The sequence below is a fragment of the Coffea eugenioides genome, chromosome 11, assembly GCF_003713205.1.
Source record: "Coffea eugenioides isolate CCC68of chromosome 11, Ceug_1.0, whole genome shotgun sequence".
Classification (NCBI taxonomy): domain Eukaryota; kingdom Viridiplantae; phylum Streptophyta; class Magnoliopsida; order Gentianales; family Rubiaceae; genus Coffea; species Coffea eugenioides.
Genome location: NC_040045.1, coordinates 50968920 through 51035697, shown reverse-complemented (window position 1 = coordinate 51035697; position 66778 = coordinate 50968920). Strand labels below are relative to the sequence as shown.

Below are 66778 nucleotides of genomic sequence, written 5' to 3'. Positions count from 1 at the left end.
CTTTTAATTCTATAAGAAAATATAACTTTTTGGTTATGTGTATCATACAAAGAATTACTAGTTGCATCAAAATTTTGTAACTGAGACCTCACCAGTTTTTAACTTCTAGACTCGTGGTGAAGTTTTTCAAAATAAAAAGGATTATTCCTCTATTGATACATGTCAATGCAAAAAACAAAAATGATTGGTGCTCCTAATTTAAAAAAAATTTTGAACTATAATTTTTTAGGAAATTCGCTTTTATGCGGATGTGAGATCACAATAAAAGTCGAAAAGGCATACTAGTTCGGTTTAAGATTTATTGCCCCAAATTATATCAAATATTGATGGTGCAATATTATGGATCTTTTTTTTTTCCAATTTCGATGAATTTACAGCCTTAGGTAGTAAAATTTGTAGAGATTTTCATTGCAAATTGTAAATCATTTTATAATTTGTAGTGAAATCATAAAGCAAGGGAAGGCCTGCATTGGAACTGAAGCAAAAAAAAATCATGGCAAAATCTAGATTCATGTTCTTGAAAATAATTTGAAGATGGTAAATAGTGAATTTTGGCTCCAGTTTCATCACTGGCATGATGAAACACGCATGGCTTCTAACTTATGTCAATTGTTTGAGCAGCCTTTTTATGTAAAATTGCAGCTTGCTCATGCTCACTAGACCAGGGGCTTCTTTCGTCACAATGCTCGCTAAATGCGAGCTGAGTTGCCTGGGCGAGAACCTCGCATTTGTTAAATGCGAGGTATATGACCTCGCATTTAACAAATGCGAGGTCTGTTTTTCTTTTTCTTTTTTTTTTTGATTTGGATGCTAGGAAAATTCAGGGAGTCCTCGCATTCAGCAAATGCGAGTTCAAGGAGCTCGCATTTGCTGAATGCGAAGACCCCCTTGACGGAATTTCATACAAAAAATGCCCTCTTTGTAGAATTTTTTTAAAAATCATCATAATTTTAGAAATTTCTCATTGTTTCGACTCCTTCGAGCCAACATCCCGCTGTTGGTATGAATGTAATTTTCTTTGATGAAAAAATTTCGTCAATTTTTCCTTCTCTCGGACTAACTAGATTAAAGTAAATTATTTACGATAAAAAAAAACTTTAGACTCCTTCGAAACACGCCAAGTTTTGATGTGACAAGTCCTTTCATGGGAACCGTTGCGCCATTTTGAGTAGACGAGGATCAAAGTTTGATGGCCCTCTATTATTTGATGATTCTATTCTTTAGTAGTATTATTGAATGTACAGCTAGCCATGTCTGACTTTTTACCCCCTTTCGCCAAATTCAGAGAGAAATTACCCGTCTCGTCTAAATGGCAAAAATTTGGGTAAATGTACGGCTCCATATATAGGCCAAATGGCTCAAAATTTGCCACGTCGTTACTAGGCATTTGTATCCAAAAACCGTCTTTTTCCCCGCCTATTTCCATTTGTGTTTTTTGTGCTGAAGAAGATAATGTCAGATTTCTTCCTCAAACTCCGTCCAACCGTTTGCTAAGATCTCCAAACTCTCCCAATCACATTTGAGTGTGTTTGGATTGGAGATCACTTAGAATAATTTTTTGAAAAAATATTTAGTATTTTTTTGATGTGATGTATGTGAAATAGAAAATTGATTGAAAAGTGCATTGATGATGTAAATAAATCAATATATGTAAATAACATGCAAATAATGTGTAATCCAAATAAACTAAATTATTTTTCATTGATCTATTAATTTCCGACAATTTGATTTTCTTCAAACTTTGTTTTGCTTTAGAAAGAATAATTTTAGACCATAGATTCTGTGAGAAAAACAAGGAAAATTTGAATGCGGCAGAGACAGGGTTCGGTGGAGTTTCGCCGAGTAATCACTTCTACAACAATGATGAAATCTTCACCGTTGCTAACAAAAGATTTGCTTGAGGAATAGGAGGATGATTAGGAATCAATTAAAATGCTAGGGAGAGTTTTGCTGAATCTACTACAAAGAATGAGAATTTTGGGGTTTAAGAGGAGGATGATTGAGGATCAATTAAAATGTATGGGAGAGTTTTCTTAAAGAGTGAATGGAGGAAATGATCACTCAACTATTAAAAATGGTATCGTTTGGTCACTAAATTTTTTTTGTGGCAAAAAAGGTCACTAAACTCAAATAAACACGCCAGCGGAATCATTTTGTTAATTCTTACTGGTGAATTATCCAGTTATAAGGCTATGTTGAGTGGAGGAATATTTGTGAGCAGGCAAAAATGTCCAAAAACTATGACAAATATGTTTTTTTCTCACAAGCCTTGCCCTTAGATCTACAAGTTCATTGATTTCTTCTTTCATTGACAGATAAAGCCTTGTTTGGATTGCGGCTTTTCATCAGAAAATTACGTTGTTTTCCGTGATCACATTTTCCTATTACCTTTTTTCCTCACATACATCAAATCGCTACAGTAATTTTTCCATGACAGGCAATATTCTCTTGAAGATATTCAAAGCTTCGGAATGAAACTGGTAATCTCATCTTGCCTTGCGCGGATCATCTTGCCGTTAACTTCAACAACTATGCCATCCTTTCCAGAATTGTCCAAATTTTCATTAGTCCTCTCCTTTCTAACCCCAAAAACAAATCTTTGCCTAGAAAGTTTCTAATTTCCGAATCAATTCTTGGAGGGAAAAAATCCAATAGTATTTCACAATCGTTGAAGAATATTCCATCAAAAGCCACACTGGCTGCTTTATTATTTTCTTCAATCACCCCACCAACTTTGGTTGTGGATAACGCTGTCCCACCAACTCTACCTCCAATAATTCAAGCTAAAGCCCCACAACCCAGTACTTCAAACCCATCTCCCTTTTCCTAAAATTTGATTTTGATTGCCCCAAAGTCCCAAACTCAGCCCTCCACTGACCTCTCGGAGGAATCTTAGTGGCGATACAGTGAATTCTTGAATGTTGTCAAGAAGGTTAAAGTTGAGAGTAGGGTTACAAATGAGTCGAATTGAATTTTGGTCTAATTGCGCTGAATCTTGACTTAGTTTTATCAAACTCAAACTCGAATTCGAACTCGACAAGTTGTCAATTTAAAACTCAATCTCGAGTTCGAAAAAATAAAATATAAATATTTTTATTTATTAAAATTAAATAAAATAATATATTTTTTAATAAATAACAAAATATTAGGAATATAAATGTAATTTTACTATTAAAATAAAAAATAAAAATATTTATACTCGAGCTCATAAGCCATTTTAATATTTTTGAACTCAAATTTGAGTTCGAGTTCGATTCGAAGGGACTCGATTTGTTTGCAGTCTTAGTTGAGAGGGCTAGGTTCAATAAAAATGATAGCGTCTTTTAGCTCACTGCCATGAATGCCACAGAGCTATTGTAATTGTGCCTAATGACCCCGACTTGATTGACATTTTGGCAATGAACGGAGTTGACGTTTCAGTTTTTTAGGGTGATTCTGGCAATGGGTTGTTTAATTTTATTGGGTATTTGCTTTTCCCATTTCTCACTTTTGCTAGCTTGTTCTTCCTTTTTCGACAGGCTCAGGGAGTACCCGGTGAGTTTGGTGGTCTTGGGGAGCCTTTGGGTTTCGACAGGTCCAAGTCAAAGTTTCAGGAGGTTCCTGAGACGGGTGTGACTTTTGCTGATGTTGCTGGAGCTGTTTAGGCAAAACTGGAGTTGCAAGAGGTTATTCTCTTTTCACGCTGATGGCTTCGAGATTGTCTTTCTTCTTCATATTCTCTTTCATCACGAACCTCCAGTCTCTGTGTCATCTTTTTTTTTTTTGATATGATAGAATTATTTTAGACCTACTCCTACTCTATACTAGAGGGAGAGAGAATCTAAAGAGACCTAAACCAACAATGGTCCAGATGGGTACCCACGCACACATTGACAAACTTTTTCAAGAAAGTTTGAATTTTTTAAAATGCAGGCCAAAGGATTTGATTTCTTGATCCACACCCAAGTAGAGTTTTAAATCTCTCTTGATAGCCAACTACTATGAGTAGTTAGAGTAGTTGATTGGCTTCTGTGTAATCACTCTAGCAAATTTTTTTGGGCACGCCTTGCGAGGAAGGAAGAAACATGTTAGCCATACTTTTTTGGACATTTTTGCTCTCTCACAAATATTCCTTCACTCAACATAGCCTTGTAACCGGATAATTCACTGGTTAAAATTGATAAAATGACTCCGCTGGCGCGTCTATTTGAGTTTAGTGATCTTTTTTGTCACAAAAAAAGTTTGATAATCAAGCGATGCCATTTTTAATAGTTGAGTGATCTTTTCAGCCATTCACTCTTTCCTAAATCTACTAAAATGAATGAGGATTTTGGGGTCTAAGAGGAGGAGAAAAGGAATGTCTGATATGGGTGCTACCTTCTTCAATGATATAATCTGCCATCTCCTCCAATGATATGGCTGTTGGATGGTGATGGAGGAATGGGTAGGAGAGGAAAGAGTGTCACATTATTAATTAATGAAATTATTCATAACGTCTTGCTTAACCAGAACGACAAACTGCATAACTATGCAATTGCATTTATCTCTCTTTTCTGTTTAAGTGATCGTTTTGCTTTAAAATACTAGTACACTTCAAAATCACATCTTTAACTGTCCTTTTGCTTTATTTCCCAAACTCCATATCAATTTTCTTGTAAGATTTCTAAACCTGACCCCAACGCTATATTCTTTTCTCATTTTTTGTAGTGTTTGCTTAGACTTCACATGTAATTTGTGCATTTGGGTTTTCTTCAAAACTCATGAGTTTAACCAAAAAAAAGTATTTGTTTTGTGAGAAAGAAGGGAATAAGACATGTAGAAGGAAAATGAAGAAGAAGGTGATAGATAGAGGTGGATGGCAAGTTTCGATAGAGGTGGATTGGGCAGTGATCGTGGTGGCATAGAACAAGGGGAAGAGAGTGGTGTGTTTGGTTTTTGGTGGCAGCACAGTACAAGGAGGAAGTGATGGTGGTGGTAGTGATAGAAATTGGGAAGTTGGGATTAAGCCGGTGGGGATAGAGGATCTGTTGGGACCACATGAGATTTGAAGGACTGCACCGAAAGAGTAGGGTGAGGGCTTGTGGTACTTTCTCAATAGAACTTATAATAAAAGTAATTATTAAATATTTAAGTGCTTTTAAGCATATTATTTTGAAGACATGATTGAATAAATGTTTATTATATTGAATAATATGTAATTTAAAAATTTTAAATATATCTATTTCTTTATTTAATCTATAATATAGAATAACATAATTAAATTTAATTTTTTTCAAATCATAAAAACTACTCTAAAAGTATCAAATTTAAACTTTTGTGAAAAGTATTTTTCACACAAAAAATTTTATTTCAAATTTTATGGAATAATATTCATCCATCTTAAAAATATTTTTAACACCTAAAAGTATTTTTTTATTAAAAGCACTACAAGCCCAATTGAGACGTGAGCTTGAAATAATTTCGAGGCCTCATTCAAATTGAATGATGTGACAGTTTTTCCACCACTCAATCTACATGTGGGCCGACCTGTAGACAGAGTCTACGCAAGTATTGCCCATCTAATTGACCACAGGGGCATGGGGAGCAGTTGGTTACTGCAAACCCAGTTTTTGCAAGGGCGCGTGGTGGGCCTTTTGACCACTCCGAGGATATTAGTGACAATTACTAATTTTAATATCTCGAAGCTTGTAGGTGTCTGACTATTAGTAATGTTTAGGGCTTTCTCACTTGTCTTAACTTTGAAAGCGAAACTACGCGTCTAATTTACGCTAGAGGAAATGATTGCTTAGGCTAGTACAAAACTACTTGTTTCTAAGTGGGTGGTTTCTAACAACTCCAAGGTGCTATATTTGTCCAATGCATGTGTTGTAATGTTTTGGGTTTTCCCAATTTTGCCAAATTCAGATAGAAAAAACATAGAACCACTGAGCGCTCAGTGGCCATTTGCAGCGAAAAAAATCTTTCAAGGTGGTACCAAAACACTCCTTTGATTTAGTAAGATCTATATACCTGCTAACTTCTAACACAAGTCTCTCTAGATTCTCCCTTCTCGATAGTTTAGGATAGGATATATTATGCAATTGTTATCGTTTTCGAAAAAAAAAATAGAATAAACATAGCAAAGAAGCAGGGTGGTAGAGAATTGAGGTGCAGTCTGATTGTAAAACTGTCATTGAAACAATCCAAAAGGGATGCAAGGAGGAATCATCAATAGCAACCATAATGAAAGATATATGACAGCTGAGTGGCATGTTCCAGTACATGTTCCAGTTTAGTACTTTTTCTTTTGTATATAGAACTAGAAATAGGTGTGCACACATAATGGCACAATTTGCAACTAAACTTGTTTTCAACATTAGATGGAAACAAATATATGAATATGTTATACTTTGGAAAAAAAAAGATAGAAACAACAAGTTTTCCATCCTAAATCTAATTTACATTTTCTTTTACGTACACAACTTGTACTGACTGTTTTCAATATTGCAAGTCACGAAGTGTTTAGGATTCTCGCACTTTTGCCAAATGGAGAGAGATTGCCAATGCCAATGCGACTATCCCAAGCTAATCTCCTTTAGAGGAAGTGATTGGTTAGTACAAAATTATACGACGCTTAAGATTTTGATGCCAAGAGGCTTCCCTTTAACACTACCAAGGGAAAACTACACAGTCCCCTTGCATTTTACGCTTGTCCTTTTCTAGTTCCTCATTTGTGTGAACATTGTAATTTTTTCACCTTTCTCTATCCTCTTTTAATTGTTTAATTTGAATTACAAACTTTTCGAGAATAATAACACAAAAAATAATAAGTACATATCTAAACGAACGGTGATAAAATGCGTAACGTGGAATTTGGGTTTTCCATATCCAAAAAAAAAAAAAAGCGAAAGCAAATCACTAGATTGATCGAGGGAATGAACTTGGAAGAAAATCTCGATGCCTTATATCGCTGATCTCTCTATATATATACTGGTCCACTAAAGGCATCGCTCTATCCCTGTCCGACCATATTACTGTATACTAGCTGCTAGCTGAACCTTTTATCAATTAATTAATCTCCCAGCCTTTACAGTTGAATCTTCAATGGCTTCCAATGAGGAGCGGTCATTTGCTAGCCACTATATGGTGCTAGCTCCGAAGGAAGCCACAATCTTCGATCTCCTTCGTTTCTTGCTCTCCAGCCGTGCAGACAATAGAAGATTTATTTTTACCCCAAGAGGGACGAGATTACCATTCCCTAAAAGGGTGGTTCTAGTTGGCTCTGTCGTGATGCAAATTATCTTGTTCATACTCGCAGGACCGCTAGCATTGTTGGGGCATGCAATCGAGAACTGGCTTAACCTGCTGTACGTGAATGGCGGTTTTATGGGAATTATCTTCAAAATCCTTCGGGGTAGACTCTGCTACTCAATCTCCTAATTAGTTATTGCTCTTGCTTTTCTTTCATTCGCCTGACTTTTTCCAAGTTTCATGCTACCTACTTTGCTCAATGCAAATATTATTTGCTTTTTGGATAATTCATGAACATTGATCGATAAGAATAGAGACATCAAAATGCCAAACATAAGGGCATGCATGCATGCTATCGTGCGTGTGCTGATGGATGCGTTAATCTGCGGGCGAGGTCTTATCCCAACAGTTTACGTGGAAGTTCTCCCACCATCTTCCAAATCCTACAAACCAGGGCGAGTTGTGATAGGAACAGCACTCCTTTGTTCCCTATTAATACCTCGAGTATGTGGGGTTTCTTCAAAACGCAAGCCTCCAAAACCTAGTGCACTGTCACACAGCAAGAACAAACCTCTTGAACAAACGCAGACTGGATTTCAAAATAAATTGCAGCAGTGACTCTAGTTACACTTGAATAATGAAAAGCATGAACGTAAATTAAGATCCATAAACTGATACCTGATGCTAGAGAATATCTTGGTGTCTGACTTGCGCCTAGCTAACAGATCCAACACTTGTAGTGTGAAGGAAATAAGAAATTAGTTATCGTTTTGTTGTACAGCATAACAATCTGGATAGGATTTCTTTTTTACTATATTTTATCAACTAGGTCATTAAAGATTACGTGTGTGCATGGTTGTTCCTTTAACAATCTGGAATTGGGACTTGGGACTTGGGAGTGTTAGTGCTGTGAAAGCCCTAGGTGACGGCAGTCACGGCACTATGCAATATTGCAAATTTGCAATGGTTGTTTTCTCATTTTCAATTTTCATCAGCTGAAGATGAAATCCGACTTTTTCCAAATGAAGTGATATTGTAATTTTTAATTTACAAATTGGGGCTCCTAAATTATAATACATTCATTATGCTCCTCAATGATTTAAAACTTATTACTAATTTGATCCCCAAATTTATTTATAATTGAACACATTACTTATGTTCAAATCATTTTGTGGTTTAATTGGCATTTATTTGATCACTTATACCTAAAATCCTTGGTATATGATTTAAGAAACACATAAAAAGTGATTAATTTAAACTAATTTAGTTAGTAGTTACAATGAATTTATAATTTACAATGATTAATAATAAGTAATATTAGTTACAAACTTACAAATTACAATGAATCAATGATTAGTGATAAGTTACATTAGTTACAAACTTATAATTTATTTCAAATCAAAATAAAACTTATTTATTTTATTTGCAACTCACATGTATTCACTTACACTGGTTAGTTATTTTGTCTATACTTAAAGCCTTAAGATTAGTAAATAGATAATATGAACTTTTAACTTATTTGATCACTTATACCTACAATCCTTAGTCTATGATTTAAGGAACACATAAAAAGTGATTAATTTAAACTAGAATAAACCTTAGACTGTACAATGGTTAGTAATAATTTATGAATTTATAATTTACAATGATTAATAATAAGTAATATTAGTTACAAACTTACAAATTACAATGATTAGTGATAAGTTATGTTAGTTACAAACTTATAATTTATTTCAAATCAAAATTAAACTTATTTATTTACATATGTTATTGTGAAAGTCAATACACTAATACATTGATTTGCAATTCATATACATTCACTTACACTGCTTAGTTGTCTTATCTATACTTAAAGCCTTAAGATTAGTAAATATGTAATATAAATTTAGAGTACACTAATACTTGCAAGTTATAGATTACGCATTCAAATATTCAATAATTCAAACATGAATGATGTATCAAATTACCAATATCTAAATTCCAATTACTAATTATGTTTATTGTTTAATATTTAGTATTATACATATATGTATTAATTATTATCTAATTCTAGTCATGTTACTCATGTATAAAATAATAAGTATTATAGTTATCTTATATTGTAATGTATTACTATGCATTATTGTAGTCATATAACAATTAACAAATACTAAAATAATATAAATATATTGTACATTATTATATATTATTATTATTATAAGTACATGATATGATGATAATATCATATACTAATTATTATTAATAGCATTTACCTATATAATATAATAAAGTATTAGTAGTATATACTAATACTAAATAGCATTTATTTATATATTATATAATTTTATATACCAATTTGGTAATTCGAATGCGGTAATGCGGTACCCGATTTCAATTACCGAATTTGAATGCGAAATCGGTTATTACCTAATTCATAATCTCATTACCTATTTCATACTATATTAGAATTCGGTGAATTTGGTACGTACCGAATTTGTACCAAATTACCAAATACCCGATTTCAAATTACCGAATTGAATTTGAAATCGGTTGTGAATTCGGTAAGAACCGAATTTGCTCACCCCTAGTTTTCCATATCCAAAAAAAAAAAAAAGCGAAAGCAAATCACTAGATTGATCGAGGGAATGAACTTGGAAGAAAATCTCGATGCCTTATATCGCTGATCTCTCTATATATATACTGGTCCACTAAAGGCATCGCTCTATCCCTGTCCGACCATATTACTGTATACTAGCTGCTAGCTGAACCTTTTATCAATTAATTAATCTCCCAGCCTTTACAGTTGAATCTTCAATGGCTTCCAATGAGGAGCGGTCATTTGCTAGCCACTATATGGTGCTAGCTCCGAAGGAAGCCACAATCTTCGATCTCCTTCGTTTCTTGCTCTCCAGCCGTGCAGACAATAGAAGATTTATTTTTACCCCAAGAGGGACGAGATTACCATTCCCTAAAAGGGTGGTTCTAGTTGGCTCTGTCGTGATGCAAATTATCTTGTTCATACTCGCAGGACCGCTAGCATTGTTGGGGCATGCAATCGAGAACTGGCTTAACCTGCTGTACGTGAATGGCGGTTTTATGGGAATTATCTTCAAAATCCTTCGGGGTAGACTCTGCTACTCAATCTCCTAATTAGTTATTGCTCTTGCTTTTCTTTCATTCGCCTGACTTTTTCCAAGTTTCATGCTACCCACTTTGCTCAATGCAAATATTATTTGCTTTTTGGATAATTCATGAACATTGATCGATAAGAATAGAGACATCAAAATGCCAAACATAAGGGCATGCATGCATGCTATCGTGCGTGTGCTGATGGATGCGTTAATCTGCGGGCGAGGTCTTATCCCAGCAGTTTACGTGGAAGTTCTCCCACCATCTTCCAAATCCTACAAACCAGGGCGAGTTGTGATAGGAACAGCACTCCTTTGTTCCCCATTAATACCTCGAGTATGTGGGGTTTCTTCAAAACGCAAGCCTCCAAAACGTAGTGCACTGTCACACAGCAAGAACAAACCTCTTGAACAAACGCAGACTGGATTTCAAAATAAATTGCAGCAGTGACTCTAGTTACACTTGAATAATGAAAAGCATGAACGTAAATTAAGATCCATAAACTGATACCTGATGCTAGAGAATATCCTGGTGTCTGACTTGCGCCTAGCTAACAGATCCAACACTTGTAGTGTGAAGGAAATAAGAAATTAGTTATCGTTTTGTTGTACAGCATAACAATCTGGATAGGATTTCTTTTTTACTATATTTTATCGACTAGGTCATTAAAGATTACGTGTGTGCATGGTTGTTCCTTTAATTAAGGCTGTAAGGAGGTTAGTATCCATCCATTTTTATCTTTTGTAGGGCGCCGGCCAGAAAAAACCCCAGATAGAGATTCGCCCAAGTATCGGTCGCTGACCGGACTTTCAGACGATAGGGAAGAGCTGGCTGAGAACATCCTAATTGACGATACGAGATATAATTCGGCTCTCGCAATAATGGCTGCCAAAGTCGTTTACGAGAACCCCGCTCATATCGAATATGTGGTCTCGAAAATCTGGAAGGTAAAACTGTTTTAGTTTCAATTTTCTACATGTGTTACGTGTTTGTGTATATGTTTTGGTTCTTACTTATTCGATAACCTAGTGTAGTCATCTCTTTACATATCATGTAGTGACAATTGATGACCTCGTTAAACTACTTTCACAGATGGAATTCATGGGATTTTACGATTTCTGGAACGGTAAGTATTCCTTATTCCTACCTTACTTTTAAATTTTAATGGCTGCCTTGTGAGAGGGGGATTTGCAACGATTAGTTATTGGAGAACACTTGTTTACGAAAATTAGCTGGGCTTTTCATTAAGAACGAGTTTCATGGCTTTTGAGCATTCGAAACCCTATCCTCCAAGTGCCTAGATAGTACTAATACGTAAGATACCATGTGAAAGCAATAATATGACGGACTCAAAAGGCTGCACGTATGGGGTCCAATAATGTCAACCTGGTGTTTTAAATTGCTGTTAGTTTGATGGTTAATTATTTAATTTGTCTTTCATTCGGAACTGATCCCCTTTTATTTCTTCTCCTCCTCCTTTTTTGTGGTGGTGGTGGTTAGCTTTCCAAAGGAAACCAACAACACAAGCAATGTTGTTTCGACAAAATAAGGACACGGACTCGGAACTGATATGTGTGGCCTTCAGAGGTACAGAACCCTTTGCTGCTGATGATTGGATTACAGACATGGATCTCTCCTATTATGAGCTTCCCAATGTGGGGAGGGCGCATTGTGGATTCATGGAAGCTCTTGGTCTACAGAGGGGCAGTGGTTGGCCCAAGAACATACCCCAATCGAATAGGCAATACGCTTACTATACCATCCGGGAAATTCTGAAAGATGCTTTGAAAAACAATCCCAATGCTAAATTTATAGTGACAGGTCACAGCTTGGGTGGTGCACTAGCAATTCTGTTTCCATCCATTTTGGCGTATCACGAAGAAAAGGATCTGTCGGAGCGGTTAGACGGGGTCTACACTTTTGGTCAACCGAGAGTTGGAGATTCCAGATTTGGAGCATTCGTGGAAAACAACATGGAGAGCAGCAGGCGCAAGTACTTTAGGATCGTTTATTGCAACGATCTTGTGCCTAGAGTCCCTTGGGACAATTCATGGAGCGATTTTCAGCACTTTGGAAAGTGTATCTACTTCAACAGCCTTTACAGGGGCGATGTAATGAATCCCTTGGCATTCCCAAGCTCATTTATAATTTTCTCTCATCTGCAATGTGTATATCAATACCTAGGATTAAATATTTTAATTGTTCATGGGCTGCAGATTGTTGATGAAGTACCAAACAAGAACTACTTTTCAGTCTTCATGTTCATCCCCAAAAAAATGATCTGTGTTTGGGAGCTGATGAGAGGATTTGGGATGGGAATGTTCATCGGACGTGAATACAAGGAATTGAAGGTTATGCGAGCGGTTCGACTTATGGGCATCTTCTCCATAGCTGGCCTGCCAGCACATGCTCCTCTAGATTATGTCAATTCCACAAGGTTTGCATCTCCAGATTTGTACGCTCCCAAACCATGGCTTCGCCAATAAACGATTTTCATGCAAACGACGGCCCAGCGGAGGGAAAGCCAAGCACGAAGAAACTGGATGATCCTCTTCTAGGGCTCACCTAGTTGAAAAAGTTTATTCTTTCAGTTAGTGTAAGTGGATAATTAAAACTGCTCCTCGTTTAAGCTCATGTTTTCTGGGTCGTTTATCTCTGTTGCTTGTCTATTTTATTATTATTATTTTTTTTTTTTTTGCCCTTTTCGGTGTGTGGTGAAAGATTTGCCTTTTGCATGCAATAAAATTAAAGCATCCGAGTATGCACTTTTAAGCATACTTTCTCCCTTTTTTTTTTCAAATCTGAATCTTTTGAAGATAAGAAGCAAAATACTTTCTTGTAATGCACTAAGTAAATTTTGAACCACTGATCTAGTGCATGACTCTCCCTGACCGTTGGATCATAGTCCAATGGTTTGTTATAGGATTTGTTATAGGATCTAGTGCATGACTCTCCCTAACTTAGAAGCCCGCTTTCATTAACAGTGTATTTTGTTATAGGATTTGCACCCAATGTTATGATCGAGGAAAATTGGTCAGAATTATGAGAAAAGTGTACTATTAGATACTACAAAAGCTTTAGCAACTCTAATATATATATATATATATATATATATATATATATATATATTGCATAACTAAGAATCTACCATGAAGTGTTCTTCAGTGACATTAATTTAGTGTTAGAATCCTATCTATCAGAAGAAGAATGGAGGAAAAGTTTCGAGATTTAATTAGCGAGAATCCTTCTTCTTATCAGATCTGCATTCCCAAAACAAGGGGGGAGGGGGGATGGAAGGATGAGATTCACTCCATACAAAGAATTAGAATAGTACTTCAAAGTAAAGTCATGAACCAGTTGTTGGGCGAGCTAGACACCATGGACGCCAAAGGTTGAAGAAAAAGCTCCACGCTTGGATGATGTACAGATTTTAACGAGTCACCGATTAGGCATGTTTCGAGAGCTGAAAACTGGGGTGCAGATTTCACAGCCAATGTAGGAGTTTGTCAGTAAACCACACTTTACTTCACTAGCTCAATATGCAAGCTCTCAAAATTAATTTTCTCAGAAAATCAATTTAAAATGTAGTTCGTTATCAACTATTTTTCCTAATAAGAAAACAAAAAAGAATTTTTTTTTTTCGTGCAATGATTTTGTTTAACAATTATATTGCGTATACTTCATAGTTTTTAGAATGTTTTACATATTTAAGCTTACCAAACAAAAAACGTGTGTTTGGATAGTAGATTATTTGGGATAATTTTTGAAGAGATTGCTACAACATTTTTTTTATATAATGAATGTGAGATAAAATAGTGATTAAAAAATGTAAAGAGATAAAATTATGCAAATAATTCACTTTCTTAGTTTTGACTTTTTCACATGCCAAAAACTAAGTAAATAGCATATTCACATTTTAATTACATTTACAAAGAAACTCCTATACATTTCATCGTACTAAAAAAAAAAAAAACACTTGTACCTCATAAAAACATGAGATTGATTTGATATTTCTTCCGGTGCTGCGGTAGAGCAAACTTCAATTTTTTTAAACAAATATAACTAAGGGCGGGCATGAAGTGATATAATATATATATATAGAAGCATTAGCAGGAATTTGGATTTGCATCAATCCGATTTTGAACAGGAAAAAGGGCAATGAACTCGTCTTCCGACCTACTAGGGAAAGTACGCATTTTGGATGAAGATTGACCCTTCAATGCGTTATTTGGATGATGAAGACGCAGCAAACATTCAAGGAATGGTACATGCAGGGGACTCAGTAACTTCATGGACTTTGCAACAGCTCCCCAAACAAAATCAATAATTTGATAAATGACCAAACAAAATAGTGTGGACCTAAAACTGAATACCAAATCAACGAAATTTACATGGAAATGTAACATAACAATGAGTGAGGTTAAAACAACTCAAGTACAAAACGTACTCAATGGAAGCTCTTTGTTGCAAATGTGTGTTGCGGTATGAATGTGGAGAAGCATTAGCATGAATGTATAATGGTAGATGCAGCGGTGAAATCGGGACCTTTATTCAGGGGTGCAATAATATTAACTTAGACTTATAAGGTGTTGGTTTGCAGATTTCTGAAATAACTAAATATTTATTATAGTGAGCATGTAATTTGAGATTCATTATTTTTTGAGATTCATTAATTTGAGATTCATTATTTTTTGCTTAGACTTCATATGTAATTTGTGCATTTGGGTTTTCTTCAAAACTCATGAGTTTAACCAAAAAAAAGTATTTGTTTTGTGAGAAAGAAGGGAATAAGACATGTAGAAGGAAAATGAAGAAGAAGGTGATGGATAGAGGTGGATGGCAAGTTTCGATAGAGGTGGATTGGGCAGTGATCGTGGTGGCATAGAACAAGGGGAAGAGAGTGGTGTGTTTGGTTTTTGGTGGCAGCACAGTACAAGGAGGAAGTGATGGTGGTGGTAGTGATAGAAATTGGGAAGTTGGGATTAAGCCGGTGGGGATAGAGGATCTATTGGGACCACATGAGATTTGAAGGACTGCACCGAAAGAGTAGGGTGAGGGCTTGTGGTACTTTCTCAATAGAACTTTTAATAAAAGTAATTATTAAATATTTAAGTGCTTTTAAGCATATTATTTGGAGACATAATTGAATAAATGTTTATTATATTGAATAATATGTAATTTAAAAATTTTAAATATATCTATTTCTTTATTTAATCTATAATATAGAATAACATAATTAAATTTAATTTTTTTCAAATCATAAAAACTACTCTAAAAGTATCAAATTTAAACTTTTGTAAACAAAAAATTTTATTTCAAATTTTATGAAATAATATTCATCCATCTTAAAAATATTTTTAACACCTAAAAGCATTTTTTTATTAAAAGCACTACAAGCCCAATTGAGACGTAAGCTTGAAATATTTCGAGGCCTCACTCAAATTGAATGAAGTGACAGTTTTTCCACCACTCAATCTACATGTGGGCCGACCTGTAGACAGAGTCTACACAAGTATTGCCCATCTAATTGACCACAGGGGCATGGGGAGCAGTTGGTTACTGCAAACAGCCAGTTTTTGCAAGGGCGTGTGGTGGGCCTTTTGACCACTCCGAGGATATTAGTGACAATTACTAATTTTAATATCTCGTAGCTTGTAGGTGTCTGACTATTAGTAATGTTTAGGGCTTTCTCACTTGTCTTAACTTTGAAAGCGAAACTACGCGTCTAATTTACGCTAGAGGAAATGATTGCTTAGGCTAGTACAAAACTACTTGTTTCTAAGTGGGTGGTTTCTAACAACTCCAAGGTGCTATATTTGTCCAATGCATGTGTTGTAATGTTTTGGGTTTTCCCAATTTTGCCAAATTCAGATAGAAAAAACATAGAACCACTGAGCGCTCAGTGGCCATTTGCAGCGAAAAAAATCTTTCAAGGTGGTACCAAAACACTCCTTTGATTTAGTAAGATCTATATACCTGCTAACTTCTAACACAAGTCTCTCTAGATTCTCCCTTCTCGATAGTTTAGGATAGGATATATTATGCAATTGTTATCGTTTTCGAAAAAAAAAATAGAATAAACATAGCAAAGAAGCAGGGTGGTAGAGAATTGAGGTGCAGTCTGATTGTAAAACTGTCATTGAAACAATCCAAAAGGGATGCAAGGAGGAATCATCAATAGCAACCATAATGAAAGATATATGACAGCTGAGTGGCATGTTCCAGTACATGTTCCAGTTTAGTACTTTTTCTTTTGTATATAGAACTAGAAATAGGTGTGCACACATAATGGCACAATTTGCAACTAAACTTGTTTTCAACATTAGATGGAAACAAATATATGAATATGTTATACTTTGGAAAAAAAAAGATAGAAACAACAAGTTTTCCATCCTAAATCTAATTTACATTTTCTTTTACGTACACAACTTGTACTGACTGTTTTCAATATTGCAAGTCACGAAGTGTTTAGGATTCTCGCACTTTTGCCAAATGGAGAGAGATTGCCAATGCCAATGCGACTATCCCAAGCTAATCTCCTTTAGAGGAAGTGATTGGTTAGTACAAAATTATACGACGCTTAAGATTTTGATGCCAAGAGGCTTCCCTTTAACACTACCAAGGGAAAACTACACAGTCCCCTTGCATTTTACGCTTGTCCTTTTCTAGTTCCTCATTTGTGTGAACATTGTAATTTTTTCACCTTTCTCTATCCTCTTTTAATTGTTTAATTTGAATTACAAACTTTTCGAGAATAATAACACAAAAAATAATAAGTACATATCTAAACGAAAGGTGATAAAATGCGTACCGTGGAATTTGGGTTTTCCATAGGGGTGAGCATTCGGTGCAAATGCGGTAAATCGGTGCGCTGAATTCGGTTTTTTCGATTATTGCACCTATAGAAATCTAAACCGTTTTCAATTTTGAATTGGGCATTACCGAATTCATGCGGTACCCGATTTCAAATTCGAAAACGGTAATGAATTCGGTCTAACCGAATTCATCTATTATTTAAAAAAAAACCTGAAGCAAATTAAGAGAATATATAAACCAATCTTTATAGTTCAGCAACTACCAACCCCCGCAAGCCATTAGATGTTTCTCTTTTACACATTGCAGAAAATTCATATCCAGAATCCTAGGTACAACTTCTGGAGCCGTACTTTCACTAGATGTGCACCAGAGATTGAGAATCTCCACGGACAAGGAGGCAAAATTTTCATTTTAGCAAGTTTTTTCCTTTTTAATTTTTCTAACGGGTAAAAGGTGGAATTTTTCCCCAAGGCCTTAATTTTTAAAGGCTGCACAACTGGAGAGAGCTTCTTGTGTATAAAATACAAAGCTTATGTTATATAACACCTAATCTAAACTACTACAACAGTTAGAGTTTGCAATTGGAAGCTCAGATTTCGTCCCCTTATCAATTCAGGATAACAAATTTCCTAGTCGATCTTGGCCCATTTTAATGCCAGAGACACAGAGCCAAAAACAGAGGAGCACTTACCTAAGTGAGCCAGAGATAAGCAGTGATGAACCAGCGATGAACTAGTGAGATCTTGGTGCTTCGTCTTCGACACTCGGCAGCGATGAACCAGCACGGCAGGACACAGCCGACAGGAGACGTAGAGCGCGGCGGACTGGCAGAGGCCGGAGAGGCAGAGAGCAGCTTCGATTTGGGAATTGGGACTTGGGACTTGGGACTTGGGACTTGGGAGTGTTAGTGCTGTGAAAGCCCTAGGTGACGGCAGTCACGGCACTATGCAATATTGCAAATTTGCAATGGTTGTTTTCTCATTTTCAATTTTCATCAGCTGAAGATGAAATCCGACTTTTTCCAAATGAAGTGATATTGTAATTTTTAATTTACAAATTGGGACTCCTAAATTATAATACATTCATTATGCTCCTCAATGATTTATAAATTATTACTAAATTGATCCCCAAATTTATTTATAATTGAACACATTACTTATGTTCAAATCATTTTGTGGTTTAATTGGCATTTATTTGATCACTTATACCTAAAATCCTTGGTATATGATTTAAGAAACACATAAAAAGTGATTAATTTAAACTAATTTAGTTAGTAGTTACAATGAATTTATAATTTACAATGATTAATAATAAGTAATATTAGTTACAAACTTACAAATTACAATGAATCAATGATTAGTGATAAGTTACATTAGTTACAAACTTATAATTTATTTCAAATCAAAATAAAACTTATTTATTTTATTTGCAACTCACATGTATTCACTTACACTGGTTAGTTATTTTGTCTATACTTAAAGCCTTAAGATTAGTAAATAGATAATATGAACTTTTAACTTATTTGATCACTTATACCTACAATCCTTAGTCTATGATTTAAGGAACACATAAAAAGTGATTAATTTAAACTAGAATAAACCTTAGACTGTACAATGGTTAGTAATAATTTATGAATTTATAATTTACAATGATTAATAATAAGTAATATTAGTTACAAACTTACAAATTACAATGATTAGTGATAAGTTATGTTAGTTACAAACTTATAATTTATTTCAAATCAAAATTAAACTTATTTATTTACATATGTTATTGTGAAAGTCAATACACTAATACATTGATTTGCAATTCATATACATTCACTTACACTGCTTAGTTGTCTTATCTATACTTAAAGCCTTAAGATTAGTAAATATGTAATATAAATTTAGAGTACACTAATACTTGCAAGTTATAGATTACGCATTCAAATATTCAATAATTCAAACATGAATGATGTATCAAATTACCAATATCTAAATTCCAATTACTAATTATGTTTATTGTTTAATATTTAGTATTATACATATATGTATTAATTATTATCTAATTCTAGTCATGTTACTCATGTATAAAATAATAAGTATTATAGTTATCTTATATTGTAATGTATTACTATGCATTATTGTAGTCATATAACAATTAACAAATACTAAAATAATATAAATATATTGTACATTATTATATATTATTATTATTATAAGTACATGATATGATGATAATATCATATACTAATTATTATTAATAGCATTTACCTATATAATATAATAAAGTATTAGTAGTATATACTAATACTAAATAGCATTTATTTATATATTATATAATTTTATATACCAATTTGGTAATTCGAATGCGGTAATGCGGTACCCGATTTCAATTACCGAATTTGAATGCGAAATCGGTTATTACCTAATTCATAATCTCATTACCTATTTCATACTATATTAGAATTCGGTGAATTTGGTACGTACCGAATTTGTACCAAATTACCAAATACCCGATTTCAAATTACCGAATTGAATTTGAAATCGGTTGTGAATTCGGTAAGAACCGAATTTGCTCACCCCTAGTTTTCCATATCCAAAAAAAAAAAAAAGCGAAAGCAAATCACTAGATTGATCGAGGGAATGAACTTGGAAGAAAATCTCGATGCCTTATATCGCTGATCTCTCTATATATATACTGGTCCACTAAAGGCATCGCTCTATCCCTGTCCGACCATATTACTGTATACTAGCTGCTAGCTGAACCTTTTATCAATTAATTAATCTCCCAGCCTTTACAGTTGAATCTTCAATGGCTTCCAATGAGGAGCGGTCATTTGCTAGCCACTATATGGTGCTAGCTCCGAAGGAAGCCACAATCTTCGATCTCCTTCGTTTCTTGCTCTCCAGCCGTGCAGACAATAGAAGATTTATTTTTACCCCAAGAGGGACGAGATTACCATTCCCTAAAAGGGTGGTTCTAGTTGGCTCTGTCGTGATGCAAATTATCTTGTTCATACTCGCAGGACCGCTAGCATTGTTGGGGCATGCAATCGAGAACTGGCTTAACCTGCTGTACGTGAATGGCGGTTTTATGGGAATTATCTTCAAAATCCTTCGGGGTAGACTCTGCTACTCAATCTCCTAATTAGTTATTGCTCTTGCTTTTCTTTCATTCGCCTGACTTTTTCCAAGTTTCATGCTACCCACTTTGCTCAATGCAAATATTATTTGCTTTTTGGATAATTCATGAACATTGATCGATAAGAATAGAGACATCAAAATGCCAAACATAAGGGCATGCATGCATGCTATCGTGCGTGTGCTGATGGATGCGTTAATCTGCGGGCGAGGTCTTATCCCAGCAGTTTACGTGGAAGTTCTCCCACCATCTTCCAAATCCTACAAACCAGGGCGAGTTGTGATAGGAACAGCACTCCTTTGTTCCCCATTAATACCTCGAGTATGTGGGGTTTCTTCAAAACGCAAGCCTCCAAAACGTAGTGCACTGTCACACAGCAAGAACAAACCTCTTGAACAAACGCAGACTGGATTTCAAAATAAATTGCAGCAGTGACTCTAGTTACACTTGAATAATGAAAAGCATGAACGTAAATTAAGATCCATAAACTGATACCTGATGCTAGAGAATATCCTGGTGTCTGACTTGCGCCTAGCTAACAGATCCAACACTTGTAGTGTGAAGGAAATAAGAAATTAGTTATCGTTTTGTTGTACAGCATAACAATCTGGATAGGATTTCTTTTTTACTATATTTTATCGACTAGGTCATTAAAGATTACGTGTGTGCATGGTTGTTCCTTTAATTAAGGCTGTAAGGAGGTTAGTATCCATCCATTTTTATCTTTTGTAGGGCGCCGGCCAGAAAAAACCCCAGATAGAGATTCGCCCAAGTATCGGTCGCTGACCGGACTTTCAGACGATAGGGAAGAGCTGGCTGAGAACATCCTAATTGACGATACGAGATATAATTCGGCTCTCGCAATAATGGCTGCCAAAGTCGTTTACGAGAACCCCGCTCATATCGAATATGTGGTCTCGAAAATCTGGAAGGTAAAACTGTTTTAGTTTCAATTTTCTACATGTGTTACGTGTTTGTGTATATGTTTTGGTTCTTACTTATTCGATAACCTAGTGTAGTCATCTCTTTACATATCATGTAGTGACAATTGATGACCTCGTTAAACTACTTTCACAGATGGAATTCATGGGATTTTACGATTTCTGGAACGGTAAGTATTCCTTATTCCTACCTTACTTTTAAATTTTAATGGCTGCCTTGTGAGAGGGGGATTTGCAACGATTAGTTATTGGAGAACACTTGTTTACGAAAATTAGCTGGGCTTTTCATTAAGAACGAGTTTCATGGCTTTTGAGCATTCGAAACCCTATCCTCCAAGTGCCTAGATAGTACTAATACGTAAGATACCATGTGAAAGCAATAATATGACGGACTCAAAAGGCTGCACGTATGGGGTCCAATAATGTCAACCTGGTGTTTTAAATTGCTGTTAGTTTGATGGTTAATTATTTAATTTGTCTTTCATTCGGAACTGATCCCCTTTTATTTCTTCTCCTCCTCCTTTTTTGTGGTGGTGGTGGTTAGCTTTCCAAAGGAAACCAACAACACAAGCAATGTTGTTTCGACAAAATAAGGACACGGACTCGGAACTGATATGTGTGGCCTTCAGAGGTACAGAACCCTTTGCTGCTGATGATTGGATTACAGACATGGATCTCTCCTATTATGAGCTTCCCAATGTGGGGAGGGCGCATTGTGGATTCATGGAAGCTCTTGGTCTACAGAGGGGCAGTGGTTGGCCCAAGAACATACCCCAATCGAATAGGCAATACGCTTACTATACCATCCGGGAAATTCTGAAAGATGCTTTGAAAAACAATCCCAATGCTAAATTTATAGTGACAGGTCACAGCTTGGGTGGTGCACTAGCAATTCTGTTTCCATCCATTTTGGCGTATCACGAAGAAAAGGATCTGTCGGAGCGGTTAGACGGGGTCTACACTTTTGGTCAACCGAGAGTTGGAGATTCCAGATTTGGAGCATTCGTGGAAAACAACATGGAGAGCAGCAGGCGCAAGTACTTTAGGATCGTTTATTGCAACGATCTTGTGCCTAGAGTCCCTTGGGACAATTCATGGAGCGATTTTCAGCACTTTGGAAAGTGTATCTACTTCAACAGCCTTTACAGGGGCGATGTAATGAATCCCTTGGCATTCCCAAGCTCATTTATAATTTTCTCTCATCTGCAATGTGTATATCAATACCTAGGATTAAATATTTTAATTGTTCATGGGCTGCAGATTGTTGATGAAGTACCAAACAAGAACTACTTTTCAGTCTTCATGTTCATCCCCAAAAAAATGATCTGTGTTTGGGAGCTGATGAGAGGATTTGGGATGGGAATGTTCATCGGACGTGAATACAAGGAATTGAAGGTTATGCGAGCGGTTCGACTTATGGGCATCTTCTCCATAGCTGGCCTGCCAGCACATGCTCCTCTAGATTATGTCAATTCCACAAGGTTTGCATCTCCAGATTTGTACGCTCCCAAACCATGGCTTCGCCAATAAACGATTTTCATGCAAACGACGGCCCAGCGGAGGGAAAGCCAAGCACGAAGAAACTGGATGATCCTCTTCTAGGGCTCACCTAGTTGAAAAAGTTTATTCTTTCAGTTAGTGTAAGTGGATAATTAAAACTGCTCCTCGTTTAAGCTCATGTTTTCTGGGTCGTTTATCTCTGTTGCTTGTCTATTTTATTATTATTATTTTTTTTTTTTTTGCCCTTTTCGGTGTGTGGTGAAAGATTTGCCTTTTGCATGCAATAAAATTAAAGCATCCGAGTATGCACTTTTAAGCATACTTTCTCCCTTTTTTTTTTCAAATCTGAATCTTTTGAAGATAAGAAGCAAAATACTTTCTTGTAATGCACTAAGTAAATTTTGAACCACTGATCTAGTGCATGACTCTCCCTGACCGTTGGATCATAGTCCAATGGTTTGTTATAGGATTTGTTATAGGATCTAGTGCATGACTCTCCCTAACTTAGAAGCCCGCTTTCATTAACAGTGTATTTTGTTATAGGATTTGCACCCAATGTTATGATCGAGGAAAATTGGTCAGAATTATGAGAAAAGTGTACTATTAGATACTACAAAAGCTTTAGCAACTCTAATATATATATATATATATATATATATATATATATATATATTGCATAACTAAGAATCTACCATGAAGTGTTCTTCAGTGACATTAATTTAGTGTTAGAATCCTATCTATCAGAAGAAGAATGGAGGAAAAGTTTCGAGATTTAATTAGCGAGAATCCTTCTTCTTATCAGATCTGCATTCCCAAAACAAGGGGGGAGGGGGGATGGAAGGATGAGATTCACTCCATACAAAGAATTAGAATAGTACTTCAAAGTAAAGTCATGAACCAGTTGTTGGGCGAGCTAGACACCATGGACGCCAAAGGTTGAAGAAAAAGCTCCACGCTTGGATGATGTACAGATTTTAACGAGTCACCGATTAGGCATGTTTCGAGAGCTGAAAACTGGGGTGCAGATTTCACAGCCAATGTAGGAGTTTGTCAGTAAACCACACTTTACTTCACTAGCTCAATATGCAAGCTCTCAAAATTAATTTTCTCAGAAAATCAATTTAAAATGTAGTTCGTTATCAACTATTTTTCCTAATAAGAAAACAAAAAAGAATTTTTTTTTTTCGTGCAATGATTTTGTTTAACAATTATATTGCGTATACTTCATAGTTTTTAGAATGTTTTACATATTTAAGCTTACCAAACAAAAAACGTGTGTTTGGATAGTAGATTATTTGGGATAATTTTTGAAGAGATTGCTACAACATTTTTTTTATATAATGAATGTGAGATAAAATAGTGATTAAAAAATGTAAAGAGATAAAATTATGCAAATAATTCACTTTCTTAGTTTTGACTTTTTCACATGCCAAAAACTAAGTAAATAGCATATTCACATTTTAATTACATTTACAAAGAAACTCCTATACATTTCATCGTACTAAAAAAAAAAAAAACACTTGTACCTCATAAAAACATGAGATTGATTTGATATTTCTTCCGGTGCTGCGGTAGAGCAAACTTCAATTTTTTTAAACAAATATAACTAAGGGCGGGCATGAAGTGATATAATATATATATATAGAAGCATTAGCAGGAATTTGGATTTGCATCAATCCGATTTTGAACAGGAAAAAGGGCAATGAACTCGTCTTCCGACCTACTAGGGAAAGTACGCATTTTGGATGAAGATTGACCCTTCAATGCGTTATTTGGATGATGAAGACGCAGCAAACATTCAAGGAATGGTACATGCAGGGGACTCAGTAACTTCATGGACTTTGCAACAGCTCCCCAAACAAAATCAATAATTTGATAAATGACCAAACAAAATAGTGTGGACCTAAAACTGAATACCAAATCAACGAAATTTACATGGAAATGTAACATAACAATGAGTGAGGTTAAAACAACTCAAGTACAAAACGTACTCAATGGAAGCTCTTTGTTGCAAATGTGTGTTGCGGTATGAATGTGGAGAAGCATTAGCATGAATGTATAATGGTAGATGCAGCGGTGAAATCGGGACCTTTATTCAGGGGTGCAATAATATTAACTTAGACTTATAAGGTGTTGGTTTGCAGATTTCTGAAATAACTAAATATTTATTATAGTGAGCATGTAATTTGAGATTCATTATTTTTTGAGATTCATTAATTTGAGATTCATTATTTTTTGCTTAGACTTCATATGTAATTTGTGCATTTGGGTTTTCTTCAAAACTCATGAGTTTAACCAAAAAAAAGTATTTGTTTTGTGAGAAAGAAGGGAATAAGACATGTAGAAGGAAAATGAAGAAGAAGGTGATGGATAGAGGTGGATGGCAAGTTTCGATAGAGGTGGATTGGGCAGTGATCGTGGTGGCATAGAACAAGGGGAAGAGAGTGGTGTGTTTGGTTTTTGGTGGCAGCACAGTACAAGGAGGAAGTGATGGTGGTGGTAGTGATAGAAATTGGGAAGTTGGGATTAAGCCGGTGGGGATAGAGGATCTATTGGGACCACATGAGATTTGAAGGACTGCACCGAAAGAGTAGGGTGAGGGCTTGTGGTACTTTCTCAATAGAACTTTTAATAAAAGTAATTATTAAATATTTAAGTGCTTTTAAGCATATTATTTGGAGACATAATTGAATAAATGTTTATTATATTGAATAATATGTAATTTAAAAATTTTAAATATATCTATTTCTTTATTTAATCTATAATATAGAATAACATAATTAAATTTAATTTTTTTCAAATCATAAAAACTACTCTAAAAGTATCAAATTTAAACTTTTGTAAACAAAAAATTTTATTTCAAATTTTATGAAATAATATTCATCCATCTTAAAAATATTTTTAACACCTAAAAGCATTTTTTTATTAAAAGCACTACAAGCCCAATTGAGACGTAAGCTTGAAATATTTCGAGGCCTCACTCAAATTGAATGAAGTGACAGTTTTTCCACCACTCAATCTACATGTGGGCCGACCTGTAGACAGAGTCTACACAAGTATTGCCCATCTAATTGACCACAGGGGCATGGGGAGCAGTTGGTTACTGCAAACAGCCAGTTTTTGCAAGGGCGTGTGGTGGGCCTTTTGACCACTCCGAGGATATTAGTGACAATTACTAATTTTAATATCTCGTAGCTTGTAGGTGTCTGACTATTAGTAATGTTTAGGGCTTTCTCACTTGTCTTAACTTTGAAAGCGAAACTACGCGTCTAATTTACGCTAGAGGAAATGATTGCTTAGGCTAGTACAAAACTACTTGTTTCTAAGTGGGTGGTTTCTAACAACTCCAAGGTGCTATATTTGTCCAATGCATGTGTTGTAATGTTTTGGGTTTTCCCAATTTTGCCAAATTCAGATAGAAAAAACATAGAACCACTGAGCGCTCAGTGGCCATTTGCAGCGAAAAAAATCTTTCAAGGTGGTACCAAAACACTCCTTTGATTTAGTAAGATCTATATACCTGCTAACTTCTAACACAAGTCTCTCTAGATTCTCCCTTCTCGATAGTTTAGGATAGGATATATTATGCAATTGTTATCGTTTTCGAAAAAAAAAATAGAATAAACATAGCAAAGAAGCAGGGTGGTAGAGAATTGAGGTGCAGTCTGATTGTAAAACTGTCATTGAAACAATCCAAAAGGGATGCAAGGAGGAATCATCAATAGCAACCATAATGAAAGATATATGACAGCTGAGTGGCATGTTCCAGTACATGTTCCAGTTTAGTACTTTTTCTTTTGTATATAGAACTAGAAATAGGTGTGCACACATAATGGCACAATTTGCAACTAAACTTGTTTTCAACATTAGATGGAAACAAATATATGAATATGTTATACTTTGGAAAAAAAAAGATAGAAACAACAAGTTTTCCATCCTAAATCTAATTTACATTTTCTTTTACGTACACAACTTGTACTGACTGTTTTCAATATTGCAAGTCACGAAGTGTTTAGGATTCTCGCACTTTTGCCAAATGGAGAGAGATTGCCAATGCCAATGCGACTATCCCAAGCTAATCTCCTTTAGAGGAAGTGATTGGTTAGTACAAAATTATACGACGCTTAAGATTTTGATGCCAAGAGGCTTCCCTTTAACACTACCAAGGGAAAACTACACAGTCCCCTTGCATTTTACGCTTGTCCTTTTCTAGTTCCTCATTTGTGTGAACATTGTAATTTTTTCACCTTTCTCTATCCTCTTTTAATTGTTTAATTTGAATTACAAACTTTTCGAGAATAATAACACAAAAAATAATAAGTACATATCTAAACGAAAGGTGATAAAATGCGTACCGTGGAATTTGGGTTTTCCATAGGGGTGAGCATTCGGTGCAAATGCGGTAAATCGGTGCGCTGAATTCGGTTTTTTCGATTATTGCACCTATAGAAATCTAAACCGTTTTCAATTTTGAATTGGGCATTACCGAATTCATGCGGTACCCGATTTCAAATTCGAAAACGGTAATGAATTCGGTCTAACCGAATTCATCTATTATTTAAAAAAAAACCTGAAGCAAATTAAGAGAATATATAAACCAATCTTTATAGTTCAGCAACTACCAACCCCCGCAAGCCATTAGATGTTTCTCTTTTACACATTGCAGAAAATTCATATCCAGAATCCTAGGTACAACTTCTGGAGCCGTACTTTCACTAGATGTGCACCAGAGATTGAGAATCTCCACGGACAAGGAGGCAAAATTTTCATTTTAGCAAGTTTTTTCCTTTTTAATTTTTCTAACGGGTAAAAGGTGGAATTTTTCCCCAAGGCCTTAATTTTTAAAGGCTGCACAACTGGAGAGAGCTTCTTGTGTATAAAATACAAAGCTTATGTTATATAACACCTAATCTAAACTACTACAACAGTTAGAGTTTGCAATTGGAAGCTCAGATTTCGTCCCCTTATCAATTCAGGATAACAAATTTCCTAGTCGATCTTGGCCCATTTTAATGCCAGAGACACAGAGCCAAAAACAGAGGAGCACTTACCTAAGTGAGCCAGAGATAAGCAGTGATGAACCAGCGATGAACTAGTGAGATCTTGGTGCTTCGTCTTCGACACTCGGCAGCGATGAACCAGCACGGCAGGACACAGCCGACAGGAGACGTAGAGCGCGGCGGACTGGCAGAGGCCGGAGAGGCAGAGAGCAGCTTCGATTTGGGAATTGGGACTTGGGACTTGGGACTTGGGACTTGGGAGTGTTAGTGCTGTGAAAGCCCTAGGTGACGGCAGTCACGGCACTATGCAATATTGCAAATTTGCAATGGTTGTTTTCTCATTTTCAATTTTCATCAGCTGAAGATGAAATCCGACTTTTTCCAAATGAAGTGATATTGTAATTTTTAATTTACAAATTGGGACTCCTAAATTATAATACATTCATTATGCTCCTCAATGATTTATAAATTATTACTAAATTGATCCCCAAATTTATTTATAATTGAACACATTACTTATGTTCAAATCATTTTGTGGTTTAATTGGCATTTATTTGATCACTTATACCTAAAATCCTTGGTATATGATTTAAGAAACACATAAAAAGTGATTAATTTAAACTAATTTAGTTAGTAGTTACAATGAATTTATAATTTACAATGATTAATAATAAGTAATATTAGTTACAAACTTACAAATTACAATGAATCAATGATTAGTGATAAGTTACATTAGTTACAAACTTATAATTTATTTCAAATCAAAATAAAACTTATTTATTTTATTTGCAACTCACATGTATTCACTTACACTGGTTAGTTATTTTGTCTATACTTAAAGCCTTAAGATTAGTAAATAGATAATATGAACTTTTAACTTATTTGATCACTTATACCTACAATCCTTAGTCTATGATTTAAGGAACACATAAAAAGTGATTAATTTAAACTAGAATAAACCTTAGACTGTACAATGGTTAGTAATAATTTATGAATTTATAATTTACAATGATTAATAATAAGTAATATTAGTTACAAACTTACAAATTACAATGATTAGTGATAAGTTATGTTAGTTACAAACTTATAATTTATTTCAAATCAAAATTAAACTTATTTATTTACATATGTTATTGTGAAAGTCAATACACTAATACATTGATTTGCAATTCATATACATTCACTTACACTGCTTAGTTGTCTTATCTATACTTAAAGCCTTAAGATTAGTAAATATGTAATATAAATTTAGAGTACACTAATACTTGCAAGTTATAGATTACGCATTCAAATATTCAATAATTCAAACATGAATGATGTATCAAATTACCAATATCTAAATTCCAATTACTAATTATGTTTATTGTTTAATATTTAGTATTATACATATATGTATTAATTATTATCTAATTCTAGTCATGTTACTCATGTATAAAATAATAAGTATTATAGTTATCTTATATTGTAATGTATTACTATGCATTATTGTAGTCATATAACAATTAACAAATACTAAAATAATATAAATATATTGTACATTATTATATATTATTATTATTATAAGTACATGATATGATGATAATATCATATACTAATTATTATTAATAGCATTTACCTATATAATATAATAAAGTATTAGTAGTATATACTAATACTAAATAGCATTTATTTATATATTATATAATTTTATATACCAATTTGGTAATTCGAATGCGGTAATGCGGTACCCGATTTCAATTACCGAATTTGAATGCGAAATCGGTTATTACCTAATTCATAATCTCATTACCTATTTCATACTATATTAGAATTCGGTGAATTTGGTACGTACCGAATTTGTACCAAATTACCAAATACCCGATTTCAAATTACCGAATTGAATTTGAAATCGGTTGTGAATTCGGTAAGAACCGAATTTGCTCACCCCTAGTTTTCCATATCCAAAAAAAAAAAAAAGCGAAAGCAAATCACTAGATTGATCGAGGGAATGAACTTGGAAGAAAATCTCGATGCCTTATATCGCTGATCTCTCTATATATATACTGGTCCACTAAAGGCATCGCTCTATCCCTGTCCGACCATATTACTGTATACTAGCTGCTAGCTGAACCTTTTATCAATTAATTAATCTCCCAGCCTTTACAGTTGAATCTTCAATGGCTTCCAATGAGGAGCGGTCATTTGCTAGCCACTATATGGTGCTAGCTCCGAAGGAAGCCACAATCTTCGATCTCCTTCGTTTCTTGCTCTCCAGCCGTGCAGACAATAGAAGATTTATTTTTACCCCAAGAGGGACGAGATTACCATTCCCTAAAAGGGTGGTTCTAGTTGGCTCTGTCGTGATGCAAATTATCTTGTTCATACTCGCAGGACCGCTAGCATTGTTGGGGCATGCAATCGAGAACTGGCTTAACCTGCTGTACGTGAATGGCGGTTTTATGGGAATTATCTTCAAAATCCTTCGGGGTAGACTCTGCTACTCAATCTCCTAATTAGTTATTGCTCTTGCTTTTCTTTCATTCGCCTGACTTTTTCCAAGTTTCATGCTACCCACTTTGCTCAATGCAAATATTATTTGCTTTTTGGATAATTCATGAACATTGATCGATAAGAATAGAGACATCAAAATGCCAAACATAAGGGCATGCATGCATGCTATCGTGCGTGTGCTGATGGATGCGTTAATCTGCGGGCGAGGTCTTATCCCAGCAGTTTACGTGGAAGTTCTCCCACCATCTTCCAAATCCTACAAACCAGGGCGAGTTGTGATAGGAACAGCACTCCTTTGTTCCCCATTAATACCTCGAGTATGTGGGGTTTCTTCAAAACGCAAGCCTCCAAAACGTAGTGCACTGTCACACAGCAAGAACAAACCTCTTGAACAAACGCAGACTGGATTTCAAAATAAATTGCAGCAGTGACTCTAGTTACACTTGAATAATGAAAAGCATGAACGTAAATTAAGATCCATAAACTGATACCTGATGCTAGAGAATATCCTGGTGTCTGACTTGCGCCTAGCTAACAGATCCAACACTTGTAGTGTGAAGGAAATAAGAAATTAGTTATCGTTTTGTTGTACAGCATAACAATCTGGATAGGATTTCTTTTTTACTATATTTTATCGACTAGGTCATTAAAGATTACGTGTGTGCATGGTTGTTCCTTTAATTAAGGCTGTAAGGAGGTTAGTATCCATCCATTTTTATCTTTTGTAGGGCGCCGGCCAGAAAAAACCCCAGATAGAGATTCGCCCAAGTATCGGTCGCTGACCGGACTTTCAGACGATAGGGAAGAGCTGGCTGAGAACATCCTAATTGACGATACGAGATATAATTCGGCTCTCGCAATAATGGCTGCCAAAGTCGTTTACGAGAACCCCGCTCATATCGAATATGTGGTCTCGAAAATCTGGAAGGTAAAACTGTTTTAGTTTCAATTTTCTACATGTGTTACGTGTTTGTGTATATGTTTTGGTTCTTACTTATTCGATAACCTAGTGTAGTCATCTCTTTACATATCATGTAGTGACAATTGATGACCTCGTTAAACTACTTTCACAGATGGAATTCATGGGATTTTACGATTTCTGGAACGGTAAGTATTCCTTATTCCTACCTTACTTTTAAATTTTAATGGCTGCCTTGTGAGAGGGGGATTTGCAACGATTAGTTATTGGAGAACACTTGTTTACGAAAATTAGCTGGGCTTTTCATTAAGAACGAGTTTCATGGCTTTTGAGCATTCGAAACCCTATCCTCCAAGTGCCTAGATAGTACTAATACGTAAGATACCATGTGAAAGCAATAATATGACGGACTCAAAAGGCTGCACGTATGGGGTCCAATAATGTCAACCTGGTGTTTTAAATTGCTGTTAGTTTGATGGTTAATTATTTAATTTGTCTTTCATTCGGAACTGATCCCCTTTTATTTCTTCTCCTCCTCCTTTTTTGTGGTGGTGGTGGTTAGCTTTCCAAAGGAAACCAACAACACAAGCAATGTTGTTTCGACAAAATAAGGACACGGACTCGGAACTGATATGTGTGGCCTTCAGAGGTACAGAACCCTTTGCTGCTGATGATTGGATTACAGACATGGATCTCTCCTATTATGAGCTTCCCAATGTGGGGAGGGCGCATTGTGGATTCATGGAAGCTCTTGGTCTACAGAGGGGCAGTGGTTGGCCCAAGAACATACCCCAATCGAATAGGCAATACGCTTACTATACCATCCGGGAAATTCTGAAAGATGCTTTGAAAAACAATCCCAATGCTAAATTTATAGTGACAGGTCACAGCTTGGGTGGTGCACTAGCAATTCTGTTTCCATCCATTTTGGCGTATCACGAAGAAAAGGATCTGTCGGAGCGGTTAGACGGGGTCTACACTTTTGGTCAACCGAGAGTTGGAGATTCCAGATTTGGAGCATTCGTGGAAAACAACATGGAGAGCAGCAGGCGCAAGTACTTTAGGATCGTTTATTGCAACGATCTTGTGCCTAGAGTCCCTTGGGACAATTCATGGAGCGATTTTCAGCACTTTGGAAAGTGTATCTACTTCAACAGCCTTTACAGGGGCGATGTAATGAATCCCTTGGCATTCCCAAGCTCATTTATAATTTTCTCTCATCTGCAATGTGTATATCAATACCTAGGATTAAATATTTTAATTGTTCATGGGCTGCAGATTGTTGATGAAGTACCAAACAAGAACTACTTTTCAGTCTTCATGTTCATCCCCAAAAAAATGATCTGTGTTTGGGAGCTGATGAGAGGATTTGGGATGGGAATGTTCATCGGACGTGAATACAAGGAATTGAAGGTTATGCGAGCGGTTCGACTTATGGGCATCTTCTCCATAGCTGGCCTGCCAGCACATGCTCCTCTAGATTATGTCAATTCCACAAGGTTTGCATCTCCAGATTTGTACGCTCCCAAACCATGGCTTCGCCAATAAACGATTTTCATGCAAACGACGGCCCAGCGGAGGGAAAGCCAAGCACGAAGAAACTGGATGATCCTCTTCTAGGGCTCACCTAGTTGAAAAAGTTTATTCTTTCAGTTAGTGTAAGTGGATAATTAAAACTGCTCCTCGTTTAAGCTCATGTTTTCTGGGTCGTTTATCTCTGTTGCTTGTCTATTTTATTATTATTATTTTTTTTTTTTTTGCCCTTTTCGGTGTGTGGTGAAAGATTTGCCTTTTGCATGCAATAAAATTAAAGCATCCGAGTATGCACTTTTAAGCATACTTTCTCCCTTTTTTTTTTCAAATCTGAATCTTTTGAAGATAAGAAGCAAAATACTTTCTTGTAATGCACTAAGTAAATTTTGAACCACTGATCTAGTGCATGACTCTCCCTGACCGTTGGATCATAGTCCAATGGTTTGTTATAGGATTTGTTATAGGATCTAGTGCATGACTCTCCCTAACTTAGAAGCCCGCTTTCATTAACAGTGTATTTTGTTATAGGATTTGCACCCAATGTTATGATCGAGGAAAATTGGTCAGAATTATGAGAAAAGTGTACTATTAGATACTACAAAAGCTTTAGCAACTCTAATATATATATATATATATATATATATATATATATATATATTGCATAACTAAGAATCTACCATGAAGTGTTCTTCAGTGACATTAATTTAGTGTTAGAATCCTATCTATCAGAAGAAGAATGGAGGAAAAGTTTCGAGATTTAATTAGCGAGAATCCTTCTTCTTATCAGATCTGCATTCCCAAAACAAGGGGGGAGGGGGGATGGAAGGATGAGATTCACTCCATACAAAGAATTAGAATAGTACTTCAAAGTAAAGTCATGAACCAGTTGTTGGGCGAGCTAGACACCATGGACGCCAAAGGTTGAAGAAAAAGCTCCACGCTTGGATGATGTACAGATTTTAACGAGTCACCGATTAGGCATGTTTCGAGAGCTGAAAACTGGGGTGCAGATTTCACAGCCAATGTAGGAGTTTGTCAGTAAACCACACTTTACTTCACTAGCTCAATATGCAAGCTCTCAAAATTAATTTTCTCAGAAAATCAATTTAAAATGTAGTTCGTTATCAACTATTTTTCCTAATAAGAAAACAAAAAAGAATTTTTTTTTTTCGTGCAATGATTTTGTTTAACAATTATATTGCGTATACTTCATAGTTTTTAGAATGTTTTACATATTTAAGCTTACCAAACAAAAAACGTGTGTTTGGATAGTAGATTATTTGGGATAATTTTTGAAGAGATTGCTACAACATTTTTTTTATATAATGAATGTGAGATAAAATAGTGATTAAAAAATGTAAAGAGATAAAATTATGCAAATAATTCACTTTCTTAGTTTTGACTTTTTCACATGCCAAAAACTAAGTAAATAGCATATTCACATTTTAATTACATTTACAAAGAAACTCCTATACATTTCATCGTACTAAAAAAAAAAAAAACACTTGTACCTCATAAAAACATGAGATTGATTTGATATTTCTTCCGGTGCTGCGGTAGAGCAAACTTCAATTTTTTTAAACAAATATAACTAAGGGCGGGCATGAAGTGATATAATATATATATATAGAAGCATTAGCAGGAATTTGGATTTGCATCAATCCGATTTTGAACAGGAAAAAGGGCAATGAACTCGTCTTCCGACCTACTAGGGAAAGTACGCATTTTGGATGAAGATTGACCCTTCAATGCGTTATTTGGATGATGAAGACGCAGCAAACATTCAAGGAATGGTACATGCAGGGGACTCAGTAACTTCATGGACTTTGCAACAGCTCCCCAAACAAAATCAATAATTTGATAAATGACCAAACAAAATAGTGTGGACCTAAAACTGAATACCAAATCAACGAAATTTACATGGAAATGTAACATAACAATGAGTGAGGTTAAAACAACTCAAGTACAAAACGTACTCAATGGAAGCTCTTTGTTGCAAATGTGTGTTGCGGTATGAATGTGGAGAAGCATTAGCATGAATGTATAATGGTAGATGCAGCGGTGAAATCGGGACCTTTATTCAGGGGTGCAATAATATTAACTTAGACTTATAAGGTGTTGGTTTGCAGATTTCTGAAATAACTAAATATTTATTATAGTGAGCATGTAATTTGACATTCATTATTTTTTGGGTTATTATCACTTTACCCCCTTAACGTTTGGCGCTACTATCAATTTCCCTCTTAACGTTATTTTTTAGCCACTTTACTCCCAAAACTAACGGTCAAACTTAACGGAAGTTATTAATTAAAGTGAAAAGACATGTTTAATTCTTAAAATTATTATTACTTTATCCCCATAAAATATAGTATCATTTTCAATTTACCCCGTAGAGTTATTTTTTAGGCAATTTATCCTACCATTAAACCAACTTAGTAAGTTAAAAAACTTTAGAAAAAAATACCTTCTTCTTTGCATAATAAAATTAATAAAAAATTTAGAGTGACTTTCCTCCTTTTTAGTATCAAGAAAAGAGTTAAAATATTAATTTCTTTTTTCTTGGCAATCTTATTAATATTGAAAAAAAATAGAAAGATGGAGAGGGGGAAGGGAAGAGGGAGAGAAAGAGCTCAATTCTTTTTTTAAAAATTACAAATAAGAAAGAATTAAATACTTTTATTATTTTAAAATTATTTCACTTTTTTGTTTATCACTAAATTCCAATCCTAATCTCGACAACTTTAAAGTAATACGATAATGTTAGACTTTTCTTTATTTTCTTTTTTTACAAAATCTAATTTTTTTGTCTCCTTTTTTCCTATCTCTTTTTCTTTTCCTAGTATTAATAAATGTGAAAAAAGAAATTTGAGAAAATCTTTTTATTTTTATGTTTTTCGATCTCTTATAGTGAAAAAAAAGAATAACCATTCCAACTTTTTTATTTTTAATTATATATAAAAAAGGATAAATATATTTAAAATTTTCTGACCATACTAGTTAGATTAACGATAAGGTAAAATGCTCAGAAAATAATGTTAAGAACTAAAATGATTGTATCACTATAATCTAAACGAATAAAGTGATAATAACAATGTCGCAATGCTATAAAATCAAAGGGTATTTTTATCCAAAATTTCTTAACATGTTGAGTTGAATTACTCATGGGGATAAAGTGATTAAAAGATAATGTTAGGGGGTAAACTGATAGTAGTGATATAATTTAAGGGGGTAAAGTGATAATAACCCTTATTTTTTAACTCATCCAATGTTATAAAATTATGCAAAAGAATACAAGATGTATATTTTAATTAATATAAACAATTGACAAATAATTTGTACACAATTAAACTGTTACATGAATAGTTAGTGGACTTGTAATTCATATGAAATAGACATGTAAGAAAAGTTAAATATTAAACAAATAACATTTGCTTCCAAAAAAAATTATATTTAATAGAAAGCAAAAAAATAGCATCATGTAATTATATATATTTTAGTCCAAGGTTCACTATTATGGAGATGGAGAAGACAATTGTAAAAGATTTCAATAATTTTGAGGGACAATTGTGAGGTTGGTGGGAATACTACCAAAATCTAGGGGAACAAGAAGAAGGCAATACTAGAATTTCTAAAATTTTTATAGGTTAATTTTGAGCTTTTAAAAATTGAAGGGGTGCAATTGTACTTCTCGGCTTGACATGACTCGCTGCCGCCACTTGCATAGATGTATGCCATACGGATTAAAAAAGAGAAATCAAATTTGAGCATGCATCCATACACGCAGGGGAAAAATGGAAAATCACCCCGAAGTTAAAATTTAGGAAAAATCGTTCAAAACGTTCCTCATATTTTATAAAATAATTTTTTTCGTCCATCATTTTTAAAAGTGTATTTTTATGTCCCTTACAAATTTACATTGGTTAAATTTGGCTCCTACCTAGGTTTTCAACTAGTTTTTTGCCAGAAATTATCACGTGGCTTACATGAAATGATTTTTTAAGGGTAAAATTATCAAATTAAAATTTACATAATTCGATTTATAGTCTCTTACATTTCATAAAATGAATTGTTTCGTCCCTCACATTTCACAAAATAAATTTTTTAATCTTTTACATTTCACAAAATAAATTTTTTTATGCCTCATTGACCATGTGTACAAAGATTTTTTTTTTAAATCTATGTATATATCTATTTGATTTCACTTGAACAGTACCAATAACATGCAATATATCTCTATCTGATTTCACTTAAACAGACTAATTGTAAATGTAGACATACTATTCAATGATATATACATGAGTTTAAATCTAACAATTTTATTTTAAACCCACATATATTTATTTAATTTTATCATATGAATCTATTCAATATTTGTAGTCTTTTTCTTTTGGTAATAATTTATTTATTGAGTTGTGTAATAAGACCATCTAATTAATCGGTTATAATTTGAATTCTATAGTCACGCTAATAAATTGCAGTTTAAATCTGAGATTTTTACTCACAACTTTTAAGACCAACAATTGAATTTCTTGAATTGTAATTGTTTTAAAATTTGAAAGTGTCAATCACTGATTTCTTTTTGTCATACTTTTTCTTTGTTTATCTTTTCTGTCGAAATTTAATTCGATATAAATACTTGATAATGTTTAGAATTAAATTTCTTATTTATTTTCAATTTTCAAGTAAAAGAAAATGAATATAAGTGAAAAACTAATAATTTTTTTAAATTCCTGTATATATCTATTTAATTTCACCTGAACAGTACATTCAGGTGACATCAAATAGAGATATATTACATGTTACTCGTATTATTTAAGTAAAATCAAATAGATATATACCCTGGCTTTAAAAAAAAATTATTCGTACACATAATCAATGGGAGATAAAAAAATTTATTTTATAAAATATGAAGGATGAAAAAATTCATTTTGTAAAATGTGAGGGACGAAACAATTCATTTTGTGAAATGTAAAGGACAAAACAATTCATTTTATAAAATGTGATGAATTATAGATCGGCTTATATAAATTTTGATTATTTGATAATTTTGCCCTTCAAAAATAATCTCATACAAGGCACGTGGTGAATTCTGACAAAAAACTAGTTAAAAATTTAGATAAAAACTAAATTTGACCAATATGAATTTATAAAGGACGTGAAAGTACACTTCTGAAAGTGAGAGACAAAAAAAATTGTTTTATAAAATATGAGAAACGTTTTGAACAATTTTCCTAAAATCTATGTCAAAAATTTCACAATTTAAAGGGGAATATCGCAAAATGCTAAATCGTGGGGGGCTATCCAAAAAAAAAAAGAGCCCTTCATATGTATACATTCAGCAATTTACGGATTGCGGGATGTAGAGATAGAGAAATCCTTTGACGGGTTTGAGAAGCTGAGCTGAGCGGCGGGAGGCTGAGCGAATCGTCGTGCGATTCGAGCGCTAGGGAGCGTGCGAGCGAGGTAGCTAGAATTTTGAGAATTCGAATCGGTAAGAAGGTATTGAGCGTGCATACATAATCAATTACTCGTCGTTCTTTTGGTTAATTTTTTATGGGTTATAATGAAATCAATTTCCGAATTTTTGAGAAAATTTGAAGGAGAAAAAATGGTGAGTCTAAATTGGTGTATATTGATGATGATTGTGTGTGAGAAAGAGGTGTCTGTGTTGTTATTATTGTGTGCAGGAGGAGGAAGAGGAAGAGTCGTTGAGGTGTGTGAGCGATTTCAGTTTCTAGAGAGAGAGCTTCGATATAAGATCGGGAGAGGGCAAAAGGAAGTAAGGGAAAGAGAGGAATTGGTGAGAGGCCTGCGCGATTTTCCTATAAACTCCACTGCAGAGCACGATTCCTTAACTTGACCGTCTTCAATATGTCTGAGAGAAAGCTTGTTGTAAGTTCAAGCCTCCTTTCATTAATTCCTGTAATATCTATGATAACGGTATTCAGAGCAGAAATTATACTGATGTATATTGTGCAATGTTATTTAGGTTTTGGGTATCCCGTGGGAAGTGGATACAGAAGGTTTGAGGGAATATATGACCAAATTTGGGGAATTGGAGGACTGTATAGTCATGAAGGTTAGTCGAGACTATTTTTCCTATGTTGGTTGTCTGTCTGTTTGTTTTTTCCTGTACTTGGATCCTGACTCCTTATGATTCGTCAGGTGCAGCTTGTGAAGTAATTGTATTCTTTTGAAAACTTGAGTTTTTGGCTTATACGTGAGTACTGTTGATGCTTTTAAATGGTTTCTGGAGGTTGAATTGATGGGCCGAGGACCAGTTGATTGGAAATTATATGTCTGTAATGCTTCCAAAGTACCATCTTTCTCAACATTATGACAAATTAGTTGTACTTTCTCAATACGGAAAAATTAGTTTTTAGCACTTGCAATAATCAAGGAGGTGTATTATTTGCATTAGACTGTCGTACTTGTTTTTGGAGTAATACATTTAGTATCTTCTAGAAATATCTATCTAGATTGTATGGAAGGCTAAATTTATGCAACTTTTCTATAACTTTTAGGAGAGGTCTACTGGGCGATCTCGTGGGTTTGGCTATGTGACCTTTGTAACTGTTGAGGATGCTAAGGTTTGGCTCATTTATGTTTTCCTCTTTCTAATTTTTTTTTCTTACTATGTTATTATTTCTCTTTTCCGGATGAAAAAGTTCAAATTCTGTTCTAATGCTGCTGCCCCTTTGGCTTTGATTCTTTGTATTTATTCTGCAGGCTGCGTTGTCAAGCGAGCATTTCCTTGGTAACAGAATGCTGGAAGTAAAAATAGCCACTCCGAAGGTTTCCAGTTTTAGTTTTGCAGTTATATAATTCAATTTGAGAACTTTTAAACCTTCGTCATCCTTTTTAGCTTATATTGTTTGCCCATAAAACTTTCTTGAGCTGTAGACCAATGTAAAATTGTGATTCCATTACTTGAATTTGTTTTACATGTCTAATGAAACACACCAATGCTGATTTATAGGAGGAGATGAGAGCTCCGTCCAAGAAAGTAACACGGATTTTTGTGGCAAGAATTTCTCCATCTGTCTCAGAAGCAGCATTCAGAAGGTCATTGTCTTTACCTCTTTATTGAACTTGAGAGATATTTTTAGTTGCTTTTTCTGTTTCATGTCTCATTATGCTGACATTATTCTAAATTTTGAATGTTTTTCTCCATGTGTTTTTTGGTGCAGTTATTTTGAGAAATATGGTGACATAACAGATCTCTACATGCCCAAGGTCCATTACCTCCACCCTACCTCTTCAGTTTTCTTTAACTCTCTATGAAAATTCAAGATTCATGATTATAGAAATGGTAGAGAATAACATACTTTTGTCTCATATCCGAAGGATCCAAGCACCAAATCACATCGTGGAATCGGATTTGTCACTTTTGCTAATGCTGGTAAGTCCCACTTGAATGTTCCCAGGTGGAACCTGATAATCTTTTACCTGGCGCAAGAAACTTACTTTTCCTCTGTTCAGCAGAGGGAAATAATTCACCTTGCTCACATTTTTTCCTTATCTCTTTTGTTTCCCCTGGTGCAAGTGTTGTCTATGTGAAAGATATCGATCTCGAATTGGGTCATTTGGACATGTGCATACCGAAAGAATATGCATGTAGGCTGCAATCTCACATATCGCATATTTCCTCCACATGATTAACTGATTATATAGGTGGACAAAGCTGGTAATTTGGAGTGAGTTGCCCAATTTATTGGGATAAATGGACGTCTGTATAAGTTGCTAACTTTCGGCATTTCAAGTTGGTAAGGTCATAATTATGTCTTTTACTGGTTCTATTTGGGACCTGTATTTTAGAGGTTTTTCTAGGATCTGAAGAGTTTCTGCGGTTTGGAGAAAGTTCTTCCTTCGAGATTCAACAGAAGAGGATTGGTCTGGGTACTGATTGGAAAGTGGACTTGCATTGGATTATGGAGATGTGGCTTGTTGAAAATGAGTGCTTATGGTATTGGAAGTGGACATTGTGGTCTGACAGAGTCGACGTTAACGATAAATCTAATCCTTTGTTTCGAATGATAAATTTCTTGGTTCATCCACCTTTTCAAAAGATTCTCTTTTCTGATGGTGGAAGCAATAGCAATGGGGATCATTAAGGGGGAACGCAGGTAGAAGTTGCAAGTACTATTTAGCCTAATTGTTATGCATGTCACCTCCCCTGAGAATTTTTCAAGTAGTCAAGGAGCACCAGGGCACTTTATGTTCCAACATTTCAAATCTTTTAAAATTTTTAACTAGGCTATATTCTCCATGACCTTGAGTGAGAACTGAAAAGTTAATGAAGTCTTATGAACTAGCTTAGCTGGTGATTATGGCATAGTGCTGTGACTGTGCTTAATTTTATTTGAATTTTGCCTCATAGGTGTGGTTAATTTAGTTTTCTATCAAGAGGCCTAACTTGGTGGCTTCTTAAGTGATTTTTGTGATATGCTGTTTCAAACTTTTTACTTTCTTTTTCAGAATCTGTGGATGATCTCATGGCTGAGACCCATGAACTGGGGGGTTCTACAATAGTTGTTGACCGAGCCACACCAAAGGCAAGCATTTGTCAATATTCAACTCGCTAGTTATTATCTGTGTCTGGAATGTTAAGTGGGGTTATTGGGAAACTTAATGCTCTCTCTCTCTCTCTCAGGAGGACGAATTCAGGCCAGTTAGCCGAGTGCCTCAGGGTGGATATGGTGCATATAATGCTTACATCAGTGCAGCAACCAGATATGCTGCACTGGGTGCTCCCACCTTATATGATCATCCGGGTTCTATGTATGGAAGTAAGTATTAGGGACAAAAAGGAAAAGTTAATGCACTTTCACTATCTGGTGCCAATTGTCTGAGAACCATTTATAATTCTTGAAAACCAGGAGGAGGCCCAGGAGGCCCCCCTCGTGGGATGGGTAAAAAGATATTTGTGGGAAGGCTTCCTCAGGAGGCAAGTGCTGAAGATCTTCGTCAGTACTTTGGTAGATTCGGCCGTATATTAGATGTCTATGTTCCAAAGGTAAGAAAAAGCAGTATTTGTGATTTATGGTTGATGAACAGCTTCTTACTACCCAGACATGCTATTGGAATCAGGATCCCAAAAGGACAGGCCACAGGGGGTTTGGTTTTGTAACCTTTGCTGAAGACGGTGTTGCAGATCGTGTGTCTCGAAGGCCCCATGAGATATGTGGACAACAGGTAGTTGATGAAGTTTTCATTCCGGATGTTTCCTAGATGTTCAGTCTGTTGATGAGTCGTATAGTTAATATTTATGCTGTGACTCAACATATTAAGTCTGGGAGACCTATAACAAGTCCTGTTTGCACTATTGTGGACAATCAATTTATTACTAATTTGTGGGTTAATTAAATCCTACTTTAGATGGATGTCATTCCAAAGTTAATTCTGATTTAGCAAACTTGATTTTTACATCTTAATTTTCACTTTTGAAGAATTAGCATTTGTTTAAGATAATGGATAAGGATAGAAATTTTATTCTTCAAATAGATCTCAATGTTGTCAGAAGCGTAAGTCTAAGACTTAATTGTATGTTAAGAAGAGAGAAGATGGTTGTAGAATATCTGTAAGTCTAAGAAAAAATTTCTTGGCTAATTACACTAATTTTCCATGTTATATGTAGAAATTTTAGAATTATCCTTTAGCTCTTGAATTAGAATGGCATCATCTCTCAAACTTGCAAAGTGGATGCTGCGCACAGTAAATGTTGTATTATTGAATTGACTGATATGCTTGAAATGCATAATCTATGTACTCTGCAGGTTGCAATAGATTCAGCTACTCCCATTGACGATGCCGGTCCAAGTAGTAATTACATGATGGATAATCCTGAACCATATGCAGGTTATGGCGGTCCTATGCGTTCGTACGGTAGGATGTATGGAGGGATGGACTTTGATGACGTGAGTATCATTTCCATATTTACAGCATTGCATCGCTCAGAAAGATGAACATATTGCTTTTTGAGTCTTCAATCTATCTATTAGCCTTTTGTGCATTCTGTGAAGCACTAATATGGATTTGCTCCCGACTTGTGTGTGATGCCAATGTGTTTGGAGTTAAGACCCTTACCTTAGCTAGAGCTCGACAGTCAAGTTCATACATAAATCTAGCTTTGCTTATTGAGTAGAATGTTGCTGATGAGTGGCTCTTCGACTAATTATTGTAGCCACATAATGTGTATGCAATCTTCGTATGTGGCTGATCTGAAGTCCTCGTTTTCTCTCCTGTACTGACAATACAAATTAGATGACAATTTATACGGATTGTTTTCTTTTTTGATTTTTGTTCAGCCCCTATAGTTAATTGTGCTGTGTTTGTTTTGCAGTGGGGGTACGGAATGGGTGCTGGAAGACATTCCAGAGCAGATTTTAGGTATAGGCCTTATTAGTTGTCCGAGGCATAAATGCTGCTGCATCTAGAATGGACCTAGATAACTAGTAATGTTCGCCTTTACAAATACCCAGTGATGGCTCAAGTAGGACAGCTTTTGTTCGAAACATTTATATGCCAATTTGTCGTTGAAACACTCGTTAATTGGTTATGTTATCTGTGGTTGGATGTCATTTAAGCTGACTTTATTTCTATTGGCAGGACTGATTAATGTAACTTGTACCGTTATTTGTTTTGCCAAAACTACTGCCTTTCCATTTGGGAAAATGGCAAATTTTGTACCTAAATTTTTTCACTAATGCTGATTTAGACCCTAATTTTTATTTCTAACCGATTTGATACGGGAACTTATTTAGCAGTTTTAATCAAGGACTTCTATAGCGGCACTTATTTAAAACCAATTTGACTTCTAATTGATCAACTAAATCAGAGTACTTTGGGAATGTCACTTATGGAATTGTAATAAATTAAGTAAATTATATAAAAATTCATAAGATTAAACTTTTAAAAAGTTTTATTTTATGATTTTTTACATGATTTTAAAGTTTTATTTTATGATTTTGTAACATGATTTACTTATTTATTACAGTTTCGAAATCAAAATATCGTTGTTAGTTAGTTAATTAGGAGTCGGATTAGTTTTAAATAATGGTGCCACTGTGATAGTCCTTAATTGAAACTGCAAAACGAATTCAAGTATCAAATTGATCAAAAATAAAAGTTAGGGACTAAATTGGTATTAGCAAAAAAGTTTACGGATGAAATTGGCCATATTCCTTTCCAGTTTGACGAAGTACGAAGGTGCTAATGTCGAGAAAGATGCATGGAAGATCAGTCGTTGCTTTGTAGTTGTGCTCGGGGATTATATTGAGGTTAACATTGAGAACCTAAGCACTCACAATTCTAAAGAATCTAAGCAAGGAACAACCTTGACAGCATTTGTTTATAACTCTTAATTGAATGGCATGAGTAGAACACGCAAAATGTTTTCGTAACATCGTTTCTGCAAAGACAAGCTTTAGATCGTCCACCTTAGGTCATGATGGTTTATACATGAATGTGAAGTAGTTTTAATTGCACTTAATCCTCCCTACACCTGTTTAGCATGTTATAAGAAGAAAAATGGTTTCCCAGAAAAGTCAAAATTAGTGATATTAGATGTACGAATTAAAGGGAGAGGAATGAGTTATGTGATACAAAGGAGGTGAGTATAAGCAGTGCAAGTGGGAGGTCTCGGACACTATTAAAAGAAAAAAGGTCTTCTAATTTTGGATAAGCTTTTATTTGCAAAAATATAATTTTAGTTATATCATATACATGCCTTCTAATCAATATTTTATCTTTTTAACCACCTTTTTATCTCACATCAGTAAAAATACTACAATGTTATTTGAAAAAAAATTTCTCAAATAATTTCCTATCCAAACACATATTTCAAAGGAAAATAATCTCCGAACTTATTAAAAAGGCAGGTGTAAGAAAAAAGTAACTTACAAAAAAGCTGCTTCAAAAATTATTACTGCAAGTATTGCTTAGGAATGCCTTCAGAAAGTGATTTCTCGCGAAGCTGGCGAAGAAAATGATGAATGATCACCTCATAGCTTCTTACTTTGCATGAAGTAGGGCCTACAATAAACTGATTGGCATAATCAGATTATATTCCTCTTTGAGGATGCTTGTAGAAATTACTCGAACACAATCAAGATGACTTGCACAATGTTTGACTGGAGAGCAGCAAAAGCTTTATCACTACTAAGAAGTGCTGTTTGCCAGTCCCAGTAATAAGTAGCATGTCTAATTATATACATGAACGAAGGTAAACTTCATTGTAGCTGGAATTTGCGACGAACTAGACGTTCTGTTCTGATCTTCAAGAGATAGCCGAGCTACTATGCCAGTATTTCCAATCGTTGAGAGATACAAAAGAGGCGAAAACAATACTATCGATATTCACAAGTTTATAAGAGAGCCTACAAGGATTTGCAATCTCCCTCAGAAAACGTGCACAGAATCGGCAATTAAGTGCAGCAAAAGAAGCACTCAATCAGAGGACTTGTCTTCATATACTTGCGAAAGAATGATTTATTTGAAATTCTAGACTGATGAGCGTGTTTCTCTGTAATCGAGCTTCTCATATCTTGCGCTTTTGTCTGAGCAGCTCTCAGTTTGTTCAAGATTTTATCCATGGATGCTGATCTTTTCTTTTCTAGTTTCATCTGAAAATGACAGCAAAAAACTTTCAGAGCAGTCAAAGAAAGAAACCGTTCTTTACTTTCAGTTAGCGCATCAGATATCTCCACAATTGTCAACTTTGCAACAGAAGCAACGGTGTAATACCCGAACCTCAAGTTTCCGAAATTCTGCCTCAGCTTTTGCCTTCTGCAAGTTCTCCCAGGCAGTGATCTTGGCTTCTTCTCTTCGTGACCTGAAACAATACGCGGAATTAATATGTAAATTGCATGCCAAGCAATTCTCTACATTGCAATATAAACATTTTCTGCAATTCTCTTCATTTGCAAAATGCAAATGTAATTTACTCAACAGTTGGAATACCAAGGTTGCAAAGGATCTCAATAAGAAACTTAATTTGAATTACAAAATAAGCTAAGCTACGCATGTTAAGGCAGAGTTTTGCAGAGAAATGTTTTAATCTGCAGATGCAGGAAAAATAATGCCTTGTGAATTACAATGCTTTCTGGTTTCGTGATCCCAAAATATATTCTACGGAGAAGAACAGAGGGAATATTTCGATAATCAAAAGATACTGCATGTCAGAAGAGAAAGAAAAGGTACTTTGACAAGGTCTTTGCAGCCCCTGAAATGTCCCACGGCGAAGCTAACTCTTTAAAGTCAGATGATTTCCTTCTCATCCTCCTTGCTCCAAGTTTCTTGGACTGCCGGGTGATAGTGGCTCCCTTATCTACCTGGACATCTCTAATTTCAACTTTAGCAGAATTGTAGTTGTGCTGCTCAACTGCAGCTGGAATTGGCAGAGGGAAGGCTGAGAATGATGAGTTTCCTTTAGGAGATGAATAGGTGCTTCCCTCAGGGCTCATCTGAGTGGCCACATCCCTACGTGAGATAACACGTGATACACCCCTCTCTGCCTCTAAATAGCCAAGTTTATGGTCTGCACATTCAAAAAGAAATATGTAAAACCAGAAAGCTTTATCCAGAAATATGAGTTTTTCCCAGATGGAGGACCAACTATGGTTTTCACTTAAATATGAAGGATCATTCATAGACCCCATTAAAAAACATGAACGGGATGTATATCAACAAAGTGCTCCAAGCAATTTTCCCCGTCTGCCCACTGAGTTTAATGTTTGGCGCAAGTGGACCACAAGTAAAGTTCAAAAGAGTGGACGCGAGCACAGTATGAAGAAGAATCAATATAGAAGAACACTAGTCGAGTGGTAAAAATATAGATCATGCAATTTAATTTTCTATAGCTATAAAAAAATTTGAGAGAGAATATGCATTCTTCGCACAGATGATGATACAGAGTAGAAGCTTCCAACCATCATTTAATTTGGACACTGCCTCCTGCATCATCAACCACATTGATAACCAACAATTTACACTCTTAAGACTTCCCAAGCACAGAACAATGACTGGGCGACTGCCTCATTGCCCACAGCCGAAATGGATTGCATGGGAAGAAAAAAGTTTCCAGCCGCTGATCGTATCAGTATTCTTTTTCAAGTTTTTTAATATGAGAGACTACATGTTCATACTAGAAGAGGTATACACAATCACGTTAGAATTGCAGACATACTCAGACAACGGTGACAGGTTATCTAGGGTACATTTAGGATGACCAGTAGGTCACTAAAGAACCTAGTACCTAAAGGCAACTCTGCAGGGAGAAAGAGATCCATCTAAAACAGCCTTCTGAGCCAAATTATACGTCAGGCATCCAAATAGAACACACAAATAATATGTAGAAGAACCGATTACGTTTAACAGATTGTCCACACTTCTCCAAGTGAGACCATTGGCCTTTGTTTATGGCTATCAATCATCACGGCAGAAGTAGCACTACAAAGATATAAAATAGCAGCATATCAACACTTCAAAATGCCTTGAGATGCAATTGAAGTGGGGTGGAATATTTGGTTTCGCAACACTAACCACCGAGGTATCTAAAAGTAACTTCAGCACTTGCTTATTGAACAATCAATCAGATTGTCCATATCTGCCCCCCCCTCTTCTGAGAGAGTAAAAAAAATTTTAAAGAAAAAGACAATGGATAAAATAGAAGGAACTCTGGAGTCTGATGGTAAGGTCATGCAAGCATCAAATTTAAGAACATCTGGCTTCCAGCTTAAGAACTTTTGGCGTCTCTGGGGTTTAACTTGAGTTAGACAGCACAGAGCAAATGGACACCAGTTATAGATAATTGCGAGTTGCTGTACTGATCAAATTTAACAACTTAGTGCCTGGTGTTAACTGAAGGTTTTTGTCAACAAAACTTTTTAAATTGCACCTGGATTCTGGTAATTGTTGGAAAAGCTCATAAATCACATCAGAACTTACATTAGCCCACTTAATCAGCATCTAAGAAAATGGAAGAAATTGGCAAGAAAAATGTCAACTAAGAGAGAACACACACACAACCGCGCGCGCGCGTTATACCTTGAGAGCTTGGAATAGAACACTCATTTAAAAAATCGGACAATCCAGGTGCAGTTGCAGCATGAGCAATTGCACGCTCAGCGAAGACCGAGTTAGATTTCACGCCATTCCCCGTGGCATAATGAATGGATAAACCATCAGGGACCAATACACCAGTTGTTAATGGCGAACCTGCCATGAAAGTACTCCCACTTCCACCCTCAAGAACTGGCGAGGTAGGAGAATAATTCGGCATATACATGAGTCCTGGAGCCCCAAGTGGTCCACTCTTTGATTTAGGCCGCCTCTGAGGCTGTACGTTTGAAGTCTTGCATACCCCATATCCTGAAACAGGGCTAGTAATCCACCTCTCAGCATCATCCCACTTTGAAGGCAAAGTCCTTCCACTGTTGAATGGCATCAATGCAGCAGCACTAACGTGCCTCCTGCTACTATTTGTCGGTAAGGGAACTCGTTCAGAGCTCCAACCCTTTGGAATCCCTCTGCCATAGTTGTCTCCATATTCTGGGGTTCCTGGACTTGTATACGCCCCTGAATTACCAATAGAACCAGAACTTTTCTTCATGACTCTCAATTGAAACAAGATACCAGCTGCTGCATCGTTTCCTCAATAGTCTGAATTTCCTAAAGGCCACATTCCCATGCTGTATCAGATTCAGCAACAAAAACCCAAAGGACAAATAAATAGATCCATTCACCTATATACTGCTCAAATAAAAGCAAAAACAAATGAAAAAAAAATCTTCGTTTTGAAATGGTAAACCAGAGTGGACTTAATTTTCATCCCTCACCAGTCACCGCACAAACTCTAGATGTCAGTATATGACAAACATACTATCTGTGATTATAAAAATAGTAAAAGGAAATCGACCTTTTTTTTTTTTTCTTTTATCGTAATTGGGGAAGTGGGCAAACTCTGAAGTCAGGATCCATTGCTAGATTCTGGAGCACAGTATTACTCGTGAAGTGCAGGAGAGTGCTACAGTACAAAGTGCTGTGTCCAAAACAAGCCTTAAACTTCTGCTGTCAGAAAATTGACCAAATGTAACACAGAGACTGTTTAAGAAGCAACAGCAGACCCACTCCCACTTCCACAACCTTTGTTCTTATTCTCACTCAATTTTTAACACAAATTTTCACGCACACAAAGGGAGACAGACAATAAGGTAAAGTATTCAGAATAAAATAACATCACCACGAGAATGAAATTAAAAAAAAGAAAAAGAAAAAGAAAAAAGTGTTGAGGCTTTTAGCAAAAAGCAAAGTTAGCTTGAGATTGTTGGTCAGAGACGAGAGCCTGAAAACTTGCCCATGTAGTTGTGAGTGGCAATACAAAATGCTGCTTTTCAGTCTTCAGTTTGGTTGTTTCTGCTTGCTTTCTAGTTTCCTTTCTAGCACAACATTTTGTCTCTGAGTCCAAGGAGAAAGAGAGGATAATGTCACTCGGAAGGAGTACTAACTACTAACAGTAGGAGGAGGAGGAGGAGGAGTACTAAGTTTAGTTGGATAAACAAAGATTAGTTTATTGAGAAGAAGGTTCATCATCTTCTGCTGGGGCTAGGGTGAGAGAACTTGAATGTAGGATTGCTAACCGATGTACTAGTAATGAGATACTTTAAAAGGTTTAGACAACTAGCAATTAAGAGGGTTCAATTCCATTGGGGTGGTCTCTGATCATCTTAGTCTTAGCCCACACATTTTGGAACAGAAGAAAGAAGAAGAAGGATGCTGGAGGAAAGGAAAATGCACCTTCTTTAATTATCGAAGGAAGATGGGCATCACTGATTATTACTGTACTACAAAACGAGTGCTGAGCGCCGAGGCCGAGGGGGGGAAGCATTCCCATTGGGTTTGGTCGTCCATAAGAGCCAAAGGTCGAGTTGGCGCATGTTGTCCCCATCTGTGAAAGCGCGGTCAGTCCATGTGACGGTGCCATAAAGTTTGGGAAGGACTGATGCAGCAGACCCTCAATTTTCAATTTTGTCCCTTTGAGGGTTTCCGTTTCTAACTTTCCCTGCTCCATCATTCCAATAAAACTCCCTAAGTGGCTTTTACTTCTTTTTTTTTTTTCTGCTTTTTGGTCCAAATAAAACTTAGAGAATTATCTCTCTGTATATACAATCACCTTTGAATTGAATAATACATGTTATTTAATTTTAATTTTTTTTATACATATGATATGACATGCATTCGGTGATGTTACTGTATACATCGAGGTAAAACCATATTCAGGAGGACCAGATAAAAGTGAATCCATTTCAAGGCATTCGCAGGCCACCAACACGTTTCTAGTAACTTATGGTGGTTTAGTACCAAATCGCAGCACGTTTTGTAGTTTAAGCAAGCAAAATGTGAATGAGCCAATACTTGTTTTTTCCTTCTTTTCAATTATAGTAAGAAGTGAATTCTATACAATCAAAGGTCTTTACGTTTTTTGAGAAATAAAATACTAAGTTCAACCATCACATACTTCAAATAATGGACATTATTCACACCATCAGCTGGCTGACACAATTGGACCTAAGCTAAATGATCCGTTAATTCTCCTCCACAAGCGCACATTCAGAGCGAATGACATGACAGGAGATCAATTCCTGACGACGCAATTCTCTAGTCCACTCTTTTTTTTTTCCCATGGCAACTTTAACCTAAGCAGCTAGTAGGTGATAAGAATTATTATTGATAGCAGCAGTGATACCCAAATTTCAACCCAGATGAGTTATGCTGCAGTTTTGAGAGTTTGCATGACTTCTCAAGCAAAGCCTCTAGTAGTTGGGATTTGGGGCAGGACGGTCATCTGGCGAACCTGTTCTTGAGCAGTTTACAGTCAAGATTTGGTCAAAAAAAAATTATATGATTCAGATCTCGTCTTGTACCTCGTTTTTAACAACATGTGTGTGTGGGACTCACAAAATTTTGTTTTAAAATTATATGTTATTGAAAGTAAGTTACACCATGTACAAACAAAATTACGCTGTGTGTAAAATGCACATAATCTTCAGGAACGATTAACTTATCATGTACAAACAGAATTACGCCGTGTGCAAAATATACATAACCTTCAGGAACGGTTGCAGGTGGTTAGTACATTAGTTCCTTCCCTTCAAATAGAAATGGTCTTGGAAGGTTTCCGACTTCTTACGTAAAGCCTCTGGTAGGTAGAGTTGGGGTGAAAATTACAATTATATCAAGATTGCACGAGTTTACTCTTAAAAATTAGTTCTGTCTGGATAGAGTGTTATTTGAAATATTATTTGGAATAATTACTGTACCACTTTTTATGATATGATATATGTGAGATAAAATGATGATTGAGAATATAAAAAGGTGGGTTGAAAAATGTGTTTACAATGCAAGCGAAATTTTATTTAAAAAAATGGGGTATCCAAACAAAGCCAAACAACAATCGGACTGAATCAAATAGAAATCTCCCATTTTTTGATTGTTTTTTCACTGCCAAATTTGAAACGCAAGCAATATAAATTAAATCAACAACTAATAATTAACAAGTGCCAATCAACTTGCCGGTGATTTATCGTCTCAGGCTCTCACTCGTCACAGTTCATATGATGACCCTTTGCAGGACCATTTGTATGAATGTGAAGGAACGAGGACAAAGCTCAAAAGTACCAACACACATAATTTTGTGATTGATTATTTGCACCAGTTCACACATGGGTTTTTAACTTCTCGTCCGTTCCTAACTCCTTTCAACAGCCAGGATCATATGTCTGAACTCAAACTTGTTAAATAGTGCCGTGCCATTAACGGAGCATAAAATATAGTTTCTAGGACAAAATATGCTACTAATTTTTTTGAGCCTTTAATGTAACTCAAGACAATGGGAAAAGGGTTAGAATTTGCTGCTACCGCTCATAATTCACGCCTGTCATTGCCTGAGCATTATTGCTTAACTCTGTCTGGACCAAAATAGTTCCGAAATTGCTCGTTTGATAAAGTCCGCCACCTGCAAATCTGAGCGAAAATGAGAAAGTTTCTAGACGAATGTTTTTTGATGGGTTAGCGGGCGTCCTCGTGCCTGAATTTGCTTCACATACAAATCACAACAATCTCTCTCAGATATTTGCTTCGGTTCAATTAATTGATTTTGCAAATATATTAGTAGACGTTGATAACAACCACTAGCTATTTCTTTTTCTTTTTAGTTTTTAGTTTTTTTTTTGTGGGGGCCCCGGGCAAGACTGTGTTTTTTTTTTTTTTTGTGGGGGGGGGGGGGGGAATTAGATTCATTAGAAGCGACGGAATTAGGTCTTGTCTCAAGGATGAAGTGCCCTTTTCTTTTTTAATTATCCTAATCTATCTTCCTACTTTCTGCGTCTATGGGCTTTAATTAAAGTTAATTTGTGATTTGCCTTCCCCACACTTGTGCACGAAGCCATGGGTCAGTGCCCCCACTGCACATTAATACAATTTATTTCGCTACTCGCTAGTTATAAGGAACAATAATGAACCAATGCTGCTACTCGTTCGTTACCCTCGGAACAAACATTTCGGAGAAATAAGAATGGAAGAGAATATAGGATTTGGGACACTAATACGAATAAATTTTTCACACTCTCATTGTTTCTGCTAACGAATTTAGATACTTATCATATATGAAAACTTGACTTTTAAATTCAAATTTAAATGATGTGAGATGCATCAAATATACGTATCGATAGTGTAAGAAAAAAAGATGTATGCTACTATTTTATATAGCAAATAACAAAGGAAATAATTCATCAACTTTAAATACATTAGTTTGTTGCAATTAAGCTCAATGGACGATGTTTTAGGGGAAAGATGATACTCCCTTTTTTTTTTTTGGCCGTTGCAACAAAGTCTCGATGCATTGTCTAAAATTTACGAACTTAGCAAGAAAGATGGGAGAAATTCTATGACTAGAGAGTCAAACCAATAATGGCTAGCCAGGCAAGAAAGGAGATTTTCGGCTAATAAATATATGGCCTATGGGCTTTGAAATATTTATAAGCCAAAAAATTTCGACCATAGACAGACGAACGTCTGTTAAAAGATTTCTTTGGTTAAGCTGAGTAACGCAGCGCACAAATACAATATGGGCGCGCCACATGGCAGGCAATCCTCGTCAACAGTTTCTGTATTCAAAGGCATTGGTTCTCGACCCTTGATGCCCCACCACCACCGTCTCCATCACTTGTACGCTGATGATGGATTCATGCCTAAAACGTCATTCTGATTCTGGGTTGCCGATTTTTAACCAATAAGCAGAGTAGAAGATTTCCAAGAAATAAGATTCGGTTTTGAGCTTCATCCCATACCTTAGTTCTTCAATACTAGTAGCTAGAGTAGGGGCGACTTCCATTTTTCAAGTGAAAAAGATGAGTTCAATTGTTTACAACTCAATGAATCCTTCGACTGCAATTCTATCAAGAAGCCAACAGTTTCCACTTTTGGTAGCAAAAGATTCTTCCTTTGAATTCTTTCAATTCCTGCACCAGCACAGGTGTAATTATTTCAGAAACCAAGACGAGAATAGGCGTTTTAACAAGATAAAAAGAGTAAAGGCCGGGTTGCGTGAAGCTCAGAAGAGGAGGGTGTCAACTAAAGAAAGTGTTGTTGCAAAAGTCGATGATGAGAATTACTCATCAAAGGCAACCCAGAAAAAGAACTTGAGGATTCTTGTGGCGGGGGCCGGGATTGGAGGGCTGGTTTTTGCACTGGCTGCAAAGAAGAAGGGGTTTGAGGTGGTAGTGTTTGAGAAGGACATGAGTGCTATAAGAGGGGAAGGACAGTATAGAGGTCCAATTCAAATACAAAGCAATGCTTTGGCTGCTTTGGAGGCTATTGACATGGATGTTGCTGAGGAAATTTTGAATGCTGGCTGCATAACTGGGGATAGGATTAATGGATTGGTTGACGGTATTTCTGGCAAATGGTGAGCTTCTCGCCTCCGTATCTCTTTAGGGATTATGTATTATTTCCTTGTGTATACAATTGTCTGGAAAATTTTCTGAAACTTAACTTTTGCATGCTTGTATTGCATAATTGTTTGAAATCGATATTTGATAGTGGCATGAGTCAAGTTGCTAATAATCACCGTAGAGCTTTTGCGTTATGATTGTGTAAGAAATTTTAATTCAATACAATCACACGCGAACCACTAGCTGATAGGTCCAATAGAAGGCCTCTCAACTTCGTGGACTATGCAATTCATACAGACTGTTAACCACGTAGCAGCCATAGCATCTAGCCTTTCTTGTTTGCAACCACTCTGCAGCCCTGCATCTCTTGTTTTGCAAATTGTACACTTCTGGCATGAGGGAGGCTGATTATGAAATCAATGCTCTGCCATACTCTTTTGACGTAATTGTTTGTATGGATAAAGTATTTGCCGTATAACTTCCTAGATTTTGGTGGTTTTACAAATTTGTCAACATTAAACATGCTGCAGATCTTGTCATATACTTGGTGCAGCTGTTCTCGGGGTTTCAGTTTCAATTGTCAGAAATGCTGAGAATCATCAAGGTTTTGGAAAATTATTTTTCTTACCAATTGAAGGGGATAACGGAATAAAAACAGCCTAATATTTAAAAAAAATAATTCATGCTTTAAATTGAGTAAATCCTGAAATTTGCTATAGTTGGCATGCTTGAACAGAAGTAACCAAAGCATTTTAGATCCTTAATTTTGGATTATGTGCTTTGAAGCATAAGGATACTTCTAGTGCGCAATTGTACTGGTGCAGAGTCAACGTATGACGCTTTTAAACCTATACAAAGTTTATATTTCTGTGTAGACTATAGTTTTCTCCAATTGGAATTGCTGTTACCAATGAGGGATTTTACCTTGAACTTTCTGTTTCAAGAATAAAATCGAGTATTGGCAAATCGGTTGAGATGATACATGGTTATCAGGTACATCAAGTTTGATACATTCACTCCTGCGGCGGAACGGGGGCTTCCAGTGACAAGAGTTATTAGCCGTATGACTTTGCAACAAATACTTGTTCATGCAGTAGGAGAGGATGTAATTATGAATGAGAGCAATGTGGTTAACTTTGAGGATGACGGTAATAAGGTAAAATAAACTCTGAACTGGTATGTTCATTTTATTTTTTAAGTAGTTTTGTGCATAGTGTTCGAAGACTAATGTTTTCAGCACATCCATTTTATTCTTTAACGAGCATGAAGCTATTCAATTACTGATGACTGTCAGGTTCTTATTGCTTTCTTGCTTTCTTTGAAATTCAGGTCACTGTGATTCTTGAGAATGGACAGCAATATGTAGGTGATCTTCTAGTTGGTGCTGATGGGATATGGTCAAAGGTAAATCTTATATTACATACTTCTAAGTAATTCAATCTTTCTTGACAACTACTCCACTTTTACTATGTATGATGTAGTTGTCCTTCAGAAGGAATTGTCAAGAAACTAAAGATCTGTTGCTAAAAGTGGCAGTATTTTGTCTGAGGGGTTGGAAACAAATGTCTCACTGGAATTACACTTTAGATATAACTTTGATTTTGGGACTTTGGCTGGTTGCTTTTCTTTCAACAGGTCCGGAGAAATTTGTTTGGTCACACAGAACCTATATATTCAGACTATACTTGTTACACTGGTATTGCAGATTTTGTTCCTGTTGATATTGACACAGTTGGGTATGTGACATTAGTTCTGGAATATCCCTAACTCATTTCTATTTCATCATTACTTTGATTGAGTTACTTACTGTCAATTGTTCTTCAGGTACCGAGTTTTTCTTGGTCACAAGCAATATTTTGTTTCTTCAGATGTTGGTGGTGGAAAGATGCAGTGGTATGCATTTCATAAGGAGCGACCCGGAGGTGTTGATAGTCCAAATGGTATGTACTATATTATTTGGACCCTTTTCTCATAAATGAGTTTTATGCCTGACACTAGGACCAATATACAGTTTAAGCCTTTGTGGACTATTATTGGCTTATTTTGTGTAATGATTTTTCTTCTAAGAAAATAATGGCATGTTAATAGGTCCTTTTCAAGAAGATATATAAGTACTCTGAAGAGATGATACATAGTGCATGTGAATAATATTTAAATCAATTTATATCCTGGGAATTATAATTTTGGTGGGCAATATAATCGGTCTTAGATTTACTGATATCTGAAGCTCTTATGCTGGCAAGTTCATGGTTAGGAAAGGACTATTGATGATGCAGTCTTGTCGTTTGCTTTTGGTGTATTTTCTACACAGGTAAGAAGGAAAGGTTGCTTAAAATCTTTGATGGTTGGTGTGATAAAGTGATGGAACTATTGCTGGCCACAGACGAAGATGCAATTCTTCGTCGTGATATTTATGACAGAACACCATCATTTAGCTGGGGAAGGGGTCGTGTGACTTTACTTGGGGACTCAATTCATGCAATGCAACCTAATTTGGGACAAGGAGGGTGCATGGCAATTGAGGTCATCTTTTTATTTTGTCCGTCATTTTACATTTTTATTGAATATGAAGTTTGAATGCTGTAAAATATCTTATTCCTTTCCTAATAGCAATTGAATTTTTCACATCCTTTTCTGAAGGTTGTGATATTTCAGAATTTCATCTCTGTGCATTACATTTCTTGTTAGAAATTTTCCATGTAAGAAAAACTATAGTCTAGTACTAAAGTTCTTCTCAATGTAATCCCAGCATAGCATCGGGCTCTCGCCTCTCTTTGATGCAGTGAAAGATTAGAACTTGACTTCCATTTTCATGGATGCAGGACAGCTATCAATTGGCTTTGGAGCTTGATAAAGCTTGGGAACAAAGCATAAAATCAGGGAGCCCAATGGATGTTGTCTCTGCTTTAAAGAGGTAAGAGAAGCTATTAGACTGGTTAACAATTGTTGCTCCACAGAGCTTAGTGAATTTTAACCTTCAAGGATTATATATAACACCAAAAGTTCGTAGCCTTTTATGAGATTAAGCTATAAGAAACCCAGAAATGCTTAAACACAAAAATCCTCCAGGCAGGAGAAGAACATTTTTCCCCTACCATACTGGAGATAGTGAGCCTCTGCCAAAAAAATTCTAGTTGCACCATTTTTTTCTGCAGATTCTTCAAGTTGTTTAAGTTAAAATTTTCGTGAATCAAATATAAATGTAATAAACCAGCTCCCCCTAGGCAAGTTGGCCACCAGGTGAAGTATAAAATGCAGGCCTGATTGCAAGTCAGAGGTTCAAACCTCTGCACCTATAGTAAAATCCAAAGGGTCTGCTGCACTCCTTTGGTCTAAAGGTGGGATCCTCTCTCTAGCCCCCCTTGGCCCAATTGGGCCTGCCTTTATAGGTTACAATAAGAATAGGAGTAGGAGTTGACCATTGAAAAAATAAATAAACGAATATATATATGTATATATATATGTAAATGGACTAGGTCTCTGCTTCAGAATGCTTACTCTTATCTGATTTGCCTCTTTGCAGCTATGAGAGTGCTAGAAAACTACGAGTTGCTATCATTCATGGATTGGCAAGATTGGCTGCAATCATGGCATCAACTTATAAGCCGTATTTGGGTGTAGGATTAGGGCCACTATCGGTAAGAACATCCTATGTAGTGACAAATCAGATGGAAATAATCAATGGAGTTCAGTAAACGGAACCTTCTCTTCATTAAATGAAGCTGACAATCTCTGTTGCAGTTCTTAACAAAATTTAGGATACCGCATCCAGGAAGAGTTGGTGGGAGAATATTTATCGACATTGGAATGCCATTAATGCTAAGTTGGGTCCTAGGTGGCAATGGGTAAGATAAGAGAATCTTTTTTCAAACTCATTCCCCAGAAAGATAATTTTCAAGAACTTTGCCTTGTTCCGTTCTATTTGAAGGGGTCACAAATTTTGTAATGGAAAAGTATGCTGGTCTTCTTCAGTGTATAACTGCTTTTATGGTAGACACTGACTTGTATTGGTGAAGGATGTGATTATTGTATATTATGAGCTTTAAGAAACAACTTGGTTTCTTTAAACTTCCTTTTCAATGATTCTGCATTTGTCATGTGGAAAGAAGCTTGGTCAATGGCGTGTTCCCTAATACTTTGCCTCTTGGAAATCTGAAATCCCAGGAGAGCTGAAATGTCCATTTTCTGATAGGAGAACCTTGGTATTACTAAAATTATTATAAGCAGAAAAGCACCTTTATAAGAAGGGCTGCATTTGGAATTCTGAGATTTACTCAACTTAGTTGCTCCAGAATTTCAAAGACTAGCATTGAATATAATGCGCTTTATTAATTTACTTAACTTAAGAATGACAATGGAGCGTTTTCTTTCCAGCTCAAAACTTGAAGGCAGACCATTGCATTGCAGACTTACTGATAAAGTATGTGAGCCTTGGATTCATTTTGTCATGATTTGAAAATAGTTGCAGCTTATTTCCAGCTTTCAACAAGATATATTAAGTACCCTTTTTTCATGGATAATTCATGAATTTTCAATTAATGAAGGCAAGTGATCAGCTACCAAAATGGTTTCAAGATGATGATTCTTTGGAGCGTGCTCTGAACGGAGAGTGAGTGTAGCAAGCCGAATGATTCTGATGTCTTTGACCTTCTTTTTTTTTTTCCTTTTGTCATCAGGCTTCCCTAACTGTAATGTCCATGCTCTTAACAACAGGTGGTTCCTGTTTCCCACTGGACAAGCCAATCCTGATCCAGTAGCTATTTTCTTAGGCAGAGATGAGAAGAATATCTGCACAATAGGGTAAGCTATTCTGTTCTTATATGTTTGATAGAGTGTAGAAACTGTGACAATAAGGCAAGACAACAATATTTTCATGCTGCATGAGAATTCAAATTGTGTTAGCATGATATGGTTTTATGATAACTTGTGCTAGTAAAAGGGTTTGAAAGATTCTTTTCCCTCTAACAGAATAATATTTATATTTTCATGTAATAGGATTTTGTGTGAAAATTCTGTAATTTTGATCCCACGGATGTTAGATGTCAACTGATTTTTTATGCGTCACTTTAGTCAGCAAAATTGGGAAAGGAAAGATATGGAGGTCAAAGTTACCAGTTAGGGCTTTGGCTTTATTGAGTGAAGGCTTATATCACCCAAAAAAAAAAAAAAACTGAATTGAACAGTGGACCAGGCGGTGTCTTGCTATCATATTTGCTATAAGAAACATATCTTGGAGAAGAATTAGAAGACTTCTCTGTTGGAAATTTTCCAGGCAAAATGACATCTAGTAATACAATTAGAGTTGGTGACTTGCATGTTTGTGATCTAATATTTGCAAAGCTTAAAATTAGAATTGGTGACTGCCGTTTATGATTTCAGGAGTGCATCACACCCTGATATTCCTGGAGCATCCATAATTATTAACTCACCCCAGGTGACATCCTTGGTGTTCAATGTCTTGTGGAAATTTCCACTAGTCAATTACTATAGTATTGCTGAATGAAATCTTGCACTTGGTCAGGTCTCCAAGCTGCATGCTCAAATAAGCTACAAAGATGGATTGTTTTTCTTGACCGATTTACAAAGTGAGCATGGCACCTGGATTACAAAGTAAGTCAAATGGAAACTGAATTTTCCACCGGTGGTCCGTTTACTATTTTTTTCCCAGTAGACTAAATTCTTCAAGACTAATACATATATGTGTGTGTGTGTTTATTTATATATGTGTTGCAGCAACGATGGTAGGCGCTACCGGCTGCCTCCTAACTCACCAGCTCGTTTTCATCCGTCAGACATCATCGAGTTTGGTTCTGACAAGGTGATGACGTTGTTCCTTCCTCCTTGTTATTTTAAATATCTACAATGCTATACAAGGGAATTCTGGATTCTTCATCTTTATTTTGTTTCAGGGTCAAGTGTCTCTGTATGTTGTTTTTTTTTTTTTTTCAATTCTTCTGTACGGATATATGAGTGCGAAATCTGTTGCATGATGTGGTTGTTCAACGAATATTCTTTTTGTTTTACACGAGTGCCATCTTAACCAATCATCTTTGCTTCATCGCAGGCTGCATTCCGGGTAAAGGTCATGAACCAGCCACCGTTCTCGGGAAAGCAGCGAGAGACTAAAGTTCTTTCAGCTGTATGAGCCAATGGTCACGTTCTAAAATTTTCTAAAATCTTGGACGCGGATATTGTACAGCATTTTTTTGCATGGCAGCGAAGCCGTGTGAAGCTGCTGCATTTTGTATTGTGAAGAAAAAAGGAATAGTTCGGTACATATGATCATATTAGGAATATTCTTACATAGACTAATGATATTAGACTCATGGCTAGCGATTTAATCACCGAGATGCAATACAGGAAGTTGGAAGTTGGAATACAGGAAGTGTTATCGCTTCTTATGCAGAATTCTACTTTTAAAAGCTTGTAAATTCAACAGGAAACTACAGCATCGCTGATATTGTCTCTTGTATGCCTTTCTGTGTTTCATTCTACCGCTCCAGACTCTCTGGTGAGGCAAGGTAAATGCAGCTCAGAGATTGGGAAGTGATAGTTTTCAAATAGTTGTTCTTCAAAAAATACAAGTTGTTGTCCAAAGTAATCTTCAAGAAAGTAACTTTGAAAAAATGATTTCTAAATGAGGCCGTAAGGTATGGTAAAAACATTTGTTCTTCTTCTTTCTTGGAGGGATGAAGCCAAAAAATTCAGTTTTCTAAAAAAGATGTTGTTTTGGGCTCGATCCGAACCCTTAACGAACAGTTTGAGTTCCATCCGAGTTCGATTTTTAACGAACTCGAACTCAAATTTGAATAGGAATTAGGATTTGTTTATAATATCGAATTGAATTTGAACTTATACATATTCATCTTGTTAAAACTCGATTCGATTCAAATAAATTTTAATATTTTATAATTAAAATATTTGTTAATATTTTACATAAATTTATATATTAATTATCTTATTATATAGATATTATATATGTATTAGTGATAATTTAATATTAAAGAATTAGATAAATTTTTGACCTCTCGAATCAAACTCAAACTATGGAAAGTTCAGTTTGATACTTTGATTCACTTCATTTATAGCCTTAGGAGGAGGTAGTTCTCGCGACAAAAAGAAATGAAATTCTAAAGCACAAAGAAAGTTACAGGCGTCATTTGGATTGAAGTGAAAGGAAGGAAAGAAAATGAGAGGATTTTGGTGGGAAAAAAAAGAAGAGAAAGATGAGCAAAGAAAATAGATTCTATCTCTCATGTTTATATTAAATATGAAAGAAAAAATTAAAAGTATTGTATGGATTAAATGTTCTTTTCCTTTGCCTCGCCTAAGAAGTAAAAACTACAAATGAAAAAAAAAACAGAAAGGAAGAAAGAAACATTAGCTAGATCTGCACCAGAAAGTATTAGCCAGATAATATGACATGACAATGGTTGCATGTACAAAACAACTTCTGAGAACAAATGGAGAAGAACTAAGCAAAATCTATCCCAGTAAAGGAAGAAAAGAAAAAGTTTTCTTGCTTTCTTTATATTTTTCTGTGGACATCTCTTTCCAACATCTAAGCACACTGTCAACAATCATTAAATAGAACATTCGGCACCAAACCCAAAAAAATTAAAACATTCGACAGTAACCAATTCGGCCAGCCCCTCCTGGGCAGCTCAATTGGTCACGAAAGCTCCTCAGCAGCATCCGTTGTCCATCTCCTCCATCAGGGATCGAGTCCCAGGGTTATCGTGCCCAAGGAGATAAGACCTCTCCTTTCAGGCCGGAGGGGGATTAGTCGGGCCGCAACCTGGATATCTCCTCCGTCAGAAAAAAAAAAAAAAAAAAAAAAAAAAATTTTGGCCCAAGTTGTTGAGCCAAACGACCACGGAGACTGGTGGTGCAATGGCTGCCCGGACAGGGTACATTTAAGGTCAACGTGTGGTCACCATCCAAACCTGGACAAATTATTGGCCCTGGTACGTTGAACCTAGATTCCAACTACACATCCAAAATTCAGAATTCAACTCTCAGAATATGGAGACTAGTTTTGTGTTTCCTTGCCATCAATATAATAGACATCCCATTCATCCGCACAGCAACTGCTTTAGATCCTTCTTACCAAGACTCCGCAGCCACCACATTCGACTACCATCACCAAATGACAAGATGCATCAATGTCAATTCCACTTCCATTATTGTGCCATTATAGAAGCACTATCTCGGATTTGGTCATGTCAGTTGGGTAGTATTTCACTAAGTTAAGTTGATGGACTTTCTGTCTTTTGCATGCTTATCAACTTCATGTCAAATTGTGCAAATGACGACCAAAACGTCTTCATGTACAGATGCCAAGAGAAAATGCATATCGCGACATGAGGAGTTTGTTTAAACTTCTGCACATAGATAGTACCCTTTTCAGCCATGATTTTATTAATTCTAGATATCAATACACATCTAAGAATGCATATCCCGAAAGAAGTTGGTGAGGGCATAACTTCACCATGCAAATTTTTGCATATTATATGGCAGGCTTATGATGTTCTAGATTGATAAAAGATATCTTTCAAGTTGTTAAAGTACACTATCGATGTTGGAGGCATGAGTTTGAATCTTTTCATCTTTAAGGATAAAGGATTGTCTGTTACAATTTTTTCTATTATACTCTTGTTACATAATCTATCTCATTAACATGTGTCTTATGCAATAATAAAATTTTTAAATATCTCTCTGATAACATAGAAGTGTGTACCAGAAGACCCAAGCCAATTCCTAAATTGCATCTTAAAGAATGGAACCCTCACCACTTTTATTTTTTAATACAAATAATACTAATATTATTAGTACATCAATATTTACTGTTGTGAAACTGGAATTTAGGACCATCTGCTCTGGAGCACCAAGTGTGTTTAGATATGTAATTATATGAAAAAAATATTTTACGTATTTCACAAATATATTTTTCAATCACATTTTTATCTTCAAATCATATTTTTATCTCATATATGTGATGTTATAAAACGTACTACAGTGATTATTTTGAAATAAAAAATAAAAAAAATCTTCTATTTAAACACACTAACCACTTGATTAAAGTCTTATTGTGCAAATTTTGTAGGTAGTAGAAAACAAAAGTTACTTAATGCTAGAGCTTTTAACGAACCAAAATGTTTATGAATAGGTTCTTCGGCTTGTTTAACTTCAAAAAAGGTTCGGTGTATAATAAATGAATTGAGTTTGAACACAATATTAGATTCGTTTGATAATCGAGGCAAACACAAATATGTTCATAAATTATTTGAATATGTTCATGAGCACATATTTTATTATAAAAAAATAAAATATACAAGTATAAGTACATTTAATATTATTAAACATATGCATATATGCCTCATGTTTTCCTTTGGAAAAATTAATTATACGAAAAAATAGTATTATTTATTTTCTAAAATAAATAATATAATTAAACTTATTCTAATTTATGTATTATTTGTATAAAATATAATTAAATCATTTTTAAACTCGAATTTAAGTTCAAATTCGACTCATTTAGTTTAATGAGCCAAGCTCGACTTCGAACTTGAATATCTATACAAAATAACGAATTGAATTCGAACAATATTTCTAACTCATTTAATATCCAATCAATCTTGAACCTTATTTATTATACAAATAGAGTTTGAACACCAAGTATTCAGTTTGATTCAATTTGTTTAAAACTCTACTTAATGTACACTGGCGGATTTGGTTGTAGTGTCGGAGACACAACAGCTAAGGATGTAAGGCCCTAGTAGAAAGAGCTAAGCAACTCAATGAGAAAGGGTCCAGCCTAGGGATGCAATCGAACCAAAATACGAGTAACTCAATTAAAAGCTTGACTCACATTCGCTCAAAATCAAAATCAAAATCAAGTGCGAGTCAAGCACGAGTAGCTGGATAATTATTCAAGCAAAATTTGAGTATTGATATTTCAAGTTCGATGGCTCGTCAAGCCTTACTGAGCACAAAGTAATTAATTAAAAACTATATATTTAGTTATTACAATTTTACTTTTTTAGGTTTGGAAGTTGTATCAATTATTAGAATTACTCTTTCAGTCGAGTTAAGTATTCGACCTCGATCATACTCGCAAGAAAATCGAGTATAATAGAGTCGATCTCGAGTTTTCAAACCATTTTTCGAATTCGAGTTCGAACTCCATTTCTGCTACTCCCGTCTACTATTGAGTCGAGTTCGATTATAGCAATACTCGCTCTCGATTTGACTCGACTACATCCCTATGTCCAACAAGCAGGTTTGAACCGCGATTCGGTTGGGTTGGTATTGCTTGGCAAATCTCACCCATCATTTACACGTGCCATAGGAGCAACTGGCGGTGATGGCACGTGAAACAAGAGTCCCCGCCGGTGAGCATCACGTGACTGTTCATAACGGTCAATTCAGCTTAAGTGACCGTTGGCAGCAATTAATTATCCTAAAATGCCGTGCACAAACAATTATTGCATATCGTAAGATCAAAAAAAAGAAAAGAAACCATGCATATCGAGCAATTCCAACCAGGTCAAAAGACAAAAGAGAATCTACTTTTACTTCCTATTATAGGGATTCAACATTAATTTTCATATTCCGTTCCTCCGAATATTAATGGATCCAACAAGAAAGAAATGGTAGACCAACTTCATGTTAATGGATCCAAGGTTAAGGTCTGGTCTTCGTTCAAAATCAAATTTCATGGAAGACCAACTTTCCGTTGAAATATTAATGCAAAATTCCTTAAGATTGGTACAAAATTTTGTGCTGCCAAAGCAATTGAGTAGGGAAGACAGGTCCTCCCAATCAGGAATTTGTTAGAGCTAGAAAGAACTGGATGTGGGCTCTGTGACATTTTAATTATTAAGACTAAGAATGTGATTAGCGTGAAATGATTAGGAAGAACGCTCCTTAACAGAGGCTTCCCTCTGGTAAAAAACCTTTTTATGCTAGGAAAAGGACCTTTTTTTATGCTAGTATGCGATATGGCTTGGAGCTAAAATGATGGTGTCAAGGTACCGCAATTAGAGAAAAAGTGGAGCATTATAATTACTCTGTTAGCTTGACTAATTATTTGCTGTAGTGAGCAGACTCCCACCAATCTAAAAGCCAAATATGGAGGCGTCTTGCTTAACATATCAACGGGCAAAAATGGTTCATGATTTACCAACGGAATCATATGATTGAATGTTGTTAACTCCGATGGGTGAATATCAAAGCCACAGAATTTTCCTCTCTGTATAAATTATGGTCTGCATGTCTTTCCATTTGGATGCTTCCAAGTGGCCCCAAAGTACTTTTAATTTTGTGATCATGGTTGATGCCTTTTCTCGTTAGTTCGGTGTTTGAAAGAGATATTACTTGCTCCTCCCCCCGAAAAAAAAAAAGAAAAAGAAAAAAGAAGAGACGAGATATTTCGGTGCTTTTAGTCGCAGCCGCTCCTTGGACATTATATTGTTCTAACTTCTAAGCGAGGCTCGAGAATGTCTTCTTCGAAATAGTGGATCTAACCATATCTAGTTTTAGTCGAAAAAGAAAATGATTAATCTTGTATACACTGCGACAGTGTACAAACTATCACCGTTACATATATGATATATGTGTAAAATTTAAATTTGATATTCAAATTTTGTTCACGTACCATTCATCCAACAGTGATAGTGTATACATTGACAGTGTATATAAATTTTACTCAAAGAAAATAGTCATGTTTGAATAGGAGATTATTTTCAAAAAATTAATTTGAATAATAATGTAATATTTTTTGTGATGTAATATAAAAAATACAATTAAAAAATATATTTATAATGTAAATAAAATAATATTTAAAAAAATTAGGCATAATTAATATCAGTATGCTAGTATCACTCAAAAAAAAAAAGAGTTTGCTAGTAAGTAGTACCTGCTACCTTTTGCCAAAAGAATAATACCTGATTCATACATCATCTACTTGTGGTGGCGATCACTGTTATAATGTAAAGATTGAAAACACTTATTTTATTCTATATTACTTTGTTATGTCAAAAGAGATTTCTCTTTAGTCTGCTCGTTTCTTTTCTTCTCTTCCTTGTTATTTTGCTCACCCTGTCTACAATCAGTATTCCTGTAATCAAGCTTGCTATACGAAAAGAAATTCTCAGACACTCGCCAATTGCCTAGAGATTTGATGCCTGCTCCAACTAGATCGAGATGTTAATTTTGTAGTGGTAGAGAGAAGGGTTAATAATGCTTTGTTCCCCTGAATTTATAGGGTGATAACACTCTTTATCATCTTGTATTTTAAAAATATATATGCAACGCGTGTGACAAATAAAAAGTCACAATAAAATCATACTTTTATTACAAACATAAATAAAATGCCAACAATGACTACATCATTTTATCACAATAAAATATCATTTTGTTAATTTTAAATTACAATAAAATATATACATGCATATTAGTATCATAATATACTATATATAGGACAGGGGTAGGACGCGAGTGGAGTCCTATTTAAATCGATGTTACATTATACATAAATCTACATAATAGGTTAATTAAATCGTTGTCCAATACTACACATCATATAGTAGTAGAATATTTTGATGAATATATAATTTAAAAAATACAACAAACTAAAAGTTGACCATTTAAAAAAAAGAAGAAGATTGGGGATAATTTGAAAAGAAGAATATATATATATATGTCAAAATTAAAAGTATAAATATAATTTACTCAGGGTAAAATATATATATTTTTGAAGTTTAGGTGATAGATAAATGTTAATGCCCATAAAGAGCAACTTAAAGAACCCCAACCAAACAAGATCAACAATTGAAAGAGGGCAAACTTTTTAACTGCTACGAGAAGCTGTATAGTAAGAGCAGTAAACTCCCGGTAGAATCATTTCTTCCTCGAGTACAACCCCAAAAAAAAAAGGGAGATTACCTCGTTGTTCTGTCTTTCAAAAGCTAAACCCGGGGACGGGACGGGAGGAGACTGGGCAGCGGAGGAGCCCGGGGGGGTGGGGGCGTGGGTGTTGTTTGTATCGTTGTCAGGTTTTTCTTTTCTTTCCCTACCCTTTTCCACCTTGTGAATAGTGGATAGTGGAGAGCCCATCCCCTCCCCCAGACGACAGTTTTATCCTTTTTTTTTTAATTTTCTGTTTCCCAATTCCAAGGAAATTAT

At 35.4% G+C, this 66778-nt stretch overlaps 6 protein-coding genes and 1 long non-coding RNA gene across 15 annotated transcripts; 5 read left to right on the top strand and 2 right to left on the bottom strand.

Annotated features, from left to right (window-relative positions):
- Positions 1 to 8083: 8083 nt before the first annotated feature.
- LOC113754524 lies at positions 8084 to 28035 on the bottom strand. Of its 3 annotated transcripts, none has more exons than XR_003465217.1 (3): positions 27752 to 28035; positions 17825 to 18054; positions 8084 to 8127 (listed from the first exon to the last, which is right to left on the bottom strand). It is a non-coding gene; the product is annotated as an uncharacterized LOC113754524 (long non-coding RNA). The 3 variants fall into 3 exon arrangements; XR_003465216.1 differs by having other exon boundaries at positions 8084 to 8116; XR_003465215.1 differs by lacking the exon at positions 8084 to 8127 and having other exon boundaries at positions 17581 to 18054.
- Positions 11164 to 12818, top strand: LOC113754523 (phospholipase A1-Igamma2, chloroplastic-like). The gene is made up of 4 exons (XM_027298970.1): positions 11164 to 11264; positions 11410 to 11443; positions 11818 to 12428; positions 12534 to 12818. The coding sequence occupies exons 1-4, from the start codon at positions 11199 to 11201 to the stop codon at positions 12801 to 12803; spliced, it is 981 nt and encodes a 326-aa protein (XP_027154771.1). The 5' UTR covers positions 11164 to 11198; the 3' UTR covers positions 12804 to 12818.
- On the top strand, positions 21091 to 22745 carry LOC113754522 (phospholipase A1-Igamma2, chloroplastic-like). The gene is made up of 4 exons (XM_027298968.1): positions 21091 to 21191; positions 21337 to 21370; positions 21745 to 22355; positions 22461 to 22745. The coding sequence occupies exons 1-4, from the start codon at positions 21126 to 21128 to the stop codon at positions 22728 to 22730; spliced, it is 981 nt and encodes a 326-aa protein (XP_027154769.1). The 5' UTR covers positions 21091 to 21125; the 3' UTR covers positions 22731 to 22745.
- Positions 28036 to 31017: 2982 nt separating the features above from the next.
- Positions 31018 to 32672, top strand: LOC113753959 (phospholipase A1-Igamma2, chloroplastic-like). Its single transcript, XM_027298239.1, has 4 exons — positions 31018 to 31118; positions 31264 to 31297; positions 31672 to 32282; positions 32388 to 32672. Exons 1-4 carry the CDS (start codon positions 31053 to 31055, stop codon positions 32655 to 32657), a joined length of 981 nt encoding a protein of 326 aa, XP_027154040.1. The 5' UTR covers positions 31018 to 31052; the 3' UTR covers positions 32658 to 32672.
- Positions 32673 to 37989: 5317 nt separating this feature from the next.
- On the top strand, positions 37990 to 43336 carry LOC113753394 (RNA-binding protein Musashi homolog 2). Of its 2 annotated transcripts, none has more exons than XM_027297534.1 (14): positions 37990 to 38133; positions 38330 to 38534; positions 38632 to 38721; positions 39167 to 39232; positions 39372 to 39437; positions 39622 to 39707; positions 39833 to 39878; positions 39990 to 40044; positions 41121 to 41197; positions 41296 to 41431; positions 41522 to 41658; positions 41733 to 41837; positions 42419 to 42559; positions 42985 to 43336. In XM_027297534.1, exons 2-14 carry the CDS (start codon positions 38514 to 38516, stop codon positions 43045 to 43047), a joined length of 1089 nt encoding a protein of 362 aa, XP_027153335.1. In that variant the 5' UTR covers positions 37990 to 38133; positions 38330 to 38513; the 3' UTR covers positions 43048 to 43336. The 2 variants fall into 2 exon arrangements, with proteins under 2 accessions (XP_027153335.1, XP_027153334.1); XM_027297533.1 differs by having other exon boundaries at positions 37990 to 38141.
- A 1293-nt stretch (positions 43337 to 44629) lies between these two features.
- On the bottom strand, positions 44630 to 49494 carry LOC113751636. 6 transcript variants are annotated; one of them, XM_027295715.1, is made up of 5 exons: positions 48559 to 49494; positions 47688 to 48311; positions 45843 to 46179; positions 45387 to 45474; positions 44630 to 45265 (listed from the first exon to the last, which is right to left on the bottom strand). In XM_027295715.1, the coding sequence occupies exons 2-5, from the start codon at positions 48250 to 48252 to the stop codon at positions 45068 to 45070; spliced, it is 1188 nt and encodes a 395-aa protein (XP_027151516.1). In that variant the 5' UTR covers positions 48253 to 48311; positions 48559 to 49494; the 3' UTR covers positions 44630 to 45067. The 6 variants fall into 6 exon arrangements, with proteins under 6 accessions (XP_027151516.1, XP_027151517.1, XP_027151515.1 ...); XM_027295716.1 differs by having other exon boundaries at positions 47688 to 48302; XM_027295714.1 differs by having other exon boundaries at positions 48997 to 49494.
- Positions 49495 to 52843: 3349 nt separating this feature from the next.
- LOC113754418 (zeaxanthin epoxidase, chloroplastic) lies at positions 52844 to 60136 on the top strand. The gene is made up of 16 exons (XM_027298826.1): positions 52844 to 53604; positions 54584 to 54746; positions 54920 to 54994; positions 55226 to 55326; positions 55415 to 55530; positions 55902 to 56113; positions 56413 to 56504; positions 57114 to 57228; positions 57332 to 57435; positions 57965 to 58010; positions 58135 to 58199; positions 58304 to 58390; positions 58970 to 59024; positions 59112 to 59200; positions 59324 to 59408; positions 59655 to 60136. Exons 1-16 carry the CDS (start codon positions 53048 to 53050, stop codon positions 59733 to 59735), a joined length of 2043 nt encoding a protein of 680 aa, XP_027154627.1. The 5' UTR covers positions 52844 to 53047; the 3' UTR covers positions 59736 to 60136.
- Positions 60137 to 66778: the final 6642 nt, after the last annotated feature.

Excerpts from the sequence above, each read along its gene's own strand:
- LOC113754522 (XM_027298968.1), top strand. The coding sequence starts at position 21,126 with ATGGCTGCCAAAGTCGTTTACGAGAACCCCGCTCATATCGAATATGTG. Across the intron at positions 21,192-21,336 it reads TGGTCTCGAAAATCTGGAAG|ATGGAATTCATGGGATTTTA; the intron begins GTAAAACTGTTT and ends CTACTTTCACAG. Across the intron at positions 21,371-21,744 it reads ATTTTACGATTTCTGGAACG|CTTTCCAAAGGAAACCAACA; the intron begins GTAAGTATTCCT and ends GGTGGTGGTTAG.
- LOC113754523 (XM_027298970.1), top strand. The coding sequence starts at position 11,199 with ATGGCTGCCAAAGTCGTTTACGAGAACCCCGCTCATATCGAATATGTG. Across the intron at positions 11,444-11,817 it reads ATTTTACGATTTCTGGAACG|CTTTCCAAAGGAAACCAACA; the intron begins GTAAGTATTCCT and ends GGTGGTGGTTAG. Across the intron at positions 12,429-12,533 it reads ACAGCCTTTACAGGGGCGAT|ATTGTTGATGAAGTACCAAA; the intron begins GTAATGAATCCC and ends CATGGGCTGCAG.
- LOC113753394 (XM_027297534.1), top strand. The coding sequence starts at position 38,514 with ATGTCTGAGAGAAAGCTTGTT. Across the intron at positions 39,233-39,371 it reads TAACTGTTGAGGATGCTAAG|GCTGCGTTGTCAAGCGAGCA; the intron begins GTTTGGCTCATT and ends TTTATTCTGCAG. Across the intron at positions 41,659-41,732 it reads TAGATGTCTATGTTCCAAAG|GATCCCAAAAGGACAGGCCA; the intron begins GTAAGAAAAAGC and ends TATTGGAATCAG.
- LOC113754418 (XM_027298826.1), top strand. The coding sequence starts at position 53,048 with ATGAGTTCAATTGTTTACAACTCAATGAATCCTTCGACTGCAATTCTA. Across the intron at positions 54,747-54,919 it reads TTGAGGATGACGGTAATAAG|GTCACTGTGATTCTTGAGAA; the intron begins GTAAAATAAACT and ends TTTGAAATTCAG. Across the intron at positions 58,011-58,134 it reads ATTGCAGACTTACTGATAAA|GCAAGTGATCAGCTACCAAA; the intron begins GTATGTGAGCCT and ends CAATTAATGAAG.
- LOC113751636 (XM_027295715.1), bottom strand. The coding sequence starts at position 48,252 with ATGAAGAAAAGTTCTGGTTCTATTGGTAATTCAGGGGCGTATACAAGT. Across the intron at positions 46,180-47,687 it reads TTCTATTCCAAGCTCTCAAG|ACCATAAACTTGGCTATTTA; the intron begins GTATAACGCGCG and ends TTGAATGTGCAG. Across the intron at positions 45,266-45,386 it reads TTCGGAAACTTGAGGTTCGG|ATGAAACTAGAAAAGAAAAG; the intron begins GTATTACACCGT and ends TGTCATTTTCAG.
- LOC113753959 (XM_027298239.1), top strand. The coding sequence starts at position 31,053 with ATGGCTGCCAAAGTCGTTTACGAGAACCCCGCTCATATCGAATATGTG. Across the intron at positions 31,298-31,671 it reads ATTTTACGATTTCTGGAACG|CTTTCCAAAGGAAACCAACA; the intron begins GTAAGTATTCCT and ends GGTGGTGGTTAG. Across the intron at positions 32,283-32,387 it reads ACAGCCTTTACAGGGGCGAT|ATTGTTGATGAAGTACCAAA; the intron begins GTAATGAATCCC and ends CATGGGCTGCAG.